At 54.4% G+C, this 58,513-nt stretch overlaps 4 protein-coding genes and 2 pseudogenes across 6 annotated transcripts; 5 read left to right on the top strand and 1 right to left on the bottom strand.

Annotated features, from left to right (window-relative positions):
• The first annotated feature begins 5,613 nt into the window (after positions 1-5,613).
• Positions 5,614-6,845, top strand: LOC106628475 (mas-related G protein-coupled receptor member A8-like; annotated as a pseudogene).
• Positions 6,846-12,721: 5,876 nt separating this feature from the next.
• LOC102107439 (mas-related G protein-coupled receptor member H-like) lies at positions 12,722-14,070 on the top strand (annotated as a pseudogene).
• A 373-nt stretch (positions 14,071-14,443) lies between these two features.
• LOC102107622 (mas-related G protein-coupled receptor member H-like) lies at positions 14,444-16,770 on the top strand. Of its 3 annotated transcripts, none has more exons than XM_088057887.1 (3): positions 14,444-14,475; positions 14,607-15,219; positions 15,466-16,770. In XM_088057887.1, exon 3 carries the CDS (start codon positions 15,573-15,575, stop codon positions 16,503-16,505), a length of 933 nt encoding a protein of 310 aa, XP_087914013.1. In that variant the 5' UTR covers positions 14,444-14,475; positions 14,607-15,219; positions 15,466-15,572; the 3' UTR covers positions 16,506-16,770. The 3 variants fall into 3 exon arrangements, with proteins under 3 accessions (XP_087914013.1, XP_087914014.1, XP_005529137.2); XM_088057888.1 differs by lacking the exon at positions 14,444-14,475 and having other exon boundaries at positions 14,546-15,219; positions 15,466-15,937; positions 16,268-16,770; XM_005529080.3 differs by lacking the exon at positions 14,444-14,475 and having other exon boundaries at positions 14,546-15,219.
• Positions 16,771-18,629: 1,859 nt separating this feature from the next.
• On the bottom strand, positions 18,630-19,547 carry LOC102114069 (mas-related G protein-coupled receptor member H-like). Its single transcript, XM_005528940.2, has one exon. The coding sequence runs from the start codon at positions 19,545-19,547 to the stop codon at positions 18,630-18,632; it is 918 nt and encodes a 305-aa protein (XP_005528997.1).
• Positions 19,548-21,188: 1,641 nt separating this feature from the next.
• On the top strand, positions 21,189-23,338 carry RHOD (ras homolog family member D). The gene is made up of 5 exons (XM_005529081.2): positions 21,189-21,478; positions 22,003-22,090; positions 22,312-22,421; positions 22,509-22,643; positions 22,749-23,338. Exons 1-5 carry the CDS (start codon positions 21,350-21,352, stop codon positions 22,914-22,916), a joined length of 630 nt encoding a protein of 209 aa, XP_005529138.1. The 5' UTR covers positions 21,189-21,349; the 3' UTR covers positions 22,917-23,338.
• Positions 23,339-24,479: 1,141 nt separating this feature from the next.
• On the top strand, positions 24,480-58,230 carry KDM2A (lysine demethylase 2A). The gene is made up of 21 exons (XM_005528941.3): positions 24,480-24,578; positions 25,732-25,836; positions 38,956-39,094; positions 39,687-39,765; positions 40,944-40,990; positions 41,112-41,290; positions 42,044-42,150; positions 42,466-42,559; positions 43,044-43,197; positions 43,899-44,014; positions 44,129-44,255; positions 45,073-45,494; positions 50,131-50,214; positions 52,170-52,436; positions 52,558-52,689; positions 52,767-52,856; positions 53,474-54,186; positions 55,131-55,294; positions 55,552-55,710; positions 55,805-56,020; positions 56,121-58,230. The coding sequence occupies exons 2-21, from the start codon at positions 25,795-25,797 to the stop codon at positions 56,300-56,302; spliced, it is 3,513 nt and encodes a 1,170-aa protein (XP_005528998.2). The 5' UTR covers positions 24,480-24,578; positions 25,732-25,794; the 3' UTR covers positions 56,303-58,230.
• The last annotated feature ends 283 nt before the right edge of the window (positions 58,231-58,513 follow it).

Genomic DNA, 58,513 nt, shown 5'->3' with positions numbered 1-58,513 from the left:
GCTCCACCTGCTGGGCTTGATATCGGGGTCCCCGTGGAGGCAGGATGGTGGATTTGGCAGGAGGGGTGGAGCGGGGCGGCATTTGATTTGATGTCGGAGCACAGGGCCGTTCCGCGCTCTGCCTGAAGTTTCCCAAACACCAATTTGGTCTGGGGAACCATTGGTGGGCTGGCAGTTGTATAAAATGTCTCTCCAGACAGTCCTTGAAGAAATGTCCAGGCTCGCCACAGTTAAAACAATTTCTATTGGGGTCTGCAGCATAAGCTCCAGATATCCTTTCTGCCACTCCTTTAGCCACTGCAAGTGCCACTGTATTCTCACTTGAGGCAGAGGACTGCTTGGTGCAGGCTTCAACCATCTGATCTATGGTTGATTCAGAGTCCAGTGGAAGGGCCCGTAAGACTGCATTGCACACACACAATTGGCATTGGCCATTGCTATTTTTACTAATAATTCCTTTTGCACCTGAGGGCTCTCTATTTGCTTTTCAATGGCCACTTTTAACTTAACAATATACTTAGTAAAAGACTGTCCTAGTTTAGGGCAAATTAGGGAGGAAAACTCCAAATGGGGATTTACAAATGGGGAAATGCCCCCTCCCCACCAACTGGTCCGGGAAGGAAATGCCCCCCTCCCCACCAACTGGTCTGGGAAAGGAATAAAAAATTTCTTGGAGAGAAGTGGAAAAAGCTGTTTATTTAACAGAAATAGAATAATATTAAATAAAAACCTCTCACTGTTCGATGGGATAACCTGTCTAGGAAGAAAAGTCCTTTTCATGTGGTGTAGCTCGGCTCGCTCAGGTCCTCATCAGTCCTTTCGGCGCTGGAAAGTGCCGAGGCCCAGGCCCCGGTGGGCCAAAGGCGTGAGCTCCCAGGGTTTGGCTGGGTGTTCAGTCCAGAGCAGGCTTGCACAGATCCAAGAGAAAAAAAGGGGGGGAAAAAAAACAAAGGTCCAGGGAACTCCTCTGCCTCAGCTAGCTAAAACTAACTAAAAGCCAGAGAAAAGCTCTGTCCCGCTGTCTGTCCGTGCTGCAGACACCACAGTCCAGGAGCGGGATGTGTGGGAGTGATGTTTTTCCTTAACACAAACTGCGCGCTTCTTCTTCTCCCTCTCTTGCTCTCAAAGCCAGTCTTAAAGGTGCAGAACTTAATATATAACATAAACCAGACGACTGGGGATATCAGTATCATAAAGTCACCCCAGGACATTCCACCCCTTATCCCCATATCGTCAACTTATTATCAAAATTAATATATATATATTTTAACTCTACAACACATACATTATATACAGACAAGGGCATTCATTCATGATCTTCACCCAACCATCAGATCTCCCTGAGGTACACACTGTGTTGTTCCATCTTTCCGCATTATCCACCATGTGCAACTCGGTCCCTGAGCAAAAACAACCCCATGAATGGGTTTGTCTGCACTCAAAGTAGAATTGATCCAAACTGTCTTTCCTAACAAACCTCTGAGATGTACCGCTGGGACTTTATCTCCGTGTACTATATGCAGGGGCTCGGATTGGGCTGGGCCTCGGTTGTTAACTATCCAGGTGGCCTTTGCTAGATGCTGCTCCCAATTTTTGAAAGATCCCCCACCCAACGCTTTCAAGGTAGTCTTTAACAGTCCATTGTACCTCTCCACTTTCCCTGCAGCAGGTGCATGGTAGGGGATATGGTACACCCACTCAATGCCATGTTCCCTAGCCCAGGTGTTTATAAGGTTATTCTTGAAATGAGTCCCATTGTCTGACTCAATCCTCTCAGGGGTGCATTGCCTCCAAAGGACCTGTTTTTCAAGTCCCAGGATGGTGTTACGGGCCGTAGCATGAGGCACAGGGTAGGCTTCCAACCATCCAGTGGTGGCTTCTACCATCGTGAGCACATAGCGCTTGCCTTGGCGGGTTTGAGGCAGTGTGATGTAGTCAATCTGCCAGGCTATCATAAAGTCACCCCAGGACAAAGACTCAGTTGCCCCTTGCTTAATATTGGTGAAGCACTGCGTCGGCACTTTGTCATCAGGGGTGGTAAAAAGATATCTTGGCAGCATTGGCAATATCCTGTAAGGCTTCTTCAGGCAGATCCCGGGCCTGATCTCGGGGCTTTTGGAAATCACCTTCTCCCGCTAATTGCTCCAAAGTAAAATTAGGTTGGTTGGCATCTTTAGCATAAACCTCTGCCAATTGTTTTAAATGTTTTTTCCGCTGCCATAACATGTACTCTGCTGGGGAGAGAAGGCAGTTCATAATATTTTTTATGTCATGGGGGAACATGACGTGGGCAGTGAAGGAGGCTTCCAGCAAGTGTTTGAAAAAACGTGAGCCCCAGTCATGTTCTTCAGCAGCCTTACAAAGTTCCTGCAGTTCCCTATAGTGAAGGGACTCCCATGCAGCAACCTGTGCCCCTGTCCTGTCTCTCCTCATTATTACAGGAAAAGCAAGTATTTTCCGGGACAGAGATGAGTTCCCCGCCCTTGTGGCTTCCCTCTGCACCTCAGCCCAGTGGTCTTCATATTCAGAATCTGAATAGGAAGATTCACTGCTCTCATCCCCTTGTGGAGATGGGGGCACTTGATGATAGCGCGGGGCCGACTCGGGTGCCTAGGGTTGGCCCCTTTGTGATTCATGGTCCCGGGGTGTTGGGACCCTGGAGCGGGCGTGTCATTGGGGGTGGGGCCCTGGCGTGAAGGGGCAGCACCGGAGTCCACGACGGGGAGGGGTTTCCCAATGGATGGGACGGGGCCCGACGCGGTTACACCCAACCACGCAGTGGGAGGGGGGGAGGAGCAGGGCACAGCAGGAAGAGAAGGGGTAGAGGCGGGAAAGTGGCCATTTTGGGCTTTGAGGGCGGGAAAACCAGAGTGTGAGTGGGACAAAATGGCGGGGCTGGCCACGCTGCCGACGCCATCTGTGCTAACGCAAGGAAGTGGGAGGGACACAACCGGGTGTGAGGGCATAGGAGAGAGGGTAGAGGAAAGACCCAGAGCAGCATGGCAAGTTCCGCCCTGGTAAGGGTAGAGAGACGGTGGCGGGGTGTCAGGGAGATGGCAGCAACCCTGTGCCTGGAGGCTACGTCCACCTGCCGACTGCCCCTCAGATAGTGATGAGGGGTTAGGGGCGCTTGGAGAGGTTGACCGGCATGGAGGGTTCAACTGGGGACCCAAAACTCCCTCTTCTTTTTCCCCTCTTTTTCCAATGAGAAAATAATATTTTGAAACACAGGAAAAAAATTTTGCAACAGAAAGGTCTCCCTTTGCTTGAATGGTATATAACTTTCTCCCCACATTATCCCAAAAAATTCCCGATTTAGCAGAATCCGCATTAATCTTAAAATGTTTAAAAACCCAATTAATAAATCTCTTTAAATCCCCTTTAGAAAACTTAAAATTTCCCCCTTTTAGGGTGCTTACAACTTGGATGTAAAAGTCCCTCTCAGGTGGTGTCAGCCTCGATGCGGAGGACTGATTTCCCATCCTTTTTCACTCCCCGCCCAGCAGTAAAACAGCAGAGAAAAAGAAAAAAGCCCGAAAAAACCCTTCACGGGATCGACTTACAATTTCTCTTCGACAGATGCCAGCGAGCAAACAAAAGTTGCTGGGTGGGTGGTCACCTGGGCGGCCGGTCCTCAGGGGCTTTTCTTCCTTGTCCCGTATGGTCAGCGAGGGTCCTGGACACAGCCTCGTGGATAGCCTCTTGCTACAATGCAAGGAGGCTTCCTCGAGGGGCGGCGGCTCGAAACAGCGGCGTACCTCACAGTTAAAGCTGTAGGCGGACACTTCTTCAGGGCTTTGTTCGAATGCCCCGTGGTAGGCGCCAGTTGCCGCGGCGACGGAGGGGGCCAGAGTGCCGCGACTTCTCTGGAGAAACAGCCCTTGATAGGGCTGGCCCGAAGCGCCGGTGCATCTTCAGCTAGGCGAGTGATTCCAGCTCGGTTCTTGCGGCTTGGCTCAGTGGCGGTGTGTAGGCAACACGGGAAGAAGGGACAAGAGAGCTGTTCTGGCATTCTGCCAAGCACTAGCCTTTATTCAGGCAGGGCTTTTAGCGAAGGGAGCCGGCGACAGCTATTCCGCCAAACTCGGGGTATTTATAGGGAGAGAGAGGGGCGGGGGGAGACCAGGATACATGTATCGGGGTGGGATGGCAGGGGGGAACACCAATGGAGCACAACAGTTTATCATAACTAACTCAAAGATCCCTGGGAGCGATACACTCTCTCTCTCTTACAGCGAAGTGTCTTGTCTCCAGGGTAAAGCCAGGATCTCGAGACCTGTGGCCTCCTCCGTCCCCACATTATATGTTTGAAAAACTCGTGACCATTGTCCATTTTGAGTGGAGCCCCTCTCAGAGGCTTTGACTGCCCAAGGTGTACCTTTTGAAGGCCTTTAATAAATACCTGCTTTTATTCTATTTACCTTGTCTAGCCTCTCTTCTAGGTAGCCACTCCAAGGCATCAGGCAGACAGGGCTGGAGGGGGTTGGAGGGGGTCTGGATGCCACCAGTCCCAAATCTCCTGACTGGACAGCAGCAGAGCCCACCATGCCCTTGCAGCCAGGGAGTGGCCTCTGACTGGGAAACCAGTGGGACAGGACAGGAGGGGACGGGAATGGGATGGGACAGGGATGGGATGGGATGGGATGGGATGGGATGGGATGGGATGGGATGGGATGGGATGGGATGGGATGGGATGGGATGGGATGGGATGGGATGGGATGGGATGGGATGGGATGGGATGGGATGGGACGGGACAGGACGGGACGGGAATGGGACGGGACGGGAATGGGACGGGACGGGACGGGACAGGACGGGACAGGACGGGAATGGGACGGGACGGGACGGGACGGGATGGGACAGGACGGGACGTGATGGGACGGGATGGAGAGTGCGGTGAAGATGGGGATGAGGAGTGATACCAAATCAGACAGAATAAAGTTATTAACACCAAGTAATGCCATTAGCAAGTGAAGCTTTAGGCAGCAGGACACGCAGAAGGATCCATCCTTATTTCTGTGTGTGCTGAGGCTTTACAACAGCATTTTTAACCATTACAACCACACGGAATCATTCAAAAGTTTTTCTTACCAAGTACATAAACACCATTTTCCTAGAACAAATTTCCATGCATCCACTTCCTACTGGGAGTCCTTTCGTGGTCCTGGAGGTTCATTGAGAGAGGTTTATGGTGGCTGCATTCACTGAGTGTTGTGATATTAAAGGTGACCTTGCCTTGAACTTTGCCTTTGCCCATGCGCTGTTGCTCCTTGTCACAGAACTTGCCCCAAAAATACTGTGGCCCTCCTTATCCCTTTCTCCATTGGCTCCAGTCACGTTTATCACCCTGGCTACGCATTTTTATGTCGTTTTATCTTTTTGGCCACTTGGCTTTTGAGCAACTTCAGGGGGGTTGAAAATGTGTATTCTCTGTTTTATATCAATCCCCTACTGAACAGCCCAACCCTCCCACCTCCCTCTCACACTCCACAATTTCCACCACCCTCCTCCCCTGCACATCTCATTTCTCTCCACTGAATCCTTCCCACTGCACGGAGCTGCTGAGGAGCTACATGGTCCATCCCTGGATCCTCCAAGCACTGACTCCCACCCACTCTGACTGCAGCCAGGGGCCACATCCCACCGCCTGCCCAGCGCCCATCCATGGAGGTGACCACTGTGTTTCCTCATTTTTCCGCATTGACAAATGGACCAGTCCCGTGTGAGATCAGTGTCAGCGCAGTGATCATACATATTCTGACGCTGCTCATCTGCCTCTGTGGACTGGCTGGGACTGGGGCTGTCCTCTGGCTCCTCCACATTAATGCCATCACTGACTTCATCTTCAACCAGGCCATCACTGACTTCCTCTTCCTCATCTTCATGGTCCCTTCCACCCTGCTCTTCCTGCACGAGGAAGTGTCCTGCTCCACTATAATGTCTCAGATGTATTTTAGCTTGCTTTTCCAGCTCTCCCTGTTCTCCTACAACATAGGGCTGTACCGGCTGACATTCATCAGCTTTGAGAGGTGCAGAGCCATCCTCTGCCTGGTTTTCTGTGGTTGCCAACTTCCCCAGCGCCTGTTGTGAGTGGTGATAACTGCCCTGTTCTGGACCTTCTTCTTTGTTGCCATCGTTGTCAATCCCATGGTGACTTCCCTGTGCCAGTCACAGGAACAGGAGCATTGCCAGGTGGCTCTCCTCTCCATGTCCTCAATTTCTTCCTGTTTGTTGCACCCATGCTCATTTCCAGCATAATTGTCTTCATTCATTTCAACCCTGGCTCCCAGCAGCAGGAACACAAGAGGCTCGACATCGTCATCTTCCTCGCTGCACTCTTCAGTCTGCCCCTCAGTCTCTTGTATTTACTGCGGCAGCTTGGGTACATGCTTGTGTCCACCGAGGTGATTTTTCTATTAACCTGCATCAACAGCAGCATCAAACCCTTCATCTACTTCTTGGTGGGGAGCTGGAGGGAAGACTACTCCTTGGGGAGCTGCTGGAGAGACTGCTCCACCGACAGCTGCAGGAGTCACATCTCCATGCAGTCCCTAAGGGAGGCCCTCCAGAGGGTGTTTGAGGAGCCAGAAGAAAACATTGACCCCAGCAATGAAAACAATGCCCCCAGTGATGAAAACATTGCCTCCAGTGATGAAAACACTGCCCCCAGAGATGAAAACACTGACCCCAGTGATGAAAACACTGACCCCAGAGATGAAAACACTGCCCCCAGAGATGAAAACACTGACCCCAGTGATGAAAACACTGCCTCCAGCAATGAAAACATTGACCCCAGCAATGAAAACACTCCCTTCAGTGATGATGCCATCATGGACACAGTGGCCTGAGCCTGTTGATCCCCTCTGCTGCTCTGCTGAAGGACCCTGGGACAGTGGCTAAGGGATTCCTTGAGTCACCTGATCAATAAATATCCACAGGATCACCCTCCCTGTGCTGGTGCATCCCCCACCCCCTTTTCAGGCCACACTGGGGTCTCCTACAGGCTTGTGAGGCCTCAGCTTTGAGGAGCAGCCCCTGGGCTCAGGTCCTCTGGCACTGATCAGAAATGCCCTCTGCTCCCAGGAACTGCTGCTGTCCAACAACCTGCTGAGGTTTGGTGAACAGCCTTGGAAATTATTTTACATCCCTGAATGGCACAACATCCCTGTTCTCACACTTCCACAGAAAGCAGCTGGCCCAAAGTGTGGCCAGGGTGAAACATTGTTGTGACTGAAGCCCATCTCTTGGGCTGTGAACAGCGAACACTGTGAACAGTGGTCCAAAAGGAGACCCTTGGAGCTCTGCTGGGCCCCAGCAGGGCTGGCCAGAACCTCCCTCACACTGGGGCCTCTTTGAGCTGGGATCTCTCCCATTTGCTGCCCTCAGGGATGCCCAAACAACGACAGATCCTAAACCGATACCCGCACTGCTCCAGGCTCAACCCTTGGCACAGCGAGGAGATGCAAAGGCATCCGGAGTGAGCATTTCACTGCCTCCAAGGGGAATTTCCCACAGGGACCTTGCACTGACTCTTTCTGTCTGGGTGCACACACTTGTGCATCTGCTACAGCAAATGTGGGAGAAATGCTGCTCTCTCAGGTGTTTTAGTACCTGAGGCATCTGAGCGAGCCAGGCCTGTAAGCGAGGTTAAGTCATGAGATACCATTTCAGCTAAATAGTGTTAAGTGTTATTTCTTTGCTAAATTATTCATTTTAAGGTACAAAAGCATGAATAGCTGGAAAAGCAGAGACACTGCTCATAGTGCTTGGTGGAGTGGGGCAGGAACAGGGCTCACATAGGGGAAAAGATGGCTCTGGAACAAGTCTGGAAGTTGTCTGGAGGGGTCCAGAAAAGTCAGAGGGTTTAAGAAGGGTCTGGAGGAGGTCAGAAAGGGTCTGGATGCCATTGATTCCAAATGTCCCACCTGGAGAGCAGAAGAACCCAATGTGCAGTGCTTCATGGAGTGGAGCAGCCATGGGATGCGATGGGATGGGATGGGATGGGATGGGATGGGATGGGATGGGATGGGATGGGATGGGATGGGATGGGATGGGATGGGATGGGATGGGATGGGATGGGATAGGATGGGATGGGATGGGGAGAGGGGTGGAGATGGGAACTGGGAGTGATACTGAAATCAGCTGGAATAAACTTTCAAACACAATGGGAAGCATTAGGAATCAGGAATTGTTTACCTCCACTGGACACACAGAAGGATCTCTCCTTGTTCTGAGTGTTGCAAGACTTTACAGCAGTGTTTTTATCCATTACAACCTTACATAATCATTAAAGGGTGTTTCTTATCTAACACATAAACATCACTTTCCTAGGACTCATTTCCATGAATTCACCTTCTTCTCCAAGTCCTTTCATGGTCCTGGAGGATCTTTAAGAGGGGTCTCTGGTTGTCCTGTTCCCTGAACGTTGTGATATTAAAGGTGACCTTGCCTTGAACTTTTCCTTTGGCCATGCGCTGTTGCTTCTTGATAGAGAACTCATCCCAAAACCACTGCAGGCCTCCTAATCTGCTTCTCCCCTGGCTCCAGCCACGTTTATCATCCTGTGTTCTCCTGCAGAGCACAGGGAGCTGGCCTTTCCTCCTTCCTCCTGGGTCCTAGAACTGTACAGCCAGGAGGAGCAGACACTGCCGGGGGTCCTGGGTGGAGCTGGGCAGGACTGGGGCTGTTGGGGATGGGAAAGGGGGCCCTGGGGTGTTGGAGGCAGTTTGAAGGGGACAGGAGAAGGTCAGAGGGGGCTGGAGGGGGTCTGGATGCCGGCAATCCCAAATCTCCCCACTGGAGGACAGCAGAACCTGACCGACCACGTTTGGAGTGGGGGAGCAGCTGCGGTCTGTGAAAGCTGTGGGATGTGATAGGAAGGGGTGAGGATGGAGAGGGGGTGGGGATGACGATGGGGAGAATGGGATGGGGATAGGATAGGGAGCAGCTCAGCTGTGCTTCCACGGACCCAGGGCAGGTTTTGGCAATGATCCTGGAGCCCTTCCCAGAGTGGGAGTTGCTTCTGAGAAGCACCCAGCTGCCTCACCAGCACTGCCAGCACTGCCAGCATTCCAGTGCCACCAGTACCACCAGCATCCCTCTGCTGCTGGAGGGACAATGACCCCTCATGAAATAGAAATGAGAAATGGCAGAAACCTGCCAGGAGAGGGAAGGCAGTCAGAGAACTGGATGTTGTCAAGGGAAGGAGTGTTTCAAATCAGGAGGAAAAGAGGACCCATTCTATTCTTCAAGTGGAGCTTTGAAAAAACTCACTTCCTTTGTAGCGAAAAAAATCAAACAAAAACAAAAACAAACAAACAAACAAAAAACAAAAACAAACAAAAACAAACAAAAAAAACAGAACCAAACCAATGGAAATTAAAATCTAAATTAGCCAAAGATGCAATTTCCAAATCCCCCATGGCCCCCCAAGTCTTTGGGAAATAACACTGGGACAGGGCACAGAGAGAGCCAGCAGGACAGGAACGGGAAGCTCCTGGTGATCCAGGCACTTTCTCCTTCATGTTACTGACCTGGGAGGAGCCGCTTTAGGATGTGGATCCCAAAGAAGCAAGAAGTACCAGGAAGCCCTGCTCATCTGGACAGACCCCCTTTGCCTGCTGCTGCCCCACAGTGAACAGGTCAGTGGAATGTTTTCCTTTCTCCCTACCCCTCTCCTCCAGCAGCTGCTCTGTTCTTGCCACCCTCTCCCGGTGACCGCAGGGCCCTCCCCAGGTGCTCCCCTCTCTGCCCTGTACTTCCCCTCTGCATCCCCTGCTGAACATCCCAACCCTCCCACCTCCCTTTCCCACCCCACCATTTCCACCACCCTCTTCCCCTGTATATCTGATTTCTCTCCACTGAATCCTTCCCATTGCAGGGTCCTGCTGAGTCGTGTGGTCCATCCCTGGACCCTCCAACCACTGACCCCCATCCGCTCTGACCACAGCCAGAGGCCACATCCCACTGCCTGCCCAGCACCCATCCATGGAGATGAGCACTGTGTCTTTATCTCCCACCTCACCCACAGAAGGAGATAATCTCTGTGAGACTGATGTGACCAATGTGGCCAGTTGTGACACCAACCTAGACAGTGTGACACTGCTCATCTGCTCACCTGTGGGCTGGCTGGGAACCGAGCTGTCATCAGCCTCCTTAACATTGGCTTCACCACTGACTTCATCTTCAATCTGGCTGTTGCCATCTTCCTCTTTCTCCTCCTCATGCTCCCATCCACATTGCTCCTCCTTGTAGACGATGTGTCCTGCTCTGCTACTTCTTCAAGTGGAGCTTTAAAAAATCACTTCCTTTGCAGAAAACAAAAAAACAAACAAAAACCAAACAAAAAAGTCCCACAACCAAACCAATGGAAGTGAAACTCTAATGTAGCCAAAGACGCAATTTCCTACTCCCCCGTGACCCCACCAAGTCTACCCCTGCTACTGCATCCTTGGGGTATTTGAGCTTCCTTTTCTAGCTGTCACTCTTGTGCTCCAGCGTGGGGCTGTACCATGTGGTGTTCATGAACATGATACGGTTATGTAGGCTCTTTAGCCTTGAATTTCTTCTTCTGCTGCTGCTGCTTGCTGTTTCTTTTCTGAGCATCTGCCATGCGTGGTGATGAGTTCCCTGTTGTTCATCGCTCTCAATCCAACAGTGCCTTCCCTGTGCCAGTTTCATGAACAGCACTGCCAGGTGCCTCGCATCTCCATGTGCAGCTTCCACCTCGTCCTCTTTGCTCCCTTATGCTCATTTACACTGTATTCTTCTGCATTCAGGGCACGTGTTTTTCAGAGAAGGGCAAGCCCAAAAAGCTCCACATTGTTATCTTCATCTCTCTCCACATCATTCTCCCCCTCAGCCTCTGGAATATCCTGCAGCAGCTCAGCTACACCATTCTGCCTTCCCAGGCTGATTTCCTGCTTGCCCGCATCAACCCTTTCATCTACTTCTTGGTAGAGACATGCTGGAAGAACTGCTCCATGGGGTTGCTCAGGGAATCTCTCCAGAGGGTCTTTGGGGAGCCAGAAGAAAACGCTGCTCGCAACAATGAAGCCACCAGGGACACGGCAGTCTGAGCCCGTTGATCCCTTCCACAGCACTGATGAGGCACCACGGGACAGAGGCTGAGGGATTCATTGAGTCACCTGATCAATAAACATCCACCAGATCACCCTCCCCACTTTATTCCTGCAGGAAAAGGGAGCAGGGGCACTGCCGAGGGCCATGTGGGAGGGATGCTCTGTGGACAGCACATTGGAGCATGGCTTTCCCTCCTCCCTCACACCTCCTAGAGCACTATTTCCCCAAATGGATTGTGCCCCACGTGGCTGTGGTACCAAAATCCCCCTGGCACCTGGTTCCTGCATCCCACTGTGGTCTGATATCAATAAACAGCTTTGTTAATGCTGAGATGCCTTGGCCCCCTCTGCCCGCACTTCCCAGCTTCCTCTGGTTCCTGCTGCCAGCCGGGACTGTGGCTGGAGGGAGGGGACACAGCCATGGCTTGTGCTCCCTGGAGCAACCACGATCAGGACGTGCATGGACAGGATGGTCCAAGGGCTCAGCATTCCCCCATGACTGCTCCAAGAGTGTCACAGCAGAGATGTCCCTGGTCCCAGGTGGCACGGGGCAGGAGCTGGGCTGGCAGGAGGAAGGCAGCCCTGGGGGGGTCTGGGCATGTCAGAGGGGTCAGGAGGGGTCTGGAAGGGTCTGGATGCTCTTGATCCCAAATGTCACACTTGGAGAGCAGCTGAGCCCAACAAGCAGTGCTTCAAGCCGGGGAGCAGCCATGGGATGGGATGGGATGGGATGGGATGGGATGGGATGGGATGGGATGGGATGGGATGGGATGGGATGGGATGGGATGGGATGGGATGCGATGGGATGCGATGCGATGCGATGCGATGCGATGCGATGCGATGCGATGCGATAGAGAATGCTGGCGATGGGGACTGGGGAGTGATACCAAAATCAGGCAAAATAAACTTTCTCACACAATAGGAGGCATGAGTAAGCAGGACACACAGAAGGATCTCTCCTTGTTCTGTGTGTGGTAATACTTTACAACAGTAAACAGAGCTGTAATATAATGCTTTACAACTTTGCAACAGAGGGTTATCCATTATAACCACACATAATCATTCAAAAGTTTTTCTTACCTAATACATAAATATCGTTTTCCTAAAATTAATTTCCATGTGTCCTCCTCCTACTGGAAGTCCTTTCATGACCCTGGAGGATCTTTAAGAGGGGTCTCTGATTGTCCTATTCACTGAACGTTGTGATATTAAAGGTAACCTTGCCTTGAACTTTGCCTTTGGCCATGTGCAGTTGCTTCTTGTCCCAAAACCACTGCAGGCCTCCTAATCTGCTTCTCCCCTGGCTGCAGCCACATTTATCATCCTGTGTGCCTGCCTTTACATCCTTTTATCTTTTTGGCCACTTGGTCTTTGAACAACTTCAGGAGAGTTGAAATTGTTCATTCGTTATGTTCTTTATCAATGCCCTGCCAAATAGCCCAACCCTCCCACCTCCCCCTCTCAGCCCACAATTTCCACCACCCTCCTCCCCTGCACATCTCATTTCTCTCCACTGAATCCTTCCCGCTGCAGGGAGCTGCTGAGGAGCTGCATGGTCCATTCCTGGATCCTTCAACCACTGACTCCCATCCACTCTGACCACAGCCAGGGGCCACATCCCACTGCCTGCCCAGTGCCCATCCATGGAGGTGAGCACCGTGTCCCCACCTCCCACCTCACCCACAGAAAGAGACGATCTCTGTGAGATTGATGTCACCAGTATGGCTGTAGACAGTGTCATGCTGCTCATCTGCCTCTGTGGTGTGGCTGGGAATGGGGCTATCCTCTTCGTCCTCCACAGAAACTCCATCACACTCTACATCTTCGACCTAGCCTTTGCTGACTTCCTCTTCCTCCTCCTCATGGTCCCCTCCACCCTGCTTTACCTGCTGGAGAACATGTCCTGCTCCAGCATCATGCCCCTGACTTACTTGAGGATACTTTTCCTGCTGTCACTGCTCCCCTACAACCTGGGGCTGTTCCTGCTGACGGCAGTCAGCATCTACAGGTGCACGTCCATCCTCTGCCCTCTCTGCTACCACAGGCATTGTTCCCAGCGCCTTTTGGAAGTGGTGAATGTCCTGTTATGGGCCCTGTGCATCGGTTTCATTGTCACAGTTACCTCTCTGTGCCTCTGCCAGGAGCACGAGCACTGCCAGGGAGCTCACATCTCCATGGACGCCCTCAACCTCCTGCTCTTTGCCCCAGCCATGGTCATTTCCAGCACAGTCCTCTTCATTAAGGTCAAGTCTGACCCCCATCAGCAGCAACCCAAGAGACTTGACATTGTTATCCTCTTCACTGTGCTCTTCTTCCTCCTCTTTGCTCTCCCCCTCAGCCTCTGCAATTTCCTGCAGCAGCTCGGCTACACTGTTCTCCCAGGTGGTTTTCCTGCTCACCTGCATCACAAGCAGCATCAAACCCTTCATCTACTTCTTGGTGGGGAGCTGGAGGAGGGACTGCTTCATGGAGAGCTGCAGGAGGCATTTCTCCATGCAGTCCCTAAGGAAGGCCCTTCACAGTGTCTTTGGGGAGCCGGAAGAGAACACTGCCCCCAGCAATGATGCCACCATGGGCACAGCGTTCTGAGTCTGTGATCCCTTCCACTGCTCTGCTGAAGGACCCCGGGACAGTGGCTGAGGGATTCCTTGAATCACCTGAGCCAGGAACTCTCCCATTTGCTGCACTCGGAGGATCCTTGAACTCCCACCGATCCTGGGCGGATCCCTCTACTCCTCGAGGCTCGACCCTCTGCCGGCGAGCAGCTGCAAAGGCATCCAGTGTGAGCATTACACTGCCTTTGAGGGGAATTTTTCTCAGGGACCTTGCAGTGACTGTTTGTCTGCGTCCACACACGCGTTCATATTTCTTGTTTCATTGACTGGATTTTCTTTGTAAAGTTTTTTTCTTTGTTGTGCCTGTCTGGTCAGCGCTGGAGCGAACCTGGCCAATGAGCTCCGTTTCGCTGTCGCTTAATATTAAACGTCTCTTTTAGTGATGCCCTTGGGGGTGGTTCTTTTAGCGATCACACACACTCATTTGGAACACTATCGCGGTGTAATCCTGCAGGAGAAGGGAGCAGCGGCACGTGGGAGGGATGCTCTGAGGGGAGCACAGGGGAGCTGGGCTTTCCTCCTCCCTCCCGGCTCCTAGAGCACCATGGCCAGGAGGAGCAGACGCTGCCGGGGGTCCGGGTGGAGCGGGGCAGGGCTGTTGGAGGAGAAAGGTGGCCCAGAGGGAGGGGGGTCTGGGGTGTCGGAGGAGTCTGGAAGGGTCAGGAGAGGGTAGGAAGGGGTCTGGATGGTGCCGATTCCAAATCTCCCCACTGGAGGACAGCAAAGAACACTGGAAGACAGCAGGCCACGCTCGGAGCAGGGGAGCCGCCGCCTCCCCTGTGGTGAGGATGGAGAGCGGGGGGGGGGAGCAGGGATGAGGATGGGATGGGGACAGGCAGCAGGAAAGGGGAGTCGGGACGAGAATGGGATTGGAATATGGCGAGGAAGCTTAGCTGAGCGTCCTTGGGCCCAGGGCAGGATTTGGCAATGATCCCGGAGCTCTTCCCAGAATGCGAAATGCTTCTGACAAGAACCCAGCTGCTTCATCAGCACTGCCAGCACTGCCAGCATTCCAGTGCCACCAGCATCCCTCTGCTGCTGGAGGGACCGTGACCCCTCAGGGAGGAGAAAGGAGGAATGGCAGAAGCTGTCGAGAGAGGGAAGGCAGTTGGAGAATGGGACATTCTGCAGGGAAGTGGAATGTTTCTAATCTGCAGGAAATGATGAGCTAATTGCAAAATTCTGTTTGTGGAGCGTCTGGCAAAAGCCACTTCCTTAGTGGACAAAACCCCCAAAAAATCATGACAAATGACTCTGTAGAAGTGGAGCTCTGACGTAGCCAAAGATGCAATTTCCGACTCCCCTGTGACTCAACCAAGCCTTGGGGAGCAACACCGGGACAGGGCACAGAGAGAGCCAGCAGAACGGGAATGGGAAGCTCCTGGTGATCCGGGCACTTTCTCCTTCATGTTACTGACCTGGGAGGAGCCGCTTTAGGATATGGATCCCAAAGAAGCAAGAAGTACCAGGAAGTGCTGCTGATCTGGACAGACCCCCTTTGCCTGCTGCTGCCCCACAGTGAACAGGTCAGTGGAATGTTTTCCTTTCTCCCAGTGCCACCTTCCTCTCCTCCAGCAGCTGCTCTGTTCCTGCCACCCTCTCCCGGTGACCGCAGGGCCCTCCCCAGCTCCTCCCACTCCTGCCCCGCGCTTCCCTTCCATATCTCCTGCTGAACGTCCCAACCCTCCCACCTCCCTTTCCCACCCCACCATTTCCACCACCCTCTTCCCCTGCATATCTGACTTCTCTCCACTGAATCCTTCCCATTGCAGGGTCCTGCTGAGTCGTGTGGTCCATCCCTGGACCCTCCAACCACTGACCCCCATCCGCTCTGACCACAGCCAGGGGCCACATCCCACTGCCTGCCCAGCACCCATCCATGGAAGTGACCACTGTGTTCCCACCTCCTGCCTCACCCACCGAGGGAGACAATCTCTGTGAGACTGATGTCACTGATGTGGCCATAGACAGTGTGACACTGCTCATCTGCCTCTGTGGGCTGGTCGGGAACGGGGCTGTCATCTGCCTTCTCCAAAGGAACCCCACCACCTTTTATGCCATCAACCTGGCCTTTGCCAACTTCACCTTCCTCCACTTTGTGGTCCCTTCCACTCTGCTCTACCTGAAGGAGGAATTGTCCTGCTCCACTATCATGCCCCTGGTGTTCCTGAGGGCTCTTTTCCCACTCCTGCTGTTCTCCTACAACCTGGGGCTGTACCTGCTGACAGCCATCAGCATTGACAGGTGTATATCCATCCTCTACCCATTCTGGTACCACTGCCACCGTCCCAAGCGCCTGTCATGGGTGGTGTGTGCCCTGCTCTGGGCATTGTCCATCACTGTCATTGCCATGGTGACTTCCCTGTGCCTGTCACATGAGCACGAGCACTGCCAGGTGGCTCTCATCTCCATGTATGCCCTCAACCTCTTCCTCTTTGCCCCAGCCATGGTCATTTCCAGCACAGTCCTCCTCACTAAGATCAAGTGTGGCTCCCAGCAGCAGCAACCCAAGAGACTCAACACTGTTACTTTCATTGTTGTGCTCTTCTTCCTTCTCTTTGCTCTCCCACTCAGCCTCTCCAATTTCCTGCAGCAGTTCGGCTACACCACTGTGTCCTCCCAGGTGGTTTTCCTGCTCACCTGCATCCACAGCACCATCAACCCTTTCATCTACTTCTTGGCAGGGAGGTGCTGGAGGTGCTGCTCCTTGGAGTCCCTCCGGCTCTCCCTCCAGAGGATCTTTGAGGAGCCAGAAGAAAACACTGCCCACATCAATGAAGCCACCAGGGACACAGCCAACCCAGCCTGTTGATCCCTTCCACTGCTCTGCTGAAGGACCTTGGCACAGAGGCTGAGGGTTTACTTGAGCCACCGGATTAATAAATATCCACAGGATCACCCTCTCTGTGGTGCTGTAATCCCGCAGGAGAAGGGAGCAGGGGCACTGCCGAGGGCCGTGTGGGAGGGATGCTCTGCAGGGAGCACATTTCCTCCTCTCTCACACCTCCTAGAACACTATTTCCCCAAATGGACCCTTCCCAACACGGCTGTGGTACCAAAATCCCCCTGGCACCTGGTTCCTGCATCCCACTGTGGTCTGATATCAATAAATAGCTTCGTTAATGCTGAGCTGCCTTGGCCCTCTCTGCCCGCACTTCCCAGCTTCCTCTGGTTCCTGCTGCCAGCCGGGACTGTGGCTGGAGGGAGGGGACACAGCCATGGCTTGTGCTCCCTGGAGCAACCACGATCCCGAGTGCCCAGAGCTGGGCTGGCACCGGCACAGCCGGCACAGACAGGATGGCCCAGGGGCTCGGCATTCCCCCCGCGACGGCCCCGAGAGTGTCACAGCAGAGATCTCCCCAAAGATCTTGAATTTTTAATTTTGTGAGCCAGGTGCAAAGGGCTCTGCCTTCAGAAATTCTTCCTCTCCACTTCCTTCAGCCGCACCCTCAGCAGGCTCGGATGGTGCAGCAGCAAGGAGAGGAGGAAGCCGCGGTCCTCAGCACGGCCACCCCCTTCCAGGAGCAGGGTGACATCCGTGTTTGTCACCGGGGGCCCCGCGGAGCATCACCCACCTCCCTGTGCCTTGGCTGGGGTCACCACACCCCACACCTTTTCTCCAGCCCCACCACATCCCACACATTACCACGAGTCCCACCACATCTCACACCTTCCCACTACGTCCAACACCGTCCCAAACCTGCCCCACAACCCCCCCACTCCACTCCCCCATGCAGCCCACCCACCTCCCGTCCTTCCCATCCCTCCTAGACCCATGCCTCAGGCTCCAGTCCCTCCCCCGGGGCTGCTCACCCCGGGCTGCCTCATACGGTTTTTGGGGACTGTTCCTCTGGGAGATCCCCCTTCAGAGCTTCCCCCGCCGTGTCCCGCCCCCCAGCAACCCTTGGAGAGGGATAAGAGGCGACAGCGGGATGGATCCAGCAGCGTTTATTGGGGCGGAGGAGCGTGGAATGGCCAGGAGTGGAGACACTGCAGGGGATCCCGGGGGGACCGGGGCAGGAGCGGGGCTGTCAGGGTAGAAGGTGTCCCCTGGGAGGGATCTGGGATGTCAGAGGCGATCAGGAAGGATCTGGCTGCCGGCAATCCCAAATATTCCCACCGGAGGGCAGCAGAGCCCGACGGGCCGTGCTCGGAGCGGACGCGTGCTGGGAAGCGGGCGGGATGAGATGGGATGGGATGGGATGGGATGGGATGGGATGGGATGGGATGGGATGGGATGGGATGGGATGGGATGGGATGGGATGGGATGGGATGGGATGGGATGGGATGGGATGGGATGGGATGGGATGGGATGGGATGGGATGGGATGGGATGGGGATGGGATGGGATGGGATGGGATGGGATGGGATGGGATGGGATGGGATGGGATGGGATGGGATGGGATGGGATGGGATGGGATGGGATGGGATGGGATGGGATGGGATGGGATGGGATGCGATGGGATGGGATGCGATGGGATGCGATGGGATGCGATGGGATGCGATGGGATGGAGAATGGGACAGAGATAGGGATGGGGACCAGCATGGGGGTTGGATAGGTACAGGCAACAGGGAAGGGGAGCTGATATGAGGGTGGTTTGGGGATAGGACTGGGGTGGGAAGGCAGATAGGAATGGAATGCGATAGAGATAGGGATAGGGACAGGGACAGGGACAGGGACAGGGACAGGGACAGGGACAGGGACAGGGATAGGGATAGGGATAGGGATAGGGATAGGGATAGGGATAGGGATAGGGATAGGGACGGGGATGGACACAACAACATGGATCAGTGGAATGGGAAAAGGGGTGGGAAAAGCTTTTGGATGCATCCTGACTCACAGGAAGATGACCTGCAGGCCTGGCTGGGAGCAAGGATGGGCAGCTGAGCATGAAGCCGGCGTGGGCAGCATGGCTGGTGGGACCACAGTGGCCTCTCAGCTGGAGGTTATGGTGATCCCTGTCTCCTCAAAGACCCTCTGGAAGGCAACCTGGAGGGACACAATGGAGCAGTGCCTCCAGCAGCTCCCCACCAAGAAGTAGATGAAGGGGTTGATGCTGCTGTTGATGCAGGCGAGCAGGAAAACCACCTGGGAGGACACAACGGTATGGTTGAGCTGCTGCAGGAAATTCCAGAGGCTGAGGGGCACTCCAAAGGTGAGGAAGAAGAGCACAGTGAGGAAGATAACGATATAGAGCCTCTTAGGCTGACGTCTCTTGGAGCCACATTGCACCTTGATGAAGAGGATCACATTGGAGATGACCATGGGTGGAGCAAAGATGAGGAAGCTGAGGGCGTACATGGAGATGAGAGCCACCTGGCAGTGCTCGTGCTCGTGTGACAGGCACAGGGAAGTCACCATGGCAATGACAGCGATGGACAATGCCCAGAGCAGGGCACACACCACCCATGACAGGCGCTTGGGACGGTGGCAGCGGTACCAGAGGGGAAAGAGAATCGAGCCACACCTCTCAATGCTGATGGCTGTCAGCAGGTACAGCCCCATGTTGTAGGAGAACAGGGACAGCAGGAGAAGGGACCTCAGGTACTTCAGGGACACGAGAGTGGAGCAGGACACGTCATCCAGCAGGTAGAGAAGGGAGTAGGGGAACATGAAGAGAAGGAAGGTGAAGTCAGCAACTGCCAGGTTGAGGATATAGACGGTGATGAGGTTCCTGCGGATGTGGAACCCGAGGAGCCAGAGGACAGCCCCATTCCCAGCCAGCCCATAGAGGCAGATGAACAGCGTGACACCGTCCATGGCCACATCGGTGACATTGATCCCACAGGAATCATCTCCTTCGGTGTCAATCACAGGAGATGAGGGAGGTGGGGACATCTGGGTCAGCTCCATGTGGAAGGTGGGATGAGGTCCCCAGCTGTGGTCAGAGCAGAGGGGCATTAGTAGGACCCTAGGGGATGTGACAGGGAGAGGGGTTCTGGTGAGGTGGCACATCAGGGCTGGGGACAGGGGGCTATGGGATGACTAGGGGTGAGGTGAGGGCAGAGGGAGGGTTGGATCAATCCAGTCATCCTGATTGAGGACTGGTGAGAGGGGCTTTGGGGACATCAAGGGAGACACAAGCAGCGCCCAGGGCTGGACTCTGGTCTCAACCCCCTACCTTTCCTTGGGGCCAAGCTGTTGGTGTATCTGAGCAGGGCACACTCCCTCCCTCCGGTGCTCCTCGCCACAGTCTTCTCCAGTGAGGAAAACTGGGGTCTCCACGTCCTCAGAAGCTCCAAGTAGCCTATTTGTCCCCAAATAAAGCTGTTTTTGAGGGCATTTCTGCACAATCACGGATCAGGCACTGAGAGCACTGGGCAGCTGCACACAGGCTGCCTCTTCTCCCGTCAAAATTCTGTTGGTCTTGCGGGAAAGGAAATGTTTTGTCCAGGCGAATACCCCAGAGGACAAGCACTGCAGCAGTTACATCTTGCTGTGAAAGAATCTTGATGCTTTTAGGATTCAACCTGATGTCTCATTAGACTAGTAATTGCCACCTTCCTAATTGTTTGATGGTGCTCCAGCCTCCTCTCCCCATCCTGCCCCGATGCTGGCATCCTTCTGAGATTGTTCATTACTGCGTGCATTTGCCTCCCAGCCTCCCAGCATGAGAACTCCTCACCTCCGACTTCATCCTGCATCAGGCCTGGGTGAGAATTTGGAATCTGTTGTCTGATGTGAATCACTTTGGATTCACTCCAACTGGTCAGGGGGCTCCAGAGCCCTCTTGGACCGGCTGGTACCCACCGAGAGAGCCTGGAGAGGCTGGTGGCAGATGAAGGGACAGCAGGGGACAGCACACAGGATCCCACATCCCTCCAGAAGCACCCATTCAACCCCAGCAAAGTTTTGGGGTGGCAGAAGAGGGCACATACTGGATGGGAGAGGGTCTTGGGGACATCCAAACATTGTGATGGGGGACATCACTGCTGGGATGGCATGTTCCCAAGCAAAGCGGGGTGTCATAGCCTGTGTTGGAATCACTAGGGGAAGACAGGGGGCTGGTGGCTGCCCCCTCACCCAGGTGCTGCTGAGCTGGGCGCTGGGGACAGAGACTCGTGGCAGGGCAGGGCTCAGCATGGCACAGCACGGGTGTGACAGCAGGGGTGGCAGCGGCAGCGGGGCCAGGGCAGTGAGTCACCCCCCCCCCCCCCCGCCGTGCCTCCCTCCACCCCTGGACTTTGCCTCCCGCGGATGCTCAGGGCAATAAATCCCAGGCTCGGAGGCGGGAGTGGGGCGTCGGGGAGGGCACAGGGGTCCCATCCCAGGGGTGTGGGGGCTGAGCTGTGCAGGGGGATCTGCACGGAGAGTGCATGAGCGGGTTTGGGATGGGGAGTGGGACGGGAATAGGAGTGTGTCACAGGCAGCGGGCAGGAGTGCGAGGGAGCATGACACAGGCAGGCAGGACATGCAGGTGGCAGTGTGACGCTTGTGCAATGCGAGGACCTGCCGGGAGAAGGTCACCTGTGTGCCAGGACACCTGTACGTGTGCCCCGGCCGCTGTCACCACCGCGGCCCCAGCCCCGCGGCGGGCGGGCCCGGCGAGCGGGTGACAGCCGCACCCTGGACCGGGCGGGTGCTTCTCGCCTCCCTGTCCCCATCCCTGTCTCCGCCGAGGCCACACGGGCTCCGTGGCCTCACCGGACACCCCCATGCAGCGGGAGCGCGAGGGGCAGAGCCCAGGAGCCCCCGAAACCGAGGTCAAGGCTGTCATCGTGGGGGATGGTGGCTGCGGGAAGACGTCGCTGCTGGTGGCCTTCGCCAGGGGGGACTTTCCCAAGGTACCGGAATCCCTGTCCCCTGGTGGGTGGGCGACTGTCCCCGTGCGGGAGCGGCGGAGGGCAAAGGGCGGTGGACGTGCAATGGGATGGACACGGTGGCGGCAGCGGGGTATGGGGACAGGGGGACAGGGGGACAGGGGGACAGGGGGTGGCCCAGCCTGGGGCTGATGGGGGTCTGTGACACCTCTGCCTCTCTTTGGGGGTCACAGGGTGGGGAGCAGGGTTTGTCTCTCAGTCAGGGCACATAAGGGACTCAGGGAGTGGAGGGAAGGGGTGCAGCCACAGAGACCCCAGAACTCCTGTCCTGAATCCCCAGGTCCTCCTGGGGCATCCATGACTCTCTGGAGTGCCCTGGGATGGGGGACAAGGGTGTTTCCCATGCCACTGCCCCAGGGGGGAACCACTTTTTCCCACTCCCTACTTCCTTCCCTATGCCCTATTCGATCCTCACTGGGGTCCCCTCCATTGCTGGCCCCCACGGCTGCCTGTGTGATCTGAATCACACCCTCCCTGTCCCCTGCCAGGTCTACGTCCCCACCGTGTTCGAGAAGTACACAGCGTCCCTCCAGGTTTCTGGCAAGCCCGTGAAGATCCACCTGTGGGACACAGCAGGTGGGACAGGAGGGCAGGACAGGTGGGAACAGGGCAGGCAGTTGTGCCCCCGACTCTCCCACCTGGGCGTTTCAGGGTGTCCCACACACGTGGTCTTGCCTTGGAGGGATGTCCCCAGGCCATGACCATGGGAGAGGGGGGGTTAACCCACAACCATCCCCACAAATGTCACTGCCATGGTCCCAGGCTGGCATGTAATGGTTTCCTTCTCCACCTGGCAGGACAGGAAGACTATGACAGGCTTCGCCCTCTGTCCTACTCAGATGCCAACGTTGTCCTCATGTGCTTTGATGTCACCGACTCCAACAGCTTTGACAACATCCTAACAAAGGTGATGCAGCCCCGGGGGTGCTGCCTGTCCCCTGTCCCCAGCCCTGGGTGACACATGCCCATCCCTGGGTGACATGTCCCCACACAGTGGTACCCGGAGGTGAACCATTTCTGCAAGGGGGTCCCAGTGCTGCTGGTGGGCTGCAAGACAGACCTGCGGCAGGACCAGGAGGTGCTGCAGAAGCTGAAGGACAGACGGATGGAGCCCATCTCCCGCCACCAGGTGGGTGTCATCTCCCCGTGGGACAGGACGGGACAGGGATGGCTCCCAGCACGGGATAGCGTGACAGCAGGGTCCCGGGGGGTCTGACTCTGTGTGTCCCCTCAGGGAGAGGCCATGGCCCGGCAGGTCCGTGCCGTGTCCTACATGGAATGTTCAGCCAGGTACCAGGATAACGTCGGGAACATCTTTGTGACAGCCTGCAGTGCAGCCATCAGTGCTGCCCGCCGGCGGCAGCGCAAAACGAGACCCAGGAGGTTCTGCGTGTTCCTCTGAGCCCCCTGGCTTGGCACAGCCCCCCCGAGATCTCCTGCTGTACCCAGGCTCCGACCGCACCGTGGCTGCTGCCACACCTCTGCCTCTGCCACCAGAATGCCACTGCCACCCTCCTGACCCTGGGCTGGCACCGCTGGTCACCATGGGGTGACGGCAGGAAAGCATCCCTGGCATGAACTGTCACGCCTTGATCCCAGAGTCCTGCCCTTTCCCATCAGGGATCCCAGCATGTCCCTGTCCCACCAGAGAGCACCATGTCCTGTCCCACCAGGAATCCCAGCATCCTGTCCCACCATGTATGGCCCTGCCAGCAGGGCTCTGGGAGCAGAGGACTGATCTGGGGGTTCCCCTTCCTGCTGGCAGGCCAGCGCCGGAGGGTGACTGTGGGGTGACCGTCTGCCATTAAAGTGACACAAAACTCATCAGTGTGACACGGTCCCTGGGGCAGGAGCAGCCCCTGCATGGTCTGGGGGCATTGGGACTCTGGGTGGGTGTCGGGGACATGAGGTGGGTATTGGGGGCATGGGGTCCTGCCAGGGGCCCAGGGTGGATGAGATCAACTGCTGATTTTGGGTTGAGGTGTGTGTGAGCATGTGTCCAGGTGTGTGCTGCACATACAGGTCCGTAGGCATACCCTTTATATGTATAGTTATATATATGTGTGTATATATATATATGTACACCCTATATGTGTAGTTATATATATGTGCTTTTTTATACATATTAATATATAATGTATATGTAACTATATAGCTAACTTATTACCATCCATATCACTATATTTGTTATATATATCACTGCATATAGTTAGGTTATAACTACCTATATAGCCATATATAGTTTATAAAAACGTTGTTAATACCTATAGTATATAACTAACGAGCTGTATATAGTTATGGGATTGCACGTAGGTACCTGCATTCAGACCCCCATACAGGCGTGCATGCACAGCCGTGCGGGCAGCGGCCAAGCCCGCGGGGACACCGAGGGGCCTCACGGCGGGGCGCGTTGGGCCAGAACCCCCCCCAAAATCCCACCGGGGCTCCCCCTCTCCAGCCCCCACCCCCGCCGGGGGCGTGGCCACACGGCGGAGGGGCGCGTTCACGGGAGGGGCGTGGTCTGATGGGCTGTGGGCGTGGTCAGCCCCGAGCCGCGCGCGCGCGCGGCGGGGCGGGGCGGGGCCGGGCTGGGGAGCGCGCGGCGCACGCGCGACGCGCGGGCGGGGGTGGGGGGGGCGTGCGTGCGGCGCGTGCGCGCGGCGTCGGTGTGTATGTGAGGCTCTGACGGGTTCAAAATGGCGGCGGCGGCTCCTGTGTGAGGAGGGGGAACCGCGTCCCGGCCGGGGGGCGGCGGCGTCGGGGGGGCGCCGCACGGACGGGGCCGGGCGGGCTGCGCCGGCGGTGCCCCGGCACTCAGAGGCGGGGGGGGTGCGGTGGTGGTGGAGGCGGCGGCGGCGGCGGTGGCGGGGGGACGCGGGCCGCGGCGGCGGGGGGCGGCGGGCGGGGCTGTCAGCGCCCGCTGCCCGCGCCGTGAGCGGCGGGTCCGGGGGCGCGGCGGGTCCGGGGCGCGATCGCTGCTGACCGGGGGGTTCCTCCTCCTCCGTCTGTTCTGTTCCCCCCCCGTACCGGCGGCAGAAGGGGACAAAGGCGCAGGAGAGACCTGGTGAGCACCGCGGGGGTCCCCGGCGACCCCCGAGTTTGTGCGGGCCCCCGGAGCGCGGCCGGGCGGGTCTCCCCGGGAGGCCGCGTTGGGAAGTTGGGGAGGGGGCGGCGGGTGCCGGCTGACAGCTCCCCGGGGACCCTCCCTCCCTCCCGCCTCCCGTCCTGCCCCGGCGGGGGCGGGCTGGGGTGGCCTGGCGGGCCGGGGGTGGCCCCCTCCCCCGCGTCGGGTTGGGAGCGCTGCGCTCCGGTTGTCCAGTTGTTTATAAACACAGTTCAGCAAATGTGGGGAAAGTGCCTTTCTCGGCCGAGCCAGGAGTCCTGGTGCCGTGGTTCTAAGGGAGGCAGGGGTGGCGAAGGTGCTGGCGGGACTGGGAATGCTCTGCTGTCGAAGCTGGGGGTCGGGAAGGAGCAGGATGGAGCGAGTTCTCCCTATGTGGTCGTAGCGGTTCTGTAACACTACAGGGGGCGGCGGATCCCCTTCCCCGATCCCAGGGCCTGACTGAGGCATAGTCCTGGGGATTCAAAGCCGTGCCATACCCAGGCTTTGGCTGGTTTCTGTCCCTTTAAAAAAAAAAGTGTAGGTGCCATCTGACGCCCTGGGAGGTTTTCCCAGGTTGGTGTGTGGTGTCACAAGGTGGCACATTTGGAGAGCTCAGCATTTAGGTCTCCTCCAGCCAGGAGTTAGATTTCTAACTGCTTCCCTGCTTGGGTGCTGTATGTAGGAGAGCTCCTGTATGCCCTCCCTGATCATGGGAGATGTCCTGTGCCACAGGTGCCACAGTACACGATATCCCAAGGACAGTGATTGTGTTGTTTGGAGAAATTGACTCTCCAATGTGTAATTTTGAGGAAGTCATGGTTTCATAGCACTTTCCCTGGCTCTTATCCCCCTGTGGTCAAGCAAATCTGCTGGTGGTAGTGTGGAGCCAAGGTGGGAGACCTGCAGCTCCTGTTGTGTTACAGAAGAGCTGGTGAAGCCGTTTACCCTGACATTTATTCTAAGTTAGAATAGGAGCCTTAAAAGTTGAACTGGGCTCATCCACTGGGTTCTCTCAGCCCCCAGAGCAGGCTGGGGTTGGCCCCAAAAGGAGAAGGGAAGTGAAGGCTGTGTGTGTCCCCATGCCCTTCTTCACTGTTTCCCTCTCACTTCCAAGGAGGAAGAGGACGACGACAGCAGTCCTGGCGTGTCCTTCTCACTCTCTTCAGAGGAGTCGGAGATGGAGCCTGAGGAAGAACGGATCCGTTACAGCCAAAGACTGGTCAGTAGTGGCCTTGAAATAATCGTATACTAGTCTTGCTTCTGTTGCAGCTGGAGAAGGGAAAGGCTTTTCCCAGCAGTAGGGTTAAAGAACCAAAACAGGCAAGTGGTGAATGGATGCAGCCTGTGCAGAGGTGCGTGCTTGACTTAGGTCGCTTTGTGGGTCCTTTTGTGTCACCAAGTTCGTCCTAACGGAGGGAATTTGGCTGCTGAGCTCTGGAAAGGGGGGGTTGGAGGCTGAGGCTGGGGCAGGATCTTTGGGATGGGAACATGAAACTGGTGTAAGTGTAGTTTCTGTGTCAATAGGTTTTTTTCTGTGGCAAGCAGAGGACCTGAAATATTGTGTGTTACCATTCTTGATTTGAGTGTCTATGAAATCTGGGGGAACCAGCTCCAGCTTCAAGCTCAAGTTTTCCTGTGCCTGCGTCCCTTCCCAATGTTTTCTTTTGAAGGGAGCTGTTCCAGCATTCAGGTCCCAGTCAGGCCCTGTCAGGAGCTCTGATGTTTGTGCTGCTATTTGCTAGGACTGCATGAATCAATGGTCTGGGAATTGGGTTGTAACTGGGAACGGCTTGGGAGCAGCTGCTCTCAGAGTCTGAGGTGTTATTCCCAGGGATTTCAGGAAAGGAGGGAAACGGCTGTGTCTCCCGTGCTGTTGTGAGGCAGTTACAAACTCCCATGGGGGCAAGTGGTGGAGTCCCTCTCTGAGTCACAGCAGTACCTGTACCCTCACCTTCAGTGTGTTGTCCATAAAGGTAAATCTTTATCCTTTAATGCTCTGGAATCATTTGGTGTGAGGCTGTGGTTCTTGGCATTAAGTTTCATCCTCAAAATGTTCTAGGAAGTTCCCAAGTGCTTTGGTGGATGTTTTAATTTGGCATCAGCAGCAGTCCCACCTCCTCCCTCATCCTGACATATTTATTCCCACAACTGTTCAGGATGCAGCTCAAGGTGCTGGTTTGACTGGGGAGTGATCCAGGACTAACCCAAAACATCTGTATAAAGATATGGCAGGTGAAGGGGACTATCAGCCAGGAACTTGTCAGTTTAAAAATGCTTATCATTTCTCAAATAAAAATCAAGAGGAGTTGGTGTCCTGGTGCGGGTGGGCTGGGCTCCAGCAGAATGTGCTAAGCTGGATAAATGCCTGCAGGCTGATGAGCTCTGTGCTTAAGGGGTTTGGGAACGCACATGGGCAGCAGGGTGAGGCTCACCTGGACTTGTGTGGCCTCGTGTTCATGTGTTGTCTGTGCTGGCCTGAGGCCCAGAGGAGGAGGCATGACCCCTGTGTGGTGGGTGAGGCTTAACTCCTACCTCTTGCCTTGCTTTTCCTGGAAACTTCCAGCTCATTATGCGCTTGTCCTGTGTCAGTAACACTCTCGCTGAAGGACTCTTAAAAGATTACTATTTTTCTTGTGTAGAGTATGATTTGACTTCCTTGAATATCCCATATATGCCTTGGAATTGGGAGCTGGGTTAGTAGGCCTAAATGAAAAGTTTCAAGTAGGGAAGCAGTGAGCTGGTGGTACAGTGTGATTCTGCTGCTGTCAGCTGTGTTTCTGGTGTGTGACTGGGGCTCAACTAGCAAAAAGTAAATGTATTTAAAAAAAAAACAATCCAGGTGTGATAGCAGTCTTACCAGCCAAACAGCCTGGACCAGAATAGCTTATGGTGGTGAAGGAGCTGAATTAATTGTGTGGTTTGATGGTGCCATCTGAGATGGTAGAGGAGGTTAGTTCTCTGGTGTGTCAGGTAATCACACTGACAGCATCTTTTTCCTGACTGGTTTCCATCGGGACTTGGAGGAAATTGTTGGAGTCTGAGATACAGAGTGTGTGCCCTTGTTTCTGATACTTAACTCTAAGATCCAGAAAAACACTGAATTTCATACAATATGAAATTCATGAGCATGTTTTCAGAAATCTTGAGTGTTCTGTGTTATTTTATTTAGTTTGCACTAATGTTGCCTTCCTCTGCTTCAACAAAAATCTGACCTGTGTCTGTTTTCTGAATCAATTTATCAGTGTTGTTGAAACATCTGGGTTTGGAGGAGAAATTCACCTCTGCTTCTGGTGTAGTCATGTTCCTGCAGGAATTCTCTGCTGGGTCACACATGCCTATGTGGCACAATAACAATTTGATTGGTTGCACTGCCCTAACTGTACTTGCTTCCTAGTTCAGGCTCTGCATCCATGACTCCCAGGATAACACAGGCCTGGGTGAGTTGCTCTGGACTCAGGGATCACTGGGAATATGTCTTGCACCCATCCATGACAATCCGAGGGGAGGGCTGTGTCCTGGTAAGGTCTGGGAGGCTCACGCAGGCAGTGGGTGATGCTGAGTGTGGAGAGGACACAGAGGAGCAAGTTATGGGATATCCGTGTTCCTCCCCTAGAGACTGGGAGCAGTGGAGGTGGGACTTGCTGGCACTGTGGAGTAGTTTCCTGCTAACTATGTGTGAATGTTGTTCTGCCCAGCTCCCTAACGAGGCTGTTCTTGGGGCTTGGGCTGAGGTGCCAGCATTTCAAGCTGGAGTTGCGTGTTTTGCAGGCCTTTAACTGAGGAGCTGAAATGCTCTATTGTGTCCTGAGCCTGAGTGACAGTCCAGCCCTGGCACTAACAGTGCCACGGTCCCTCTCTGAGACTTGGAAGTCTTTGCTGGCTGTCACTGGGTGGTTGCACCCAGCCCATGTCACACCAGGCTGTTGGGCTCCCCGTGAGCTGCCTGGACTCTTTAGAGGCTCTGGAGAAAAAGATCCATTGGCCTGCTGCTCACAGAGGCTGCCTGCACTTTTGCAGAGCAGTCCTGCCATATTCCTGGGTGCTGGAAGTGTGAGGAAATCTCACCTCCCTGCTCCAAGGCTCATTTTGGCAGGCCTGTGCTGTGAACTGAGACTAGCAAGGCCCTGTGAATTGCAAGCTGGGATTAGCACATTACCACAGTGCTGCCGTGTGCTTGCAGTGACAATGCTCAGGCTGAGAAATGAAGGGCAGCAGCTCTGGATCACTTCGGAATGGCTTGGGACCACAGCAGGGGAGTGCCATTATCCAGAGGACAAATCCTTCTCATCACAGCCTTCCCAGCAGTGTCTCAGGGTGTGGTTCCCAGTTAGGATTGCTGGGGTGGCAGAGCTGGTTGAAGAGGTTTTCTTCTTCAGCTAATGCCCCAGGAGCTGGTGGCCCTGAGGTGAAGGCTGCCTCAGGGAATTGTGGATCATGCCCTGGATAGAAGTCAGCAGGGGGGAGCATCTAATCCCAGCTGTTGTCTATGCTGGGGTAGTGAGTAAACCTGAAAGGGCTGGAAGTCTGAGATGGGGAGACAAGGGTGGGGTAGGAACCTCTTAAACTGGCTCTGCTGCTGGAGAGAGCCTGAGGAGGAGCCTCTCCCTCCCTGGGAGCTCTGTGTGCTGAGCTACAGCTCCTGTTGGCCCCGAGTGACAATCCCTGGCTGGGTGCAGGGGTTATTTTGGCTGTGGGAGGTGTTATGACACCCATGAAGGGAAATGGGCTTGTGGAGCAGGAGACCTAACTGCTTTGGGTGCTGGAGAATTTGGGAGGTGAGAGGGGAGCCAGGGAGCAAAGTGCTCAGTCCCATGTCTTGAGGCAATCTGTGTCTTGCCTTAGCACTGTCCTGCCCTCTGGTCACATCCTTGTGTGAAATTTGAGAGGAGGCTCTGCCTGTCCCTACCAGCCAGAAGCGAGGCCTCTCCTTTAAACAGCAGTTACCAAACCTGCCCTTACATGTCGGTGTCCACACTATCCTCTGGGAGAGCTCATACAGGCTTAACAGCATGTGGAGCCATCAGCTGGGGGATGAAGCCTGGGGTCTGTGCAGGACAAGGTTTTCCTTGCAGCCCTGTGTGCTGTGGAGTGACCCCAGCTCAGCCCATGCCTGAGGGATGGCACTGCCAGCTCTGGCCAGTGCCCAGAGTCCCAGCAGCTGGAATCTTGTGGTTTCCAACTTGTCTGTATCCTTTCTGCAGGATGGATGGGGTGATGTCAGTGCAGGACACAAGTCGTGGGGCCAGGAAGGCCCACACATGTTGACAAGACATTTGTGACAGTTTTTCTCACAGGATAGGAATAGATTGAGGGATAAGTGGCCTCAGAACTGAGAGAGGGTGATCAGGAGGAGCAGGCTGTGAGCAGGATGCAGCTCCCTGCCTTCCCTGTGTTGCTCCATCTTGAATGTTTTGCAGTAACCCAACAGTAGGATGCAAGGAGCAATCCCACCAGGTTCAGCCCAACTTCTTATTTGTCCTGTAAAGCTGCTCACTGCCAGGTAATGATCCCTGGAGATTGCTGGTGTTTGTCACCCCCAGGTATTGGGGGTGATGGAGGCCAGTCCTGCTGGATACTTGCTTTCCCAGGGCTGCTCCCACTGATTTGGGACTCATATGAGTGTGCTGGAGTGACCCTGCCTGTGTTGCTTCCTGCAGACATTGAGCATGGGATGAAGCCCCAGGCACTGGGTGAGAATTTGGGTGTTTGTATATCACCTGCTCCTCTTCCCTGCATTTGAAATGTGACACTGGCAATTCCTGTCAAGCCAAGCTCATTTCCAGAGCTTCTCTGTGCCCTGTGTGAAACCTAGCCTGGCCAAATGTCCCTGGTCTGTTGGACACACCTCAGCTGCCCAGTCTAGACAGAACCCGGGCAAGGGGGGTAATTAATCTCTCCCACATGCCTCAAACTGGAGGCACTACAAATGAGTCATTCCAAATGACCCAGGTGTAATAAATGAGCTCTAAATAATTCAGGGGCTGTTCAGATTTGGTCTGGGCAGGGCTTTGGTGGAAGCTAGCAGCAACTGAAGGCTATTCTTGGAAAGCTTTAGAAATCCCTGTGAGCATTTAGATCCTGCCATATGCATGACTGTGCTGGTCCCTGGGAGAATATGTCCCTGAAACCAAGTGGATGCTGTTCTCTGTCAGCAGCGAGGGATGGAGGAGGTAGGTATCTGCTGGATTCTTACTGTCCCAAGCCTGTCTGTGCCCTGAGTATGTCCTGGAAGCTGCAGTGCTGACTAAGTAAGGAGCCAAATACCACAGGAGCACTTCAAGGTACCTATGAATTACAGTTACCAAACCATCTCTGCAGTCTCCATTTATGTTCTATAATAACCAGGAGTCAGTTTTCCCAGTGTTATCCCAGCTGGAGGTGACACTGACAAGTTAGGAAAGCAGTCCCTGTGCCCCCAGTGCCTTTTTACCCAGATTTACAGGTCACTGACTGGGTTTGGGGGAGAAAGGGCACATGTGGGAAAGTGGTGACGTGCTCAGAAGGTGAAGAAACAAGGTGCTACCCTAATCTTGTCCTCTGAAAATGCATAAAGGAAGCAGTTCCCTTCAGGATGAGATCTCTGGTGCTGCTGCTGAGGGAAGAGTGTTGCTGATTCCAGAGGAGGAAACGATGGCCGAGCCTTTAGGGGGCTGTGAGGAACTTCAGTGTTGTTCTTCCCTTTCCACAGTGGTCTGCACTCCCTGTGCTGCTGCTGCTCCCTGTTTAACTCTTTTCCCAGTTCTTGGGAACCAGGTGGGGAATATTCCTAGCTGGCTGGGTGTTGCTTTCTGCCACTTGAGGTGTTTCAGGTGAACCTGGTTACAAAGTGTATCCTGGGAATCCATGATGGGGCGAGAGGAGATGGAGCTGTTGGACGGGGTCCCGTTCCTGTGTCCATGCTTGTGCATCTCTGTTGCTGTAGCAACAGCACTGGGAGTAAACAGGAATGAGCTGGCTGTCCAGGGATTCTGAATCCCTCTGGAAGTTCCAGGAACTTGAATCAGAGAAGTTTTTGGGCTTAGATCTGCTCCGGGTTGCAGGGTAGTGGATTTTCCATATTTTAGCCATTTCTCTGTACACAAAAGAGTTTTAATAAAGCTGCCCCCACATGCCCTTTTACGTCAGGGAAGGGGCTCCATGGGCTTTGTTCATGCTGGTGCTCAGAGCTGGGAGCTGAGTGTACAGTCACGTTGTGTTTTAGCCAGTTCTGACAGAGTTTGGGAGAAAAATACCATTTGAGAAAAGTCCTCCTAGTTCTTCCATGTACCCCTGGCTCCTGGGAGCTGTAATCTTGGGCTCGAGCTGAGGCAGCTGGAAGTGGAAAGAAGAGGGCTGGCAGTGCATGCTCCTTTAAGGTCAGGCTGCCTCAGTGTCTTTAATTTGCTGTGCATAAATATTTCCATGTGTCACTGAGCCCCTTTGCCCCATTTGGAGTAAGGAAGGGACGAGTGCTGGGCTCCTTATGAAGGGGAGGGGGAGGGAGTGTGTGCAGGGATGGTGTAACAGCACAGAGTCCAGAGGAAATACCCTTCCTAGTAGCTGGATTCCCACATTGTCTGTGTTCTTCCCAATGGCCCTGGCTTGTCTTCCCTCTCACTGAGCATCTTCAGCCCTATAGCCTGCAATGCAGCCAAGCTGCTGCTGTTCCCTTTAAAAAACAGTGTCAGCTGAGCAGGAATTGAAGTACAAACCCCAAAGCTTCCTGTGTTTTTGTTATCCTAGTACTCCTGTGGTCCAGCCTCACTCAGGCTGGGTGATGGGACAGAACTGGCAACAGGTTTTGGCAGAGCTGGGTTGAGACACTGAGAAATTTGGAGGGTGAGCACTTCCCTGATTAAAAAATCTGAGATAGTCCTGTGATCTCTGTGTGTTGGAGACAGAGAGGTTCCCAGCAAGGAATGAAGTCACTCAGGGCTGACGTGCTACAGCCAATCAGCTGCACCTCTGAGTGCATATGGCTCTGTCTGTCCCTTGTCCTGGGTCTCTGCCTTCTGGTCTGTGTGGGCTCAGTGCTGGGAGTATGGATTAAATGTGTCTCATTTTCAAGACAACCTTTTTAGGAGCAATTTGGTCTATTTTGTTCCATTTGGGGGAGGTTCTGTTGCCTTCCTGCACAAAGCAAAAGGAGGAGCAGAGCTGGTACTGCTCATCTACCTGACTGCATAGGGCATGTGCTGAGGACACCTGGCAGGGAAAGGGCTCCATGCAGGGATTTTTCCTTGGATTTCTTCTGATTGGGAGGAGGTGGGATGTCATTTAAAGGGTTTTATCCCCTTCTTCAGAAATGAGAAAGCTGAATATCAAAGGATGGCTTTCAGCACTGAGGGTCAGTGTTCAGCCTTGAAATGGTGTGGAGGGTTTGATGGTCCTTCAAGAGCTTCTCCAGGCTTTCATGTAGTCCAGGCAAGATTTGTCCTGATGCCATGGCTGGTGGTGGAAATGGGCAAGTCTTGGGGTTAGCAGTGCCATCAAAGCCCATTGGGACAGTGGCTGTGTGTGACAGAGGCTGCAGGTGACTGGAGTGAGGAGCCATATCCTTTCATAGGTGCAGTGCTTCCTTTTTGGGACTGCTGCCAGAGCTGTCCATCTGTGATCTAATCTAGCATGTTCCTCTGCCTTGTGGTTTCGCTGCTGTGGCTGGTCAGTGTGTGGTTTGGAAGTAGCTGTGGAGCTCTCCTTGGCCCCTCTGTGCTCCCTCCCCACCTGCCTTGCTTCAATTCCCCAGTTACTCCTCATGTACATTCAATTTTGTCACCCAAAAGTGCAAACCAAAGCGTTCTCCCCGGTCATTCTGAAGTGCTGCCAGCTTTGCTCGTGATAGGAATCCCTCCTGGAGCTGGGAAGCCTGGAAGGGCTCCAGTTTTGTGTAGATCCTGTTTGCTCCTCAGCCTGGTGCTTTGAGTCTGTCCAGGGTTGTGCCACGTGGGATATGCCTATTCTGCACTCCAGGTTTTGAGAGAAATGTGATGTGGCGAGGGGCATTAAACCTGAGTTAAGCTCAGTTGTTCCTCTTTTCTTTGGTTTCTTGAGGGGATTGTGCCTGTTCTTCAGATCCTAAGTGGACTTAGTGGATCTTAGGATATCCAAAGTGGATATCTGGGGGAGCAGGGAGTCCGGGATTGAAGGTGGGAGAGGCACAGAGGGCAGGAACCTGCTGCCTCTGTGTTGTGCTTGTGCTCCAGAGCTTAGAGCCCAGCCCAGGAGCTGAAGTGGGAGGTGCAGGCTTGGAGAGGAGAGGGATATAGAAAGGAAAAGCTCTTGTGCTTAAGATAAGCAGTGACCTGGCAGGCTGCTGTTGGGTGTCATAATCTTGGTGCTTTGGTTCTTCACACTCTATCTGGAAACACTGGCAAGGGAGGATCTTCCCTGCATAGCCTGTTCTGGCATTGGCACCTGCTGTGCTCTGGGTCTGTACGATCACAGCCTGGCTGCTTCCCTGCTTGTCCATCCTCCTGTCAGGCTGCCTTGTGCCTGAGAAATGGAAGTTGTTCTTCCCATTTTGCCACTGCTAAAATTTCTAGGGATTCTCAGCATGAGGTCTCAGAGGCAGAATTCTGGACTTCACTCAGGTACTTGAGATCAGAATACCCATCAAGAGATTTGAATGCTGGAGGTCTAGATTTATCTAGACAAGAGCCACAGTTGTATGCTGTAAAAATATGTGAGAAGCTAAATTCCTTAACTGAGGAGAGTTGAGTTGGTTGATTTATTATCAATTTGGGTGCATTTCAGCAGAGTAAACTGTAAAGGGATGGGGTAAGGAAGAAATGTACTGGTAAGTCACACTGTTCTATGGATACACTGGAAGCCAGGGAGAAGTTAAAACCAGCAACAAGGGGAGTTTGGGATTGGAAATTGAGGTGAAACTTTCCTGCATTCTTCATATCAAACGAGTGGAAGAGGGTTGTGGGAGGCTTCACGTAGGCAAGCTGCTCTGGAAAGACAACAAGCAGAGGGAGAGGAAAAGCAAGGGGTGCTCTGGTCTCCTGAGAGGGAAGGAGCTGTGGCATAGCAGGAAGAGGTTCCTGGCGACTGGAGATGGAGCTGAGGGAGGGGATGGCAAGACAGGACAGGAAGTGACTAAAATACTGTGGTGTGTGTTGGTTTCACTCCTTAAATACATTAGGCTCTTTCAGCAAAAGGACGGCTTGTTCTTTTTTTCAAATGTGACCTTGTACTCGTTCTTCCCTCAAAAAAACCTTACAGGAGAGGAGTTTTCTGGCTCTCTTCAGCTGACTGTCAGCTCCTTTGCTGTTAGAGGGAGCTGCATTCCATGAAGGCAGCACTTGCTGAAGGAAACAGGTTTTCAATGGAGGGTTTTGGAGAGTGCCACTGTGGAGCTTCATGAGGTGCTTTCCCTGGAATCCTTGGGCAAAGGAGAATGCAGGTGAAAGAGTCAGAATAGAAGGGATAGCTGTCAGCAGGATTAATATTCTTGCTTCCTATTTCTTCCATTAATTGAATGGTACCCAGGAGGGCCAGAAAGGAATGGTGAAGGACAGCTGTCTTAGGTGGGAATTGTTAGCTGTCTGGTCTTGGAGGATGAATAAACTGCCTTTATCTTGACCCTGCCTGACACAGAGAGAAAAGGTTTGGGCCACTTGTCAGTTCTTCCTTAGTAAAACTCTCAGCAGTATGAAAAGTGCCTGAATCCTAAGGGAAAGCTGGGAAAACAAAGTGATATTTAAATATTGCTGCTTAACACTGAATGTTGAGGTGGCCTGACAGATATTGTAGTGTGCCTGCCTCTGGTGCCCTTGCTTCTCTGGAGCTGAACTTCACCCAGAACATTGTCACAGGTGGCAGTTTTGGGGACATCTGCTGATCTCATTTTGGGAAGCTGTGTGTCCCTGGCTGAACTGGTTGATACTGGAAGGGCTCCCAGTAGTGGAGTCACTCCCAGGAAGAAGCAGTTCTAGTCTAAGAGTCCAGGACTGACTTGCTGGTGTTCTCTGGATGGGTTGTAGGAATGTGCTGGGAAGGGATACTCAGCCAAGCCCTGTCCCTAGCACAGGCTGTGGGACAACAGTACCCAGCTCTTCTGGGAAGATGTCATACTTGGTGCTGTCAGAAGGATTTGCACAGCTCTGTGTGTGTAATAGTGGGGAGGCGAGGTTGGCATTAGCTTGTCATGGCTTTGCAGGTGTCACCTGTAGACAGTTATTTATCCAGGCAGCAATTCCCTATGTGGCATGTGGGAGAACAGAGTGGAGCATCCACTGGGCACATCTTGTACACATGTCCCTGTACAGAGTGCCAATTTGGGGACACGAGAACTGTGGTTTGTGTCACTGTGCTGTGAGGAAGCTGCACACTCCAGGAGGGGAAAACTCCCGCAGATGCTGCCTCTCCCATAACGCATGCCTGGAAGCACAGAAGCCTTTCCTTCCTCCTGCCTGCTCTGGGGCCCTGAAATACTGTTTTTCCCCACCCTCCGAAGACAACAATGACATGAAAGTCGTGTGGCCCCAGCCGGGTCTGATGGGATGGGAGCTGTTTGCATTGTGCTTTAGGGTCCTCAGCCACGGCTGGGATCCCACTCTCCTCCATGCTGGCCCAATTAGGAAGCCAGACTCTTCCCTGCCCACGGGAGCAGGCGAAGCTGATCTGCCTGGGAGCTGGAGGGGGTTTGTGCCAGATGCTTTGCCGATGACAGGAGCAATAGACTTTGGAATTTGCTCGGCTGGAGGACACAATCCCCTTCCTTCTGTGTTTTGCATCCCTGTTTCCTCATTGCAAAGCGATTCAATTTTAAGGTGTTCCTGCCTGTTTCCTGGTGTTTGTACTTCTGTGGTGTGGCTGCATTATCGTGGAGTTGAAGGTTCCAACCTGTTTGCTTTGAAGGCTGTGCTGTGAAGGAGATCTGGGTAAACAGTTCCCTGATCCCACAGTGCATCTCCAGCTTCCATCCATGTCACCAATAGGATCTGAACCAGGCCCAGCCTGACATGGTCACATTGCTGTTGAATAAGCTGCTCTGCCCAATCCAGAGCCTGGCTTGGTGCCACTTCCAGGATGACAGACAATGCCTGGTCATCGTGTCTGTGGCTGGAGCTGCATTCCAGCCCAGATATCCCGAGGTTCATCCTCAAATGGGACTCACCTGAGTTCCAGCCCACTGCAGTAACCCCTGCTCCTAGTCAAGTGTAGCCATAGGAGTCAAATATAATCTATTAAAGGATTGGTTTGGACATAGCCTTTTCTTGCCAGACTTTCCATGCCAAACCTTTTCCCTCAAAAAGGTGAGGTTTTGAATCTAGCAAAGGCAAAAGAGCTGCTTTTCCCCCTAAAAGTGGGTCTCTGGAGTAAGGGAGCCGGTCAGAAAGGAGCCTGGTCCTGCAGTGAGCCACAACCCACCTGATCCGAAAGCAGGTGAGAGAGACCATGCACTGCAGAATCCTCATCTTCATTGTGCATGTCCTCTGATAAATGACAGAGATCTGCCTGCTGGGATCTGTAGTCCTAGGCTTGCCTTGGATTGGGAAAAGTGAAATATTGGTCATGCTGGAAGGTGATTCACATCCTTGCCTGGCATAGGTGTGCCTTGAACTTCCCTGGTGTGGTTTAGTAAGGAATAGGATGAAATGGGTTTTCCCCAAAATACTGGGTTCTTCAGGAAAAGCTGAGTGTGAGATTGGCTCATTGTCCCTAAATCCTGCACAGGGCTGAGCTCTCTCTGCTCCATGCCCTCATTTTGGAGCTGAGTACCACACAGGCTTCATTGATTCTGTGATTTTTAAGAAAAAGTGCTTTATGAGGTGGGTTAATCATCCGTTATAACAGTCATAACACCGCTGTGTCTCCAAGTTCTGATGCATCCCCTTGGAAGAGTCAGTCTCATTTTAAAGGCATAGTGAGCGTTTGGGAGTTCCAGTTTTTGGTGTGTACAACCCAACCTTGGCAGTGTGAAATTCCAAGTCTTCCCAAGGAGTAGGTCACTTCTGCTCGTGCCACCCCCAGATCCTGCCTTTATTCAAGTGTCTCTGTAAAAACCTGTAAGTAAAGTGAGGTTTTGTGTTGTTAAAAATGGGGAGATCCCACTTAACTCTAGTGGACTGCTTAAGACAAAGGACAGCAGCTCTTTTCCAGATTGGTTAATCCTCTGGGCAATTGGACAGACCCTGGTTGCAGAATCCTGGAGACTCTGCCTGAAGTGCCCCATTCAGTAGCAGCCAATTGTCCCTGCCTGGCTGATGAGGTGTTTGTGTCCCATTCCGGCAGGTTTTTGGAAAGGGGGCTGGAAAGCTGAGCGCAGTCAATGGGCTGTTAACAATGGGTGAGTGACTCTGTCTTTATGGCAGGGGAACTCCTTGTACATCCATCAGCCTGCTTGAAACTGGTAGTTAAAATTAAATGTTGGGGGGGTGGGGGAAAAGCCTTTTTTTGTGTCTCTACATGTCCCTGCTCTGGTTCATCTAATTAATTTTAAAATTTTATTTAAAGCGGTGCTTCTGTATGAGGGAGTCATTTCTCCTCCAGTGAGGTTGTCACAGGCTGGTTCTAGTGGTGTTGCTGGGGATGTGACACTGCCCCTCCCTACTGCAGGCAGGTGCCAGCAGCTGTGTCACCTCCTGCCCCATCCTGTCCCCGGCTGTCTGCTGGCCCAGCAGTTGGTGTGCACACTTGATAATGGGAACATCCATAATTAGGGGAAGGCAGCTTGGCTAATTCAGAGCAGGTTTGCCTTTTATCTGAGGGGATTTAGGGAGCATTCCCACGAAGGGCTCTGCTCTCTGGCCAGGTGGCCAACAGCTGGGGACAGTAATTTCTTCCAGATCCAGTAATGCCAGAAGAGGATGTCTGTCAGGAATCCCTGTACAGATGTGCTTACGAGGCCCTCTAAGAAAAGTATTCCTTCCACTCTGCTATTCTTCCCCACACAAAGAAGGGAATAAATCACTTTTTTGTGTACAGGCACAGCCAAAGATGAAAACTTGAGAATATTTTCCTTGTCATTGGTGTTCTGGCAGAGATTTAAACTGACAAGTGTCTTTACCTCCAGTGCAGCAAAATACTGATGCACCTGTAAAAGTGGGGAACTGATTTTTTGTTCTTTGCCTCAGTTACACTAAACTCTCTCTCCCCTCCTCCCGCATTTCCTTGTTGGAATTCATTAGGAGTGATTATCTGTCTCTCCTACAGCCCAATTAGCACAAATCTATGTGGAGGAGGAGCAAAGCTGATGTTTCAGTGGTATGTTTTGGGTTTAGGACAGACCTGAGCGCCCCTAGAGGCCGTGGTTGAGCTGTGCTAGGTTGGGATGAGGCTCTGGCTGCTCCTTCTGGTCCATAGTTTCCCTTCCTGGTCCATAACTTTTTTCCTGGTGTTCTCCCATCAGCGTGGCACGATGAGGCGACGTTACGAGGACGATGGCATCTCCGACGATGAGATTGAAGGGAAGAGGACGTTTGACCTTGAGGAAAAGCTGTCCACCAACAAATTCAACTCCACTTTTGTGGTCTTCATGGAAGGCAAAGGTTTGTCTTGGGACTGCTGGAATTCAGGGAGCATGTGTGGAGAATGGCATGGAAGCTGCTTGCACCAGATAGCATGGAGCTGGTCTGCAGCTTGCTGGGACACATGGCAACCAGGAATGGGAGGGTTTGCCTGGGTCACCACCTGTAATTGCAGCCACGTGTCTACCAGATCCTTAATTCAAGGACTGTGTGGGATGTCTCCCTTTCCTTTCACCACACACACAGCTCTGTGGGATGGCTTTTCATCACACAGCCTCTCATGAGGATTTACCGGGAGGAAAGAGTACTTCTGCAAGGCATCTCTTGCTTGGCTCTGAGCTTCCTAGGGAGGTGAGCACCAAAATCCAGGCTGTTCACCTGTCAGGAGCAGTCTGTTGGAGCAAACCCTCCTTAGGGGTCCTGTCTGAGGCTTGTCAGCAGCACACACCATACTGCCTCTCAGAACTGCTGCAGAGGAGTTCCAGGATTTCTGAAATGGTTAGAAGAGTGAGGAGCAGGGTTGGACTAGAAATCTGCAGAGATCCTTTTCAACCTGAGCATCCTCTGAAGGAGTTTCTCCTAAACCTTCTGTCTTCTTGTTTCCCCACACCAGACTTCACAGTTGAGTACATCCAGCGAGGTGGCCTGAGGGACCCACTCATCTTCAGGAACTCGGATGGCCTGGGGATAAAGTAAGTGCTGGAAGCATGGAGTGGTGGGTGACTCTGGCCCAATTCCTTCATCTCTCCACACTGTGTGGGATCTGATCCTGGCTCTGCCAAGCTGGTTTGACTGTGTTGTGTCCATGCTGTTCTTTATGTGCAGTGAGCAGAGAGAAATATCTTCCAGCTTGGTTATCCCGTTCTTCCTAGTCTGTTTGGACTGAAAAGGAGAGGACTGAATTGGCTGTAGGTGATCAGAATTCCACCAAATGTCTGGAAAGTCCCACTGCTGCTCTGATGCAATGTCTGGCTGGGTTTCTTTCCTAGTAACATAGGCATCTATTGCCAGAGAGTCAAACAATTTGTAGTATTTCTGGCATTTTCCAGAATTCCAACCTGATTTTCTGAACTTCTAAGCTGTCTGTGCCTCTCTTGCTGTAGTACATCCATTGAGGTTTGAAGCTCCAAGTGTAAACTGAGTCAGTGTTTTTTGGGGTTGATTAATACAAAGATTAGAGGAATAAATGACCCCTCACAAACTTTCAGATCCAGTTACCAGCAGCACTGCTCCAGTCTCCCTCAGCTGGCTGTGAACAGATGGGTGACATCTCATCCAGTGCAGGATGTCCTGTGCTGGTGTGAATTGGGTAGGAAGTGGTGCCAGGCTCAGTTTAACTGCTGAGTGACTTGGGAGGGTAGAGATTTAATACTGGGGATTACAGTGGGGCTGAAACTGGGTTTCTCCTGAGCTTTTGGCTATTTCTCTGGGTCAAGAGCTGCTCGAATAGCTGCCAGCCCACTCTGCCTGACAGCAGTGTTTGTACAGAGAAGGGTGCCAGTACAAACATTGGAATAGTTCTGCTGTGTCAGTGGAATATACTGCATGTCCTGCTCTGGCCATGCCTTTGGATTGGGATAACTCACAGGAGCAGCCTTTAAAACAAGAGCTGGGGTTGCTTAGTTCAAGGCCTCCTGGCTCCTTTGCTACAAGTCACTGTACAACAGCTCCGGAGATGATACATCCTATTCCCAAGCCTGCTTCCTGAGCCAGAAGTTTGTCCTAGTGTTTCACCCCAGTCCTGTGCCCCCAGAGATCCTGTTCCATGGCTTTCTCCAACACCAAAGAAGCACAGGTGCCAATTCCTGGGTCACAGGATGTGCAGCCAGAAGCACTTGTTTGTTGTTTTAGCCAGATGTTTGTCCCACAGGATGCCGGATCCAGACTTCAGCGTGAACGATGTGCGGCTGTGTGTGGGTAAGTGTCCAGAGCCACCCTGCACTCGCTTGTATGGTTGGGGTCTTTGAGGATCACACCTCTTGGTGTCACCCTGTCCATGGTGCACAGGGACAGTTCAGTGACGTGTCTGTCGTGGCAGGGAGCCGACGGATGGTGGATGTGATGGACGTGAACACGCAGCGAGACATCGAGATGTCCATGGCGCAGTGGGCGCGCTACTACGAAACACCAGAGGAGGAGCGGGAGAAGCTCTACAATGTCATCAGCCTGGAGTTCAGCCACACCAAACTGGAGAATCTGGTGCAGAGACCTGCTACGGTGAGCGGGGCTCTTCCTCCTGCAGGGATCTGCTTTCCCTGGAAATCTGGAGGCGAAGTGTAGTCTGGCATTGGGATGTGGTAAAAGAGGAGCTGCTTGGAACATGCATGGGCTCATGGGGGATGTCAGTCTGGAAGATGCTGGAGCTGATCTCTCAGTCAAGCTGTGGTGACCATGACCAAGTCCCTGGCATGTCACTCTGCAGAGAGATGGCCTGTTCATTGGCTGTCAGCAGTCAGAAACATGGAAGTCTGAACTTTGTGCAGTGCAGCAGGGAGGGTTCCTGATGCAAAATGCTGAAATCTCTGGGGGCAGATGAGGCCAAGATTGGAGGTGTGCTGGAAGAGGAGCAGAAAGCTGTTCTGTGGTGGGAAAATGAGCTGTGGGAGGTGGGATGGATGGGATGAACATCCCGAACTCCCTCTGCAGTCAGCAGATTGGAAGTGGCAGCTGTGGGGCCAGTTACTTCTCTCTGTTAACTGCAAAGGGAACCTTGACATCTCTGGCTCTCCTGAAGCTTCGGGAGTTGAATCCCACCCTAGGAGTTGCTGTCTGGCATATTTTTAATGGAAGTCCAGAGCTGGCATCTGAACACCTGATCCTAAGTGCTTTATGTATAGGACTGTCCCAGTGACACTGGGAAAGTTCCTGGGTGTGAGGAAGGACCAAAAAGGGATTTGCCAGCCTGGGGTAGCAAAAGATTCTGCTGTGCCCCTTTTATCTCTGCTCACATCTCCTACCTCTCTGCTGTAGGTGGATTTGATTGACTGGGTTGATAACATGTGGCCCAGGCACCTGAAGGAAAGTCAGACAGAGTCTACCAATGCCATCCTGGAGATGCAGTATCCAAAGGTGCAGAAGTAAGTGACTTCCTAAGCTGTGGCAGGCAGCAAACAATCTCTTGCAGGAAAACTGCCCAAGAGAGCAGCAGTTTGTACCAAGGGAAAGGGGGAGGAGCAGTCTCTCAGCTTATTTTTGTGGGTGACACCTGTAAGGCCACTGCAGACACTTATTTAATCCCCTTTAGCTGTGTGGAAGAGGGGCTGGGTGGCTTGTGACACTGCTCTGAGTCATTGGCCTGGGTTTGGGGGACTCATTCCCTTGGAATGTCATATCTGCTCCAAAGTGTGGATCTGCATTCATTTTCACCTTCTCCTCATCTTGTTTTCCACCAGATACTGTTTGATGAGCGTCAAGGGCTGCTATACAGATTTCCACGTGGACTTTGGTGGCACATCTGTGTGGTACCACATCCACCGAGGGGGAAAGGTAGGACAGTCCTTATTGGGACAGCTGTAGGTGCTTTAGAAAAGTGTCTGTTGGTCTGTTTTTGTGTAAATCCTTGAGGATGCAGGTCCCAGACAGCAAATTGAAGTCTTTCCACTCTAAACTTACCTATATTGCATGGAGCCAGACAGGTGCCAATCCCTAGTTCAGGTGTAGCTCTAATGTGGTACGTCTAACTCAGTAAATCTCCTTGTCACTCTGGTGGCTTTCCTGGGTTCTCTATATTTTGACATTGATGTGAATCATACCTTAAAAAGCATCCCCTCAGGTAGCTCAGGCTACCTGTAGCACTCAGTGTGTCAGACTGGGAAAGACCTTGCTTGTCCTCTCAAGGAGGGCAGCTGTCCAAGTCATTTTGCTGGGAAGTTCTCTGGGAGAGGGGCAAGGAGGAGATTCAGATGTTGGGAAGAAGCCAAAGCTCTTCATTATGTGATGACTTACATAAGCATGTTGTCTTTATTTGCAGATCTTCTGGCTGATCCCTCCCACACCCCAGAACCTGGAGCTCTATGAAAACTGGCTTCTCTCAGGGAAGCAGGGAGACATCTTCCTTGGGGACAGAGTGTCAGAGTGCCAGCGCATCGAGCTCAAGCAGGGCTACACATTTGTCATCCCCTCAGGTACCCTCAGGGTGGGCAGGGGCATCCTGGTCTTGGCCAGGGTTGTGGCAACATTGAAGCTCCTGGGACACTGGCAGGATTTAGCTCCTTCATCAGTCACTGGGAGAGGGAGATGTGATGTGGCTCTGTTCTCTTGCTTGTTGCCTCCTAAAACATGCCTGTGATGGCATTGTGGTTCCAGCCCAAGTGTTAGGAAAGCTGTGGCTGGCTCACATCACATTTGATTAATTATTAAAGGAGGCTTTCCCAGATCCTGTCATGTTGACACATGGAGCAGTGTCGGCTCAGGAGAGGCTGGCCCAAGGCAGCTCCTCAGCTTCCTGGGTGTCTCATGACAGCACTGCAGAGCTGTGGCTTACAGCAGGACCAGGAACAGAAAACACCAGGGATTGCACAACCCACTCATTTGAGTCCTGTTATCACAACTGACACCTCTTCTGAACTGAGTGGCTTTGCCTTAAGGAAACCCATGCTGGAATTCCCCAGATGTTGGACTTGGCTGGATTGCTTAGCCTTGGAGATAAGGACTGGAACTTGAGTTATTTTGAAGGTGTTTGAAGTGTTGGAACAGACTTTGGAAGGCTGTTTCCCTTGGTGCTAGGCCTAATGTGATTAGGAGACAATCTAGGATGACACCAGGGTGACAAAAAACTATGCAAGGTGGATCAGAAGGATTCTTCTAACTCTGCTTTCTCCCCAAGGTTGGATCCATGCTGTGTACACTCCCATGGACACGCTGGTTTTTGGGGGCAACTTCTTACACAGCTTCAACATCCCTATGCAGCTCCGGATCTACAGCATTGAGGATCGCACACGGGTAAGGACCTGTGGGAGACCCGTGCTGGACACTGGGCCAGATTTGGTGAGGCATGTGTCATCTGAGAGCAGCGGTGGGAAGGAGGCCTGACAGATCCTCTTGCCTGTTTTGCAGGTCCCAAATAAATTTCGTTATCCCTTCTATTACGAGATGTGTTGGTATGTGCTGGAGCGCTACGTGTACTGCATCACCAGCCGCTCCCACCTGACCAAGGACTTCCAGAAGGAATCCCTGAGCATGGGTAAGTCCAGCCATTATTCCTTCCTCACCCCATCCATTCTTACATTCTCCTGCTGGGGCACTGGTTCAGGAGCATGGCAGGCAGGGGAAGGCTGGATGGGTTGTTTTTTTTATGAGCATCAAGTCACAACCAGACTTCTGCTTCCTCCTTTGGCCCTGCAGCAGCCCAGGTTCTTTGCAGCTGTGAAACCAGCACACCACCAGTTCAGAGCCTTGCATGGAAGAGATGGGGGGAAGTTGCAGTGACCACCACAGTGCTGTGGGCAGGAATTCTCTCTAGCTGGCCAGGGCCTTCTGCACACCAAGTTTAAAGGGCTGACACAGTTACTTGGAGGGCTCAGCGACCTCATGGTCATGAGTGAGTCCACGTCCTATTTCTCGCACCATGATGGTCCTGAGGGATCAAGGTCCTGAGCCCTCAGCTGGAGATCCCAAGCCCTCCAAAGCAAAATGAGGTTGGACAGAGCTTTGAGCAACATGATGCAGTTTAGTGGAAGATGTCCAGGCCCATGGCACTGGGCTTGGACTAGATGACAGTCCAGATCCCTTCCAACCCAATTCCATGAAATTAAGTCTAGGACATGAAATTAAGTCTAGGGCATTTGCTGTTTCTTCCTCTGGGACCTTTTCCCATATCTGGTGCCTTGCATTCCCGCAAACAAACCAGGAATGGGAAGGGTGTTTAGCTGTTTTTTTTGCAGCTTCTCTGTTCCTTTCACCTCATACAAATCTGTTGCTCCAGCATCCCTCATGACTGCGGGGATCCCACTAAACACAGAACACCTCCTGTGATTGCTCTCCTTTCTCCATTATGGCAGATATGGAGCTGAGCTCCTCAGACTCTGTGAACATGGAAGAGGAGGAGGAAGAGGAGGATGATGAGGATGCAGCAGGGAAGGAATCCCGGCGCCCCATGACCAGGAGGTCCATTCTCACCAGCCCCATCGCCAATGGTGCCAATGTGGACTATGACGAACTGAGCAAGAGCTGCCGGAGCAGCCTGCCAGGTCTCAAGAAGACCCCATCCATAGACTCTTCTGACTCCAGCCGGGGCTCCCAAAATGGCCAGGCGTGGGACCCGAGTGGGGGCAGCCCCCGGAAGAGCAGGAAGGTGCACCTGACCCAGTTTGAGCTGGAGGGGCTGCGCTGCCTCGTGGACAAGCTGGAGTCACTCCCTCTGCACAAGAAGTGTGTTCCCACCGGCATCGAGGATGAGGACGCCCTCATCGCTGACGTCAAGGTAGGCCTGAGCAAATGCAAAGCGCTTCCCACCGGGAAACTGGGCTTCACTCTTAGCTACCCCTGTCCCTGGAGCAGGATTGGTGTCCTCCTCTTCCTGTGTGTGAGGCTGACGTTACACCTGAGGTATAGCCCTGGGATTTGGGGTTGGGAAAGCACGAGGGTGGTTGGGCCCTGGCTGGGCCCCTTACGGCTGTCAGTGCAGGAGCACTCATTGCTGATGAAGTTCACTTCCAGTTTTGGCTGTAGACTCTGACAGTTGGAGTCTTTTCCTTGCCCCAGGTGCATTTGGCTTTGTTCTTTGAGTTGTTTGCCCAGGGTGTGATCTGGAGTTAGGAGAGTCAGTTATTTTGGGCTGGTGGGGGTTGTTTGGATTTTATTTGCTTTCATCTCTTGAGCTGACCAAATGAGCTTTGGTGCTTTAGCTGTTTCAGCACTGAAGTGGGAATGTCAGCTTCACTCTATCCCCAGAAATCCATTCTAGTCCCTAAAAAGTTATCTTCTGCTCCCTTCCTTGCTGTTGGTGATCTGTACCAGAGATTGACTGTACCAAAGCTGACATCCAGACACAGCCGTACATGTGTCCTTGACTTTGCCATTGTTTTTATTTCTAAGTGCTGTCTTCTGACTTCTGTGAGTTGTTTGGGTAAATCCAGAGCTCTGCTGTGTTTGGAGCAGAGGGTGTGGCTCTGGGGTCCCAGGTTCTTGGCTGAAAGAATCTAGGTGCTGCTAGGGGCTGAATTTCTGTGGCTTTTCAGGCATCCTGTGTATGCTGTGACCTTTGAGAATGACACGTGTTTCTGAGCCCTCTGTGGTGCTCTGGAGGAACCTGAGCTGTGGGCTCTGTTTCACTCTTGGACTGACAAAAGGAGGCTGGTGTTGGGCGTTTTGAAGGCAGAGACTTAAAGGTTGTTGGTGTTCAGTTTGAATTCGAGACCTGATCTAAGAATTCGTTCATGTTTTAGAGGTAGTAAAGGTGTGCCTGTGGTTTTGGTGTGACCCTTCCACCCCTGTGTCTGATTGTTCTTCACAGAGGACCTGCAGGTGACAGCCTTTGTAGTCTCAGACAGCTTCCCTGAGGATTTGCTCCTTAAAGCTGGCTGTCCTTGGAGGTTTGGAAGTATCCTGAGCTGCAGGACTCCGTCCCTCAGGACTGACATCCTTAAGGCATCGAGATCCCTAGTCACAACCTGCAGTGGCTGGGGAAAGTGGACAAGTTTGTCCAGCCACAGCAAACCTCTACTTTCAAAATCCATTTTCCATAGAGGTGATAGAAGTGGCCAGTAGAGGTTGGCTTGTAGAGCCTGAGAAGGGCTTAAACATTTCTAGCTAAAACTTCTAACTGGGGCTGCCAATCTGCAGCAGGTACTTTTGCCCTTGTATCACCAGGGAAGGTCGTTGATGGAGCCAGGATCTGGCCAAGCTGGGAAAACTGCACTTTGATTTGTGCTTCCCATGGTCAGAACATGGCGTTTTCTCATCCAGACTTGGAGGTCTGGCACCGTGATCCGTCCATACAGTACCACCCTCTGCTATTCAGCATCCCTAGGCAGCAGGAAAATGCTGCCTTTTCCCACAGCCTCTTTTGTGGTGAGCAGGATTTCAGGGTGTCTGTCTGTTGGGTCACGTGGAGAAATGTGTATCCTGTCACAAGTTCAGCCTGGAGCATCAGGGGATGTGACACTTTGGATGTGACAATGTTGTGCTTTCACCTCTGTGGCAGGAATTGTCTGAAAATTCTGAGCATGGTGGGAGTCATTGGAAGGATCATTGACAAAGAGGGAATTTCTGAGAGGTCCTGTTGTCTTTTGACTGTTTCCATCCGTGCTTTCTGACCCCCCTCTGTGGTGTGCTGGTTTCCATGACTGGATTTGACAGGAGGATGGTCATGAGGCAGCTGACAGCATGCCAGGCCCTGTAGCCTGTCATGAACAGGTTGTATCTGTGCTCTGCATGGAGCTGTTGGAGCACCAAGGATTGTGGAAACAAGAAAAACCTCTCCCAGAAGTGCTGATCCTGTCTACAGAACCTCATCTCAATCTCCGGTGGGGCATTGCACATCTACCTGACTGGGCAGTGAGCACAGAGAGAATTTGGTGAGGAGCTGGAATAGTATCCTCAGAGATAGGCAAGGAAGTTGAGGATGGCCTGTGAGCTGTGCCAGGAAGGTCTCTCATGGTGGGATGGCAGCACTGGTCACATTCCTGCCTGCGGGTCAAAGAGAGCCCGTGCCAAGGTCCTGAGGGTGTCACTGGTGGCACAGTTGGTGACAGTCTGGAGCCAGGTCAGCATGCGACTGGCTTCTTGGGAACACAAAGCTGAAGTTGTCTGCAGATGCTTTGGATGCATCAGAAGTGGGAGCAGCCGCTGTTCCCCTGTGCTGTTCGGCTTTATTTCAGGAGTTTCCTCCATTTTAATTGCAGTGTGTAGCTGGGGGGCGTCTCGGGGGGGCTGTGATTGCTTGGGGACACCTTGATCACCCGGTATGGATCTGTCCCCCTCTAGCGGTTTGGTGCCTTTGGGAATGTGGCTGCTCCCAAACTTGGCTGGCGGGATGTTTGTCCCTCCAGGTCGGGAATATGAGGGTGCAGACCCTGGGGAGAACTGCAAGGGAGATGACCCTTGCCTACATTCCAAAGCCCCGCTCGCTCCAGCGGGGTCTCCCAGATCCCAGACCCGCCTCGGAGGAGACAAAAGAAAGGCGCCGGGGAGGCTGGGCCCGAGCGGGACGGGGTAAGGGCTTTCGGCCACGCTCTGCCCCGGCCACGGGGAGCCCGGCCCCGGCCTCTCAGATTGCGGTGGCGGAGGGAAGGAGGGAGGGATCCCGGGGAGGCCGGTGGGCAGCGCCGCCCGGACCCTGCGCCAATCCCCGCCGTCCCGGCCCCTCCCGGCGCTGCAGCAGCGCGGCTCTGCCCTCCGCTCCCTCGCTCCCTTTTTCTCTTCTGCCATCTTCCCGTTGCAAAGCATTGCTGGGAACCGCATGTGGGTGACGCAGCAGCATTGTCTCCGGCTCAGGAAGCTGCCGCCGCCGCTGCCCAAGGGCTCGGGAGGAGCACGCGGCCGCCGGTGCGGCTGCCGGGGGCGGGGAGGAGCCGGGGGCGCTCGGGGCGGGGGGCGCAGCTGCTCCCCCAGCCATGTCCCCGAACACCGGGGGTCCGGCCGGGGTCTGAGCCAGCCCCAGGAGGTGTCCGGGGCGAGGGGAGGGGGCCCCAGCCCTCGCAGTGCAGGCACCGAAACAAAGAGGGCTCGGCAAACTTCACCCCAGAGTCTCGGCAGCTCCAAAGGCGCAAGGTCAGGCAGCTGGCAATGCTCGTGGCGCGGGGAAGGGACTCGGGGAGGGGACGCGGGGACGCTCAGGTCCCGGACAGGGTGGGAGGGGACCGTGGGGGGACCCCTACTTCCCCGGAGGGGTCCCTGGCCGGTGCTTGGGCTCACCTCTCCCGTCCCCGGGGCTCTCTCGCCGGTACCGCTGCCGAGGCGCTCCAGCCGCGTGTGTGCAGGGTCCCCTCCGCTGCGTCCCCCCAACCACCGCGCGACGGAGCACCAGAGGACCAGCGGGCTGTCGGCCCCCCCGGCTCTGAGCCAGATGCAGCCGCAGCACCCGGGAGTCCCCGCAGTCCCTCGGCTCCCTGGCGGGGAGCATGACTGAGCCGCCCCCACCCCGTCCCTGCTGCCACGGGCAGGCAGACGCTGCGGTCCCACGGATGTTCGTGTGGAAGCTCTGAGCCCTGACCTTTCCCTTGGCATGTGCTCGTGGGGAGGCGGAAGGTCTGAAGGCAGCATGCTGCGCTGCCGGGGAGCCCGGGGAGACTGCGGCTTCCTGCCTCCTGAGACACCCCGAAAATCAGGCCAGGGGTTATGCCGGGCACCCTCTGCCCTGGCCCTGCCTGGCAGTGGGAAGCACCGCCCGCCAGGATGCCGGCAGGAGGCCCCTGCCTGCGTAACCATGGCAACGTCAAGTAAATAAAGCACCTTTGCAAACGGCTAATTCAGTGGGGAGAGAATGTGGGGAGGGGGCTGCGCTGGAGAGTGCTGAAAGGACCAGTGTGAATGAGGGAGCTCCACGTACTGGAAGCAAGGGGCTGTCGTGCTGGAGGGCAGCATGCCAGTCCATGCCAGTCTGGTCGGTGCCGAGGGATCTCTTCCTCCAAGTCAAAGCCAAACCCCAAGGCAGTGCGGGGGAGCAGCTCTCAGCTGCCGGCAGCTTGTACCAGGCTATGGAGGGGGTGCTGGGGCATCACATTCTGCTGCTGCTGCACCCTCCAGGATGCCCCGTGCCTGGGAAGCAGCTGTGGGGGGGCAATGCTGGTGAATCCTACTCCCAAAATCCCCCTAGATTGCTGAATCTTGGTGCTCTTCCCCTCTACCACCACCCAGCATGGGGCCTTGGGGCTGAAATGCAGTTGATGAAAGCGCTGGTGCAGATCGACTCGACAGAGCTTGTCTGTCTCATGTGGGGAGGAGGGATGGTTGCTGGCGGGCGTGAGGAGAGGAGGGCTCCTTCCCAGCTGCCTTTGAAGCATGCTGGCCTTGGCATCTGGTCGGAGCCTGCCTCATTGGCGGGAGCTGTGCTTCCCTCTGCTCACACCTGTGCTTTTTGTCTCTCTGCTGTGTTCCCCCTCCTCTCTCTCCATTAGCTGCTGTTGGAAGAATACGCAAACAGCGATCCCAAACTGGCACTTACAGGCGTCCCCATCGTCCAGTGGCCCAAGAGAGATAAGGTAGGAGCTGCGCGGAGGAGACCCAGATGGGTGTCACATGTTGAGTAGTTTCCCGGGCATGGGGTGTGGTGACACCGCTTTCATACTCGCCTTGGGAGCAGTGCAAAATGGGGATATGGGGTGCAGCCACCTCCACAGAACTGTGGGCAAACCTAGAGATCTCCCAGTTCAGCTGATGGGTGGTAACCAGATCAGCCTCACTGCTCTGTGTTCTCCAGCTCTTTGGTTGGTCTTGGAGAACAGCTTGAGCTTGAGCCTTGTTGGGGGAGGAAGGGGTGATCCTGCTCTCCCAGGAGCTCCCTGGATTGATAAGGGAGACCTGGATGGCATGAGGAATGTTGTGTGTCAAGGAAGAAGGCCTCTCTGTGGCAGAGGTGGGTGAGGTGTGGGGTTGATGGTCAAGAGCAGTCCAGCCCCTCACTGTGAGGTGAAGGTGTCCCTTGTGTCCGTGTTGTAGATTGGGTCTAAAAACCCCAGGCAAGGCAGCTCTCTCCTGGGAATATCTCCCTGTGGATAGCAGCCAGCTCTTCAGCAATGGGATCTTTCCATGCGTCCCTGCCTTTCCCTGTCCAGCTGCGCTCATAGCCCAGGGCCCACAGCTGGGCAGCAGCCTGGGCTGAGCTCACTGGGCAGATGGAGGCACGGAGCAACCGGACTTCCCCACTGCAGGCTGCCTTCCTGTGGCCTGCCAGGATGGCTCCCAGAGGTCACTTCTTCCTTCCTGCCAGGAGATGCGCTCACAGGCAGGCTATGGGAAGAGCAGGACCCATTTGTGCTGGGAAGGGTGGGTAACACCCCATTCGGGAGTCTGGAGACAAATGAGCCTCTTGGATTGACCTTTGGAGGTGCCTGTTTCGGCTTGCCTGCCCTGCCCAGGGGATCCAGTGTGATCCTTGTGCAGCACAAGCATCTTGGGCAGCTTTTCTGGGAGAAGTGACCTGGAGATGTGTGCACTCTTTGGGTGCAGCACTCAGAGGCTTGGCACATCCCATCACACTATATTGGGAACGACAAAGCACGACACTGACTCTCTTCTGGGTTGCACAAGAGCGCAAGTTTTATTATTCCAGCTCTTCTTTTATAGACAGGTCCAAGAGGTAAGACTTTCATTGGTCATTAAACCAACACATCACCATCACTGGTCAATTTGGAACAACACCCCTTGACTGCTTCTTACAAGGAAACTACAAGGATCCAAGCAATACCTGCAAATGTTTTCCTTCTCTAAGGACTGTTTGGATTTCTCCATATGATTTCTCAGGCCAGAGTGAGAACCTTTTGTGACTTAGTTTCACACAGGCTCTGTGCTCCCCTGCCTGCTTTCTTACAGTCAGCATCCATAATCTCCAACCACATCCTTGTGAGCCTGCCCTTCCCCAAGCCCATCAGCTGTGGTGCACACCCCAGCCAATCCCAGAAGGATGCTGCAGCCAGCAGATTTCCTGTGAGGGTTGATGGGATGCAGGGTGACAGCTGGAGAGCTGTGCTGCCCTACCTGCACTGTAAACAAGGAAAGTGTGGGTGTTCCCAGTGTGCCTGGAGCTCAGGAAAGGGCAGCCAGAGCTGTCCCCTTGCTCAGTTAGCAGAGTGACACAGAGAGGACAGGCTGGGTGGACCTTGTCATTCCTTGCCTTGGTAGGAAAGCGTGGATGCTGTGGGATACTTTTGGCACGCAGCAGCCCTTTCCAGACCCATTTGAGCCCTAGCAGGGGGTTAGAAGAAGGTGAGCTCTTGGTGTGGGGTTGTTGTGAGGGATTAGGGAATGTGCTCCAGGGGAAGTGCCAGGTCAGCTCTGATCCAGGCACCTTTGGCTGCAGAGCGTTGAGGGGGCAGAGCCGCTCTCTGGCACATTACCTGAAGTCATAGTGCCAGATCCAGGGATCAGAGCTTTCCAGATCCCAGCAAAACGCAGCACTTCCCTCTCCTCACCCAACTCCCTCTCTTCCTGTTGGCAGCTAAAGCTCCAGGCCCGGCTGCGGGTGCGCCTGCCCACCATCCCCATCACCAAGCCGCACACCATGAAGCCAGCACCACGCCCAACTCCCGTCAGGTCCACGGTGTCTCCCATCGTGTCGGGTGCCCGGCGGAGGCGGGTGCGGTGCCGGAAATGCAAGGCCTGCATGCAGGGCGAGTGTGGCATGTGCCACTACTGCAGGGACATGAAGAAGTTTGGCGGGCCTGGCCGCATGAAGCAGTCTTGTGTCCTCCGGCAGTGCTTGGCGGTGAGTCCAAGTTGGATTCCTGGGGGATAGCTGGTTGCCTCTCCATGGTTCAGGTAGTAGGGAGGGAAAGGAAGAAGGCTGTCCCATCATGCTGTGGTGTCAGCCCTGCTTTCCTTTGTAGCCCAGGCTGCCTCACTCGGTCACGTGTGCACTTTGTGGGGAGGTGGATCAGAATGAGGACTCGCAGGACTTTGAGAAGAAGCTCATGGAGTGCTGTATCTGCAATGAGATCGTTCACCCTGGCTGTCTGCAGGTGAGCAGGGACTGTGCTGGGCAGAGGGGGTTCTGCTGTGGGGCTGGGCTGCTGCTGACCCCCTCCTCTCGTTGCAGATGGATGGGGAAGGACTGCTCAATGACGAGCTCCCCAACTGCTGGGAGTGCCCTAAGTGCTACCAGGGTGACGATGCAGAGAAGGGCCAGGTAAGGAGTTATGCTGTGGCAAGGCAGGACTTGTGTCCTCCATCCATCCTGCTGCATCCTGCCAGGGATGTGCTCAACCAGCATGGGCTGGGGGTGGGGGGGCACTGACCAATGAGAATGAGAATCATTGCATCATGGGCATGCAACACTTGGGGGCCTGGGCACATCATGCTGCAGTGCAATCCTGAGGTATTCCACTGTAAGAGACTGTTAGCCACAGAGTGGAAGCCACCCCCAACCTCAAGGGATGCCCCTTTTGAGAATAGGTTAGGAAAAAATGCTTGTTACTGGTGTGGGTGGATTCTGGTCCTTGAGGTACTTAGATGGGCTGTGAGGAAGAAATTACTTTACTGTAAGGGTGGTGAGACCCTGGAAGATTGACCAAAGAAGGTGTGGATGCCCTATCCCTGGAAGTGTTCAATGCCAGGTTGGATTGGTCTTGGAGCAACCTGATCTATTAGAAGGTGTCCCTATCTAACCCAGACCATTCTGTGATTTCACTGGGCACTGCTGGTGCAGGTCCTGCCACCACCATGGCGTTTCCCTGGGGAAGAAGAGAAGGGAAAAGCCTTCCCCAGGCCTCATTCCTGCTAACCAGCCACCCCCATTCCCCACAGAAGCGTAAGGTGGAGGAGAGCGACGACGACACGGCGCAAGCTAAGGTGCTGCGGCCCCTGCGGAGCTGCGAGGAGCCCCTGACCCCCCCGCCCAACTCGCCCACCCCGATGCTGCAGCTGATCCACGACCCCGCGTCCCCCCGCGGGGTGGTGACACGCTCGTCCCCGGGGGCCGGGCCCAGCGACCACCACAGCGCCAGCCGGGACGAGCGTTTCAAGCGCCGGCAGCTGCTGCGGCTCCAGGCCACGGAGAGAACCATGGTGCGGGAGAAGGAGAACAACCCCAGTGGCAAGAAGGAGCTGTCAGAGGTGGAGAAGGCCAAGCTGCACGGTTCCTACCTCACCGTGACGCTCCAGCGCCCCACCAAAGATGTCCACGGCACTTCGATCGTCCCCAAGCTCCAAGCCATCACGGCCTCCTCGGCCAACCTGCAGCACTCGCCGCGCGTGGTCGTGCGCCACGCGCCCGCCAGGATGCCCCTGCGGAGCGGGGGCGACGAGGAGGCGGCCGCTGAGGAAGAGGAGGAGGAAGAGGAGGAGGAGGAGGAGAATGCGGAGGAGGGGGGGGCGGCCCGGCTGAACGGGCGCGGGGGCCGGGCGCAGGAGGGCGAGGAGAGCTGTGTCCAGCGTGAGGTCTGGATGTCCGTGTTCCGCTACCTCACCCGCAGGGAGCTCTGCGAGTGCATGCGGGTGTGCAAGACCTGGTACAAGTGGTGAGTGTGGGGATGTGTCCTGGGGCTGGGGGGGTACATCTGTGGCAGACACCCAGAGGGAACAGGGGAAGGGATCTCGCCTCAGAGCTGGGCAGTGTTACTGTAGCCAGCCCTGGTGCCTCTGCCATGTGTGCACCCATCTCTGTTGTTCCCTTCTGCCTTCCTCCTGTCCCCTCAGCTGTCCCCCACCATGTCCTTGTGGGGTGCCAGTGCCCTTCCCTCACCCATCACCCTGATGGTGCTTGCCCTTCCTGGCCTCCCTTGCTGCCTCGCCCTCCCAGCAGACGGGGAAGGCAGGCTGAGGCGGGATGGCTTTGCTGGCTGGAAACGCCTCGGGGGGCAGCAGGCCCAAAGACAATGCTGGCACTGGGACAGCTGTTCATGGAGGGCTTGGGAACAGACGGGAATGGAAACTGGGAGGTTTCTAACAGCCGAGCAGCAGGGATTTGCCTGCTTTGATCAGCAGCTAGTGGCAGTGGTGTGGTGGAGAAGTGTCCCCTTGCCCGCACCTTCAGGGGCTCAGCTGTGCTGCCATCAGGTCCTGGCTCTCCACAGATTTCCATGGAAGAAGAAGTAGTGTTTGCTCCTGGCGAAGGAGCAAGCTGTGCTGGGGCTATGGGGTGGGACACACAGTGTTTTGCCTGTTTGGAGTAAGGATCCTTAAGATCAGGAGAAGTACCCAGAGGAGGCAAGCAGACATGCAGCTGTCACTTGGAGTCTTGTTTTGTGGCAGCAAAACCCTGTTGGGGCTACCCTGGGTGGCCCAACACCTTCAGCAACAACCCATGTTTGGGGAAACCTATGGAAACCAGGAGGAGCAGCCTTGTTCTGTGGCTGGAGCCACACCAGGGCTGGGCTTCTTCCAGAAGTCAGGCACCCTGCTGGCAGTCTGTTATCCCATGGGACTCTTGGGATTCAACTTTCAGCCTTGTCCTTGTCCCCAGGTGCTGTGACAAGAGATTGTGGACAAAGATAGACTTGAGCAGGTGCAAGTCCATCACCCCCCAGGCGCTGAGCGGCATAATCAAAAGGCAGCCGGTCAGCCTCGACCTCAGCTGGACCAATATCTCAAAAAAACAGCTTACGTGGCTCGTCAACAGGCTGCCAGGTGAGTGTAGGCTGGGGAGGGGTCCCTTCCTCTGCCACCAGCCTGCTCTGAGGCTTCCTGAGGGCTGGGTCATGGGGCAAGACACTCTGCAAGCCTGGGAGCTCCTGGGTGCCTGGGTCCTATCACCTAGCAAGTGTCCCACCCCAGGCAGGGAGGGGACCTGCTTCCTCATGTGCCTGGAGAAAGGTGGTGGAGATCTGGGATGCCTGGGAGCTGACCAAACCTGTCTAACTTGTTACCTGCCTCCCTTCTGCCAGGCCTGAAAGACCTCATCCTAGCGGGCTGTTCCTGGTCTGCGGTCTGTGCTCTCAGTACCTCCAGCTGCCCCCTTCTCAGGACCCTCGATCTTCGGTGGGCAGTAGGAATCAAGGACCCTCAGATCCGGGACTTACTCACACCTCCAACAGACAAACCCAGTAAGCTGCTGCTGCTGCCTGGGGCTGGCTGGGCTGGACAAGGGAAGGTCCCCAGGGCAGTCTGTCCACTCTGTGTCTCCCTCTGCTTGTGCAGGTCAGGACAATCGCAGCAAACTCCGCAACATGATCGACTTCCGGCTCGCCGGGCTGGACATCACGGACGCCACGCTGCGCCTGATCATCCGCCATATGCCCCTGCTCTCCCGCCTCGACCTCAGCCACTGCAACCACCTCACGGACCAGTCGGCCAACCTCCTCACCGCCGTGGGCTCCTCCACACGCAACTCCCTCACCGAGCTCAACATGGCAGGTGCGTGCCCTGCTCCAGGTGCCTCCTGGATTTCCCATTCCTCCTCCCAGCGCCGGCTGCTGGAGGTGTCCCCCTCACGCTCTCCGTGCTCTGCCCGCAGGCTGCAATAAGCTGACGGACCAGGCCTTGCTCTACCTGCGCCGCATCTCCAACGTCACCCTCATCGACCTGCGGGGTTGCAAGCAGATCACCCGCAAAGCCTGTGAGCACTTCATCTCGGACCTGTCCATCAACAGCCTCTACTGCCTGTCCGATGAGAAGTTGATCCAAAAAATCAGCTAGAGACCCTCCCCGGGGCAGACTGAGGAGAAGGAAAAGAGCCCATCCCATCCCTCTTGGAGAGCTGCTCCTCCACCTCCCCTCCCTTGCCCTGCGTGTCCTGCCGCTGCCTCCCACCTGACTCGGCAGGCAGGGCTGTTGCTGGCCACGCTCCAACGTCCTTCCTCCTCCTCCTTCCCCGGGACTTCTGCCGAGGAAGATGTCCCGCCAGGCTGGCCAGTACCAGAGGAGGAACGGGCACATGGCAGGGAGCCTCAGCCCGGCGCTCGCCGCTCGTGAGGCAGGGGCTGTAACAGAGGCCTCTGTGCAGAGAAATGGGGCACCCTCTCCCCCCAGCTTTTCCCTCCTCCCCGTCGTCTCCTTGCCTTGAAACACTTGTCACTTCCCCGGTAGCACAAAGCTTGAGGGTCTAGTTCTCACCAAGGAAGTGGGAGCAGAGCCAGAACACCCGTCCCTCTCTGTGCCACCACCAGCTCGGCGCTCTCCTGCGCTCTCCCCCCCTTCCCCTTCCCCTCGTCTGGCTGCAGGGACTGCTATCCATCCCCCTCCTCCTCCCACACATCCGGGCGGTTCTTTGGGCACCCAGCGCAGGAGCCCCATGGCCGGGGTGTCCCAGGAGCAGGGGCTGGGGGATATCTCGTCTGTCCGAGGGGATGGAGCAGGGGAGAACCCACAGGTACACCAGAGCTCAGGGAGGACTTGGGAAGCATCAGCCAGGGGTGAGTGAGCACGGGGCGGGGACAGGAGCTGCCTGCCTCCTCTTCCTCCCCAGCTCCCGGCACCACAAAGCACTCTGGGGCCGGAGGGGCGAGGGCTGCTCTGCGGCCTGGGACCGAACTGGCATCGTCCTCTCCTTCTCCCCCACCCCCTTTTTGCTGCCGATTTTCCTTTGCAATGAATGGTTGGTCCAAAGAACCTCTCTCTAGGGCAGCAGAGAGCTTTTTGCACTTTAAAAAAAAAAAACAACAACAAAAAAAGACAAAAAAACAAAACAACAAAAAAAAAGACAAGAAAAAAAAAAAAAAAAGAAAGGAAAAAAGGTTGGAATCTTCTTTTTCTGGGTCACTATTTTATTTCCCTCCCTGTCCTGCCTGTGCCCGGACGCTCCCCCTCTCTGTCCCCCCGGTGTCAGCACCCTGCTCTCTCCCTGGCAGCGTACCGATAGCACAATCCGGGGTGTCCCCTCCGTGCCACCACCGGTCCCCAGCCCCGCAGGGGTTCCTGGGGTCAGCCCGCACCCCCCCCCACCCCCCCCCCCGCTGCTTCAGAAGCAATAAAGGAGGAGAGGCGGCCCGCGGGGACTGTCCCCGGCAGGGGGACACGAGGGGACAATCCCGCAGTGCCTGGGACAAGGGGCAGTGTGGCCGAAGCGGAGCCTCAGGGCTCGGAGCAGGAAACCACCTCCCCCCCAGGCGAGAGGAGGAGCCTTCGGCCTCTGGCGGCGGTGGCTCCCGGGAAAGACGTCGGAAGAATTAAAGCTTTTCTTTTTCCTTTGGATTCCTTTTGAGTTTTGCAACGGGAAAGAAAATTTCCAGAGCTGGGGTTGAGAGGGACAAGGTGGTCCCTCCTCCGCGGGGACAGCACCCCTTTCCGCCCTGTCCCCCCTTCTCCAGCCGCAGAGACTCCAGCGTGCGACCCTCCTCACCACCCCAGCGTGGTGCAAATCCACGAGGAAGAAAAAAAGAGAATTATATATAATAAAAATCACTTAGTGATTTAAAACCAACCCAGCCTGCTCCCTAAAGACAACTCCTGCAAGCAAAGTCACTTGTTTAAGGGTTTGGTTGTGGTTTTGTTTCGTTTCGATCCCCCCCCTTCCCTCCCTTCCTTCTTCCCTCCCTTCCCCGGAGAAATATTGTAAATATCTATTTTTTTGTTGGCGATTTAGAGTCCATCTCTGATGTTTGTGCTTTAAAATTAAATGTAAGCATTAAGGGTAAAAGCAAACCAAGTCTTGCGCTCTCTCAGCTGGGGTTGGGGGCTCTTGGCTGGGGCAGAGGGAGGGCAAGTGGGCTTGGTTTTCTTTATTTTTTATTTTCCTTTTTTTTTTTTTTCTTTTTTTTTTTTTTGTATTTTGGGTTGTTTTGCTTCCTGAGCCTTCTCCCATCCTGGATTTTTAGAGAGGCTCTTTGCTTATACCATATTACAACCAGGCTGGGTAAGCTGTTGTGGGGGAAGGGAAAACCCCAGCCTCCCAAGGGAACTATTCTGTTT

The sequence above is a fragment of the Pseudopodoces humilis genome, chromosome 7 (genome assembly GCF_049639895.1).
Source record: "Pseudopodoces humilis isolate 2021_Gansu_Grassland_sample_001 chromosome 7, ASM4963989v1, whole genome shotgun sequence".
In the NCBI taxonomy this organism is placed as follows: Eukaryota; Metazoa; Chordata; class Aves; order Passeriformes; family Paridae; genus Pseudopodoces; species Pseudopodoces humilis.
Note: the sequence above shows the minus strand (reverse complement) of the source record. Positions and strands in the feature narration are given on the sequence as shown.

Excerpts from the sequence above, each read along its gene's own strand:
- LOC102107622 (XM_088057887.1), top strand. The coding sequence starts at position 15,573 with ATGGAAGTGACCACTGTGTTCCCACCTCCTGCCTCACCCACCGAGGGA.
- LOC102114069 (XM_005528940.2), bottom strand. The coding sequence starts at position 19,547 with ATGGAGCTGACCCAGATGTCCCCACCTCCCTCATCTCCTGTGATTGAC.
- RHOD (XM_005529081.2), top strand. The coding sequence starts at position 21,350 with ATGCAGCGGGAGCGCGAGGGGCAGAGCCCAGGAGCCCCCGAAACCGAG. Across the intron at positions 22,422-22,508 it reads TTGACAACATCCTAACAAAG|TGGTACCCGGAGGTGAACCA; the intron begins GTGATGCAGCCC and ends GTCCCCACACAG. Across the intron at positions 22,644-22,748 it reads AGCCCATCTCCCGCCACCAG|GGAGAGGCCATGGCCCGGCA; the intron begins GTGGGTGTCATC and ends GTGTCCCCTCAG.
- KDM2A (XM_005528941.3), top strand. The coding sequence starts at position 25,795 with ATGGAGCCTGAGGAAGAACGGATCCGTTACAGCCAAAGACTG. Across the intron at positions 41,291-42,043 it reads TGGTGCAGAGACCTGCTACG|GTGGATTTGATTGACTGGGT; the intron begins GTGAGCGGGGCT and ends TCTCTGCTGTAG. Across the intron at positions 52,857-53,473 it reads ACGATGCAGAGAAGGGCCAG|AAGCGTAAGGTGGAGGAGAG; the intron begins GTAAGGAGTTAT and ends CATTCCCCACAG.